Source organism: Aphelocoma coerulescens, chromosome 4 (assembly GCF_041296385.1).
Source record: "Aphelocoma coerulescens isolate FSJ_1873_10779 chromosome 4, UR_Acoe_1.0, whole genome shotgun sequence".
NCBI lineage: Eukaryota > Metazoa > Chordata > Aves > Passeriformes > Corvidae > Aphelocoma > Aphelocoma coerulescens.
The window spans coordinates 8,632,117-8,703,854 of record NC_091017.1 but is presented as its reverse complement, the minus strand read 5'-3'; the positions used below and the strand labels follow the sequence as shown (position 1 = coordinate 8,703,854).

The 71,738-nt window shown below is 41.8% G+C and overlaps 2 protein-coding genes across 5 annotated transcripts; one reads left to right on the top strand and one right to left on the bottom strand.

Annotated features, from left to right (window-relative positions):
- Positions 1-11,734: 11,734 nt before the first annotated feature.
- On the bottom strand, positions 11,735-45,167 carry PCDH10 (protocadherin 10). 3 transcript variants are annotated; one of them, XM_069012077.1, is made up of 7 exons: positions 42,505-45,167; positions 40,940-40,998; positions 40,282-40,388; positions 30,672-30,977; positions 17,622-17,717; positions 15,637-15,711; positions 11,735-13,348 (listed from the first exon to the last, which is right to left on the bottom strand). In XM_069012077.1, exons 1-6 carry the CDS (start codon positions 45,100-45,102, stop codon positions 15,677-15,679), a joined length of 3,201 nt encoding a protein of 1,066 aa, XP_068868178.1. In that variant the 5' UTR covers positions 45,103-45,167; the 3' UTR covers positions 11,735-13,348; positions 15,637-15,676. The 3 variants fall into 3 exon arrangements, with proteins under 3 accessions (XP_068868178.1, XP_068868179.1, XP_068868180.1); XM_069012078.1 differs by lacking the exon at positions 17,622-17,717; XM_069012079.1 differs by lacking the exons at positions 15,637-15,711; positions 17,622-17,717.
- A 19,586-nt stretch (positions 45,168-64,753) lies between these two features.
- Positions 64,754-67,981, top strand: LOC138108935 (uncharacterized). Of its 2 annotated transcripts, XM_069012075.1 has the most exons (8): positions 64,754-65,166; positions 65,487-65,572; positions 65,942-66,036; positions 66,456-66,561; positions 66,817-66,925; positions 67,083-67,214; positions 67,570-67,727; positions 67,877-67,981. In XM_069012075.1, the coding sequence occupies exons 1-8, from the start codon at positions 65,098-65,100 to the stop codon at positions 67,908-67,910; spliced, it is 789 nt and encodes a 262-aa protein (XP_068868176.1). In that variant the 5' UTR covers positions 64,754-65,097; the 3' UTR covers positions 67,911-67,981. The 2 variants fall into 2 exon arrangements, with proteins under 2 accessions (XP_068868176.1, XP_068868177.1); XM_069012076.1 differs by lacking the exon at positions 67,083-67,214.
- Positions 67,982-71,738: the final 3,757 nt, after the last annotated feature.

Below are 71,738 nucleotides of genomic sequence, written 5' to 3'. Positions count from 1 at the left end.
TGAAATTCCAGAATTGATATTTTGGTGAAGAAAAGCTCAGATTTTCAAACTTTTTTCATCCCTGCTTACCTTCTGTCACCAGGATATCTTTCCTAGACATCTTTTATGAAGTACAACTGAATTTCAGTACAACACAGACTGGGTTCCCACTTCTCATTGTTGGGTATTTTCCCTTGTGGTCCTTTTTTGGTTGTCTAAATCCTGCTACCGACTTTAATAATTACCCCGTTAGAAGTGGGTATCCTATGTGCTATTTTTTTATTAATACTGATAAATAAAAATCTGATGTCCACACCCAAGTATGGGTAAGAAAGGTTATTTTGTCTTTGTACTGATATATTGCATGCATTTCACTGATCAGCAAATCACACAATATAAAGCAGAATTTTTGTGATACATGTGAGTAACTTTTTTATATATAGTACAGAATGCCAAGTGTATTTTTTATGGGGAAATTGGATGGTGTCAATTTGTAATACATACTGAAATGTAAAAATTCAAGACTCTGCTGCATGTATTTTGCATATAATAAAAATCTGCATCTTAGATCTTTCTTTTACACTGATACCAGTGGGATATCTGAGCCCCGGGCTTGTGTATGATCGATTCAGTCATCATGGTGAATGGTTAAAAAACCACCACCAAAGAGTGCAAGCCATCTGATGAATAGCTACTGAACTGGGAGAAGAACAAAGGGACTTCTTAGTAAGTAAAAACTTTAGTTCCCTGAGAGTGAAGTAAATAGATTTGTTGACAACTTTATGCAAAACACATAGAAGGAGAAAAATAATTTCTAGAGATGTTACAAAATCTAAAGAATAGATGAAAGGATTTTGTGTGATGATGTGTTTATTAAAGATCGTGAATTCTGGAGAAGTGATCCATCTAACAAAGAGAAAGCAATGCTGTGCAGGGATTAGGAACAAAAGGGAAGGATCCTTCTTGAAGAACGGCAGGCCATCAAGGAAAGATACTTCCCACTGAAGTGCTAACAGATGAGACTCCATCAGCTGAAAGTTACACAATCTACAAACAAGAGGAATTCAACATTGTTTCATGCATAAGCTCCTACCTGCAAAACAGTGCTCAGCATGGATTGCATAAATACGCAGCGAAGGGAGGCAGAAAAATTCATGGTACCCTCCCAGCAGACATCTGTAAATGTGTCTTGTGTTTGTTGAACAAAGGAAGCTTAATGTTGAAATAAAGATGATGGAAAGGCTGCATCCATAATTGTGGGAGAAAGGAAGTCAGGCTCTTATTTAATGTACTAACTTGCTTTTGAGAAACGTTGAATATTCCTGGCACCCTTTGACCTGTGGCTGCTCAGAAATTTTTTAAATCATTGTTTGGAGACAATGCCCTGGTTCTAGCCAGGACAGGGTTAATTTTTGCAGTAGCCAGGGCTGGGCCATGGCCAGGACCCAGAGGTTACTCTATACTACCTGGAGTCATTTTCTGGGAACAGGGAAAGAGCTTCCTTACAGTTTGGGGTAGCGTGGGCACCCGTTGGGTATTGTCAGGCTCCACATGGTAGTGGTGAGCATTTGCATGTGGCTCTCTCACTCCCCTTGCACACTTTTGTTACTAATATTGTTGCTGTTACTGTTCTTTTTCTTATTTCATTATTTTTTCAAGCAAATTGTTTTTATCGCAACCTGTGATCTTTTCCTTTTGTGCCTCCAGATGTCCTCTCCATCCTGCTGCAGGGGGAGAGGGAGAGGGAGGGCCAGGTGAGAGGGAGAGGGAATGAGCAGCACATGGTTTGGAGTGGTTTCAGTGAGAACACTAAATTGGAGAATACCACCCCTAAACCATGACAGCCATGAAGTAGTTTTAGGTAAAAATTACTTTCAACAGCTGATTTCTTTTTGTCTGTGAGTTGTGATGGAGCCAATCTTCAGCCTGAGTACAGACCAAGGGACAGTGCTCCCCAGTTCATTCAAAGTAACCAAACAGAGGCTTCATGCTGAAGTCCCAGCCAGGTGAGCTCACTGTGCTAAGAAGCAGACGGTGTTATTCCCCAAGCAGCAGAGCTAGCTGCAACCTTCTGAAAGCCCAAACTTTTGCTTTTTGTTGTAGCTACTGTATGACATAAGCAGACATAAACAAACCTAATAGAAATGCCTGATGTTTAAAAGTGTTTTCCATTCAGTTTCTGAGAGGCAATACACAATACCAATACAGTCAGAAGTACTGAGATACGTACACAGAACTTGCCCCATATTCCTCGAATTACATTTTTTAGTTATTCATTCACCACCTGTACTGTCCATACCACTCTGTTTCTACTTGGTTTTGCCTTCTTCCCTTAAGGAAGTAAGCCCTAATTTTTGTCTGTGTATGTTTATCCCCTCCAACACGGACTACCACACTTTCTGATCATGACAGCTGCTGGTGATTTAACATACAAATGGCAGCTAGAAATCAGCAGGCCACAGGGTGTCATTTTTTATGCTATTTTATCTTTGATTCTGCCCAGTTTGAGGGCAATAAAAAGAAGGATGGTACTGATAAAATTCAAGGTGATAAGCAGATCCTTCTGACTTGAATGGGCTTCTTGTGATCTTCCATATTATTTAAGAGTTCAAAGCCGACTGAGGTTTTGATCTTTTAGGAAAGACATTTTCTCCCAGATTAGCTCCTGTGTATTGAAAAAATGTAGGCAGAATACAACAGGGTGTTAAAATAGAAGATCAATCCAGAGAGGTATTCTCATCAGCATCAAGACAGAACAGTCTCTGTTGCTCTCTGCTTTCTTCTTTGAAAGCCCTAAGGGAACACGCATCCTGGGAATAGGGTGGGAGAAGAGAGAGATTTTTACTTCTAATAATACAGTGTGGAAGCAGTGTAGTCTGGATGGCTGATGACAAACTGACAAACTTCTGGTATAATCAGCTTATCTCAAGAATGCAGAGTTATTAATTCAGATATCTTTTTATATTAGCTCATTTCTTCTTCCCTAAGCTGTGAGCTCTGTGCTATGACTTTGAAAGGGACAACCCCATACCTCACTTTTTAATTCAGTTTGCATTCATTGATTATTTATGTTTATTCACTCAACTATAAAATTGTAGTTCTGCGTAAATATTTGGTATTTTGATTAACGAGTCAGTTTGCCCTCTTTACAATGGACCTGTCAGGGCACGATGTTGAATTGTAGTAGGCTAAGAACTTACTTTTATGCTCCTTGGTTTGTTTAGATGAAACTGGAATTGAAGTAGGACTTTACCTGCACGCCAACAAGTGCAAAAAATTCTTCAAATGAATTTTTTTTCATAAGTCTCTCATTATTTTACTTGTTCAAGGTACTTGGTCAGGCCAATTTAAGTGTCTCAGAGGGCGGTGAAATTGGGGAAAGAGGGAGAAAGAGACCTACTTATAGGTCTGCAAGGTTTTTCTTTGTAAGAGTGAGCCAAGACCAAGAAAATAAAACAAACACCTTGAGTAACATTAGTGACAACATACACACAGGAAATGTTCTTGTCTGATTTATTTGAAACAACTGTTGTTTTTCAATCTAAATACTCTAGTATTTCATAATGACATAACATCAAGGAAATAAAATTATAAAAACAAAACTGCATCTCAAAATGGAATATTCTTTCTCCACCATGTTTGGAATCTCTCTTTTACAATGGAGGCATATAGTGCCTGCTTTATTACAGTCTCTCAGAACAGATTGGATCAACCTGTACTGATACTGGCATTCAAAGTGCTGATCCTGCAGCAAGGCAAGAGAATTGGGAACTTCCTCAGGGTGCATGGGGGATGGGGGCTCACCAGGGGTGGCAGGACAAGGTCTATCTCACTCTCCCAAGCAGAGAGCAGGTGGACACAGCCCCAGACTTGGCCATTGAGCACCTCCCTGGGGACCAGACTGGGCCAAGGAAGGGCTGAAACACTTGCCCATGGGTAGATGTCAGCATCAGGCCTGGTGAGGGGAACCACAGCAAGGGGCAGCCTCGGGAAGTCTGAGGCCATCAAAGTAGTCCATGGGAATCTGAGGGATGGGCAAATACTCTTTTTTCTGCCAGCAGTTCTGTAAGCCACATTTTTACTTTTTGTCTTCTCTGTGTCTTTGCAGTTTATGATGCTGGTGTGCAGGCACTTATTCCAGGGAAACAGCAAAGTATTTTTTCCCAACTCTACTGGTATGGTAATTTTGTTGTCATCAACAGGATGATTCAGGAAAGATCTTTATTCAGTTGCCCAGAATTTCTGAACTTTTCAACATCTGCCTAGTAAATACCAGGTAAGTCCCTCCCAGCAATGTATTCTCTTAGTGTAGGATTTTTAGACTGCCCTTACCACGATTATGTCCAAATATTTTTTGGTAAGACATTCATCTACATGACCAGCATGTCAGTGGTTGTTTGTTCTCTTGATCTCTCCCTTTGGCAGGAGAGAAAGCTCTCTGTTGTACACCTACAGCCACTCTCTGTGTCATCTACAAACACCTACTGAGCAAAACTTTTTATGCAGTACTGAACACTCACTGGAGAGCAAGCAAATTAGTCTGTATTTAATCAGTGGTAAGCCATGGGAGGTGGCAAATGTGCCTAGCTCCTGCACCAAGAGATGTTTACATGCTCTTGTAGACTGCAACAAGGAAAAGAAAAGGAGATAATCCTCCATCTTGCTGTTTAGAAATTCTTCTAAGCTGGATGTGGATGCAGAAATTATGTGAGGTGGAAAGAACTGAATACAGATTTCTCACATGCCGATGAAATATTCCAGAAGTCATGCCATCTGCCCAGGAAATCTTAGGTATCTAGTCTTTAACATCTTAACAAACATCTTAACTAAACAGGTTCCTATTTTTAGGTGTTTGCAGAAAACATGTCGTGAACAGAAAACTATCAGACAAAGAAATGCTGATAGAGGCCCTTTTTATGCCATATGATTGTAGTATTTGCTCATAGTCTTGGCCGCTGAGAACAAATTCTTCTTTAATATGATGGGATCTAAACCCAATTTCCTTTTCCCAACCCTCCCTAATCATCAAATCCAAAAGGATTTAGGCTCTGAGTGGAAAGATGAAGAGCTCTTCATTTTTCTCTTTGAAGCTGTCCTGTTTTGAAAAGAATAATTATATATTCTTTTGACAGAGAGACCAAGGGCACCAAATTGCATATTGCTCTCTAGACTGCTAGTTAGCTCATTAACCTGGATGTGGGGGAGCTCAGTATGGTAGCACCCATGTGATTTTACATTATTTTTTTGCATAATCACTGTTGTGGTGCTTTTTTTCTCTTATTATTTTGATTTAGGAACTAGGTTCTGTTCCCACCTCTACAATAAACTACAGTGTGAAGTTCCTCAGTTAGGCTCCAGGAAAATAAGGATAGAGATTGCAGGCATCTGTCATAACACTGGAGTATATTTTGGTTACTACTAAAGGATATAAAGTGCACAGAACAGCAGTTAATAAATCTACCTTTAAAAATCTATCTTAAAAAATTTATCAATAAAAATATCTATCTTTAAAATAAATATTTTTTCAATTTACATAGATTTTCCAGTGCTGACGGTTATATTTGTGACGAGAACATAAGATTTTTGGCTTCATCTTTTTTTCTTTTTCCTCTGAAGCTTTAGATCTGTGAATATTAGCAATGTGTTCAGTAAAGCTTTAGATTTAACCCTGTGAATGAAGAATTAAACACCTAAAAAGTTTGCATGCAAATAGTGATTTCCAGTTTACTCCAGATAGAAAGGAAACAGGAAAGCAATTTCCCCAGTTCAGTAAGTCAGCGTGCAGGCTTCAAATACTTTTTTACGCATTTGATGTCCTTATTCCTGAGCAGTGGTAGGTCTGGAAATTATTCATACAAAAACAAAAATGGTAAGCTACTTGATTTTGCCTCATTCATTTCCTAATTAAGGGGTACTTCTTAGATCAGACTTACTAAATAGAACAAAATTTTATTTCTTTAATAATAAAATTAAATTAATTCCCTGTGTTGTAAAACGGGAAGTGACAACAGGAATCAAAGTAGTAAAATTAAACCCAGGATTCTTAATCACAGTTTCTATATGATAAGGACTAATTGAACTCCATCTATAATTATAAAGCAAAATTTAAGTTAGAATGGTAAGTCTATTACTTAACTATTCATAGTGACAGGAGCCCTCAAAAGTAGCTGCCATAAATGGCCAAAAGCACAATGAAGTTTCATCCTTGAAAAAGCAGTGTTTGAAGCAGAATACATAATAATACATCTGGAAGTCTGTCTGTTAAATTTTCACAGTAGGATGAGGAATGTTCCAGAATGTTTGATTTTGGGGCCTCGGGGCTGGCTCTGGACCAGTGCAACCAAGGGTGACTCTGTCCTACAGGGGGTGTGGTGAGAGGCTCCCTGGCATGTGGAATGACCCTGGTTCCCTGCACTGAGCCTGATCCTGACCCCTATCCATGGGCCAACAGCCTGGCTCAGCCTCCCCTTATCCCTGTCCCCAAGGAGGTGCTGGATGCGAGGACTGACCCCCTTCCATCCCCTGGAAATAGGTGTAAGGAAAATACAATACCTTACATCTATACCTCAGCCATTTTATTTCAATGCAGCTGTGATTGATCTAATGTAAATGTGTAATCGGAGTGCCAAGAAGCAGATTTATTTTTTGTTTTGGGGGTTTTGTTTGCTTGTTTGTTTAATTTTTAACAGATCATTTCAAGCAGCTCAGTGAGGTTTAATGATATTATTACAAGGTATAATGCATTTTTCCCCTAGATTATATTAATTACCTACCTTTTACTTCCAGCACACTGTCTCTCTTCTCTTTCTTTGTTGACAGCTAGAATATAAATCAAACAGAGCCTGTCTCAAAAACTGAATGGCTGTGAGCTCCAAGGGCATCATTTAGCCTCATCTTCAGGGGGTTGAGCAGGAAAATATTTGCTTGCATTCGTGGTTTTTTTTTTTTCAGATAGCATAAACCACAACAAATATATTGCTCTCGTGGTGAAATCTTTCTCCTTTTGTGATATTTATGAGCAAAACACTGTTTAAGTACCAATTAATTCTGTCTGTAAAACTAGGAAGAGCAGAGAACATTCTCTCTCTTTCTCTCTGCCTCTCTTTTTCTTCTTCACATAGGAACAGTGCCACACCACTGCTTTTCCATCAGCATCCCATAATGTTTCAGCTCTCAATTATTCTGATACCTGGTTAGAAAAGCTGTAGTGATGGGGATGGAATTACTAGGCAATTTTGACATCAGGCTTCATTTAGGTCTTTTCGCCATGTTATTCTCAACAAGTGGGAAAACCCTCCCTCCACTGAGGTGAACGTACAAACCATTCGGAGGACTGCTTTTATACTCCAGAGAGAAAACATCTCTCAGTCTAGGTCTGAAAGGAGACAATGTTCTTAGGATCTGTTTGTTACCTTCCAGAGCAAAACTTTCTGAAACATTCATAAAGTTGAGGTTCATATTTTCTTTGCTTGTTTTGCTCACATTTTCAACCAACAGCTAGGGCAGTGTAAGCATAATCTGCTCCAATGAATTTTTGGTTGTCTGAACTTCTGTATAATAAAAAAAAATGAATCTATCTTTTCAGGACTGCATTTCTGTCTTTATCTTAATAGAAAACCTGAACATTTATATCACTTAGCTTCTTGTTTTGTTTTGAGGTAAAATGATCAGAAATGTCTATTTTACACTGACACATATCTGTGTCCAAACTTTCAAATTTCCAAACTGGATTGTGCAGCTTTTTAAAAACAAAGCTAATAAAGTTTCCCTTTTTCTGATGTCAAATAATTTTATCGCAGGATGCTCTTGCTTAAAAATGCATAAAGAAAGAAACAAAAACTTCCTTTTGCCCTCCTTCAGATCACTGCAACTTGGGCCACTGCCTTTAATGGAATTAGGCTCTGATGCATATAAAATACAGCTCAGTTTTGCAACCTGAGTGTTTGGATCCAAGACTTCTAAAACTTAAGGTTGCTTTGGTTACATTCCTTTTATCATGTAGCTGTAAGGCTTTGTTACACAATACATTGCTCTCCAGTGTTAGTGCAAATCAAAGATGAGTTATCCAAAATATGCTACTAGGTCGAGCATCAGATGAACTTTAATCTTTGAAGTGCATGTATTTGAAAGCATCCTCTTCTCTCAAATGTTTGACTTAACTGGTTTTTTCCATATTGTATAACATAGATTAGTATTTCAGTATATATTCACCTATTGTCTAAGTCTCTCTTCTGCAGGAATGATAAACATTGAACCCTGTTTGCAATTTTTGATATCTTCTGCTTGCCTAAAGTGGTTAACATCCAGAGGACACTTTATTCAGTGCTGATGCAGTGAACAAGAAAGCTTTAGCACAGCATCTTTCATCTTGACTCAGCAAAATTTCCAGCAGTTGCATTTATACAGTTTTTTGACAGGATGCTTCCTAAGTGAAGCGTTTGCCTTCTGGAGAACTACACCCACAGAGATTTGATTTTTTTTGATGTCTGTCAATATCATGAACTTTATTAACAAATTCAAATTCAAAAACAATTTCAGTTCAAGAAATCTGTCCAAGTTAGTTCTTGCTTATTTCTTACATATGAGGATATCTACAAAAACACAGATGCTCAACAATGGATTGTAATGGCTGTGTATATTTGTTTATATATATATGTATCCATTTCTTAGACACAAAAGAAAATGAAGGAGCTCTTTAAGAAGAATTTGATCTCTGATGTAGGGATCAGAGCAAAGGATTTAACTCAGTTTCAGAATTTGTCATAGCACAATATTATAATAAAGTCCTACTGGCTGCCTTTTACATTACTGCAAATAGAATAGAATAAACAACTTTCTATCCTTTATAGACATCTGATGCCAATTTTTTGCAATCAAATTGCAATAACTAAATGTGTATCAAAGATTCTTATTTTGGCCCCTACACCTTTGTACAGGTTTTAATCCACAAGTCCAAATGCCATAAAACTCGAGACTTGAACATGGAACAGTGGCAGGATATCATCGGCTTTCTCCAGGTAAGACATACAAATGTTTAACAGCCTTGCAAAATTGCAATTGCAATTTATCAGCCTAGGAAGACTATCTATTTATCCACCTTTTACCCTGAGGAATGATATTACTTTAAAAAAGAATGAAAAAAACCCCTTTCTATGAGCAGGTAACATTTTGGAAGCAAAAAAATGAGTACTATGCTTGCTTGTGGGTATAAAACATGAAAAGGGGGCTGAATTTAATTCTTGAATGCAAAACTCCATTCTACACTAAGGAACAAGTCTAGTTTTGTAGTACCCTACATGTGTTTCTACCCTTCTGTTTACATTTACTGATGGGAGCTGTAAGAAAAAGTCCCGTGGCAACCTCCCAGAATTTAAACTATAGTTACACACACACATACACACACACTGATAGGTATCTCCCCCACTACTATATAGAGGCTATAATGAAGGAATCTTTACAAATTGTATTTATCTGTGTATTTTCATCTCACCTAATTTGGCAACAACACTAAGGAAAAATCACTACACCTTGCTCCAGTAATTTAAGAATATGTCCATGGAAATACCTTCCCTCAATAGGTATGTTAGCAAAAACTTGCTCTAAAAATTTGGTATTTTATTTCAAGTAGTGAAATGTTTTAGTATTTCTAAGTTTTGGAAGAATCCATCCAGAAGAAACTGAAGTCTGATTTTGAAGAATTTGAATAGGCAAGCTGCTTAGAAATCCATTGCTAAATATCAAAATCAGGAAATGGAAAAAAAAAAAAAAAAGATTCCCTGATTCCATATTGTTATCTTTTATAAGACACTGTCTTCTCTGCTTGAACTCTAATTTGCTCCAAAGACAGTTCCTCTCACAGGCAGCTTGTTCTATTATGCTCGTAAATTGTAAATTTAAACATTAAATATTGCTTCAAAGAACTAATTGAAGGATAGAACATTCTTATCCCTACAGCTGTGTACAGATTAACTCCTGCAAAGCTTATCATGCCCCACTAGGAACATTGCAGAACAACAGGACTGAGAGCCTTCTCTGTGCTTTTCCTCTGAGGCAAGTTTAAGTACACATATATCATCCCTTACAGGTGTTTTTGGAACTGTCCTTGAAAACCTTTAATGAAGGAGATTTCAAAATCTTCCTTATCTCACTTTTATGGGTATCCATCTTTCCCTTTAATATCCAACCTAAATACTTCCTGATTACTTCAGTCCACTTTTGGGTCCAATATGCAAATGAGAGTCCTTTGAAATTTGCATCACATGTGCTCAGAGGAAGAGGCAAACACACGAGGTGATGTTTGAAGGCATTTACACACCTGTCCCTGCAGACAGGCACCCAGTAGCACGACGGAACACATGGGAGATGCTGAACAGGGCAATTTCAATGGCAGGTGGCCAGATGCCCACTAAAACAAAGAAACAGGACAATTTGAGCCTCTGTACTGCCCAATTTGCCCTTCTCTTGGGACAGCAGCTGTGTATTGGGTTTTAATGTGTCCCAAAGCTCGTGCCAGCATATGTTAGCATACCAAAATTCACAGTGAGCAAGGGAAATCAGCAAAAGCTACAGCTTTATCCCAAGAGCTCAGGCCGTAGTACTTCAAATCTTCCTTGTACTTGACAGTTCTGCATCCTACCATGACTCCCTCTAGGGCTCTCCCAGTGAACTCAGAAGGATTTCTGTACATATATGGACCAATGCCAATGGTATTTAACATTTAATAAAAATAAAGATGGAAAATCTGTATGTATATCACACGATGGAAAGAGTTCAGTTTTGGAAATGAATGACAGGACATGATATAGTTAATAGTTTTTTCAGAAAAAAATGGTATGCAAAATGCAAAGTGAGCTTCATTAAATAGAAACACTTTGGCTGTTCATTAAATAGAAAATAAAACCATTTCCTTTTCCTCGCAAAGACCAAAAACAACCATAATTTGCAATATATGTCTATATTGAAAAGTTAGTTAGAAACAAATTAAAAACAGGTTTAAGAATGGCAAGGACTTTCTTGCTTTAAAAGCAGAAATAAGAATCTAATAATCTCCTTTAGATGAAATATTTGTCACAAATTCCATTACTTCATAAAATAAATGAAGCCTGTGGGCAACTAAAAGGTCTGCTACCTACAGCAGGAGGAACATTTCACCATTGTGTTTGCTCAAATCAATAGCTATTGAAGTTGTTTGGGGGATTTTTGGATTGGGTTTTGTATAACATACATTTTTAAAAAGATCTCATAAACCAATCTGTCGTTACAGAAATGTGCTAGATGTGCACATTAAAGTGGTTTAATGAGCATATTTTTTTGTTTGGAATATTAAATTAACAATTTCAGGGCCTAGTCTACTAGGTTTACAAAGAACCTGTGGAATTTGATCAGGAATGCTGGATTCCCTGTATATATTTGGATCTACAGCAGGATGGTTTTCATACAAGTGATTTATATACTCCTATCTGACAGGAACTGTCATTATAAAGAACAAAAAACCCAGAACCAACAAACAAAAAGAAGAAACCCAAACTCTATTATGACACAGCAGTGGCTTCTCAGACATTCAGCCCATGGTGGGGATAACAGAATTCCTACTGCAATCAATGAGACATTTTCTCTTGTTTTACTTAATATTGAATCACCAGTAGGAATTGGTTTAAATATGGCTAGGCATTGGCTCATAACAAGGTGTGCTCTCATTTGTTCTCATTGTTTGATGTATCAAGGTACAGTGGGGGAAAAAATCACAGCACAAAAAAAAAAGAAAAAAAATTTTACTAGATTTTTACATTTAGTAAATGGTACTTAAACTCCATGGACATGAAAGTAGTTTTAAACTTTACCTTCGAAATTTTACTTTTTTCAATATTTCATAGAAAAGAAGTGCTCTAAGATACTGTTCCAGACCACAGAATTATTACAGAACATAAAGATTATATGCAAGGGCTTAATCCTTTTCCCAACAAAGATGGTGGCCAACACCATTTTAACTCCAATGGGAGAGGGGTCAGCTGAGAATGTGCCATGTTCCTAATCGGAAATCTCCTTTGTGATAAAAGAGTCTGGCATATACTTTGCCTTTGTAATTTGAATTCTATCAACAACTATTCCTAGCCACAAGAGAAATATTTTTAGGCAATATATTTGTATAGTTTCACAAAACTATGTCAAAGAGAGATGTGTGGGTGTTTGTGTGTGTGTGTATGTATGTATGTATGTATGTATACATATTTATGAGCTTGGGATGATTTTCTTAAAATACTTAACTTCACTTACATTATATCTTACATTGCAAAATGTACAGACACCCAGTGTTCTTTTTTAACAACATATACAGGTGAATTTATAGAGCCTTATAAAAGATTTTGTGATTCCAAATTAAAAACCATAGAAACATAATCAAAATAATGGAGAGTGATTTATACCTCTGATAGTACATAACGCTCATTCGGGTAATATTGACAGCTGCATCTTTGGCATTGAAAATTCCTTACAACTTTTTAGACAAAATGTTGTTGCTTACAGCTTTTTTTTTTTTTTTTTTTAAACAAGAAAAACAGGATTGACCAAAATACGAATTTTGGGGAAGTACTATTAAAGGTTTATTTTATTTTTGTTTTTAGCAAGGATAGCTTAGGAACCCTGAATCTTCTTCTCACTTTAGTGTATGGTGTAGACTGTATGAATCCATTTAGAAATCAACTAAGTTGTACCACGTTTTTCGGAAAATTATATATAATATAATATATATATATTTTATATTTATTTAGAAGCTTTGAAATAGTACAGTAAACACTTTGCAACACGGTGTATAAACTACAGAAATGTCTTTGATAATTTTGTGGGTCTTCAGATTAACAACATTTTTATGACCCACAGGTGAAAAGAACATGATCACAATCTCTCTTGTAAAGTTGGAATAGTTTGGGAAACACTTGATCACACAAAAATAATATAAAACAGTCAAGTTTAAAACAGTGATATTGCATTTATAATGCACATCTCTTTTATCTGTACGATTGGCTTTTTGTGGTGAATATAAACATCTAAAGGGCTCAGTGACATTTTGGAGAGAGAAAGATATATAGTGCTGTAAACAGGCACACACTGATCAGAGAGGCAAGGTCAGTTGCCTCTGAAGTTTCTACAGTTCTACACATTTCAACTCATTTCTCAGGCCTGCTGAGAGCAATTAGGTCCTATTGTTGGCCAGGATGTCTCCAACAGCACACAAATCCTTCAGTTACACAGAACTGGATGGCCAAGATAATGAAGTTGAAAGTTGATGCTTTTTGTTGGTCGACTTTCTTTTGTGCAAATCATGCTGCTTCAGGTAAGTCCTGTAGAAGTGACTAGCATATCCTTTTCCGTGCTGCAGGAAAGAAAGAAAGACACTTCTGAGAGGAACAAAAATGGAAAATCAGTCTCCAACAGTTCTTAGGTTTAGGATTTCTTAGAGGGTAGAGAAACAATCAAAACTTGTCACAAACTGTTGCTGAAAATTCCCTTTATAGCACAGTTTAATGTTGATTCACTTTTCAGAGAAAGCCTCTTTTTGAGGCTTGATACCCTGAATACCAAATTTCATAGGCTGTTTTATTATTCTGTCTAACATTCCATGGCAAATATTCCAATGTGCCTGTACAGAATCAGTATAAGGCAAATATTCAGGCTTACAGGTTAAGTATTACTGGAATTTCACAGCCTAATTTTTCCCTAGTTCATCTTGTTATTTGAAGCAAGATCTAGAATTTCCCCACAGATTCAGAAGCTGGTTTTCCTTCTCTTTCAAAGTGAACCATTATCCTCATTACCAAATGACCCTTTAGTCTGGTTTGACAGATGAAAAAATGGTGCATTAGTGCTACAATTCAAATTTCAGCATTTACTGTCAGGCTGAAAATTAACTCATGTTACACGGATGAAGAAGGTCAATGCATTAGCAAAGCCATATCCTAATCTACCAGCTGCAGTAGCTATATTTCCCCAAGACACTGGCTACTTTAACTGTAATTGGGAGCAAAAGTAACAAATGATTTGTACTAGCATTCAGGAAGACCCCAGGTTAAATTCTGATCTCAGCCAGACATTAGAACAACGAACTAACTCTCTTGCTCAAGTATTATAATTAGCATCAGCACCATTATTACCTGGTAAAGCTTGTAGTGATAAAATCAGGTGTTACCTTAGCTCCAAATCAACTAAATCCCTACCTGAAATTCAGTCTGCTCTGCATGAAGTTTTACAACTGAAACAAAAACCTTAAGTTTTGAATGGATCTTTGAATCAAGCCATCCATGTACAGGTTGATGCTTGCATGTTGACACATAAACACATCCAGTCTCCGTTCCATTTAACATAAATATACACATTATCCATACTTGTTTCATAGATATATTCACTAGTAAAGGCATGAAATCTAGCTACTGTATCACTGGGAAGTCAAGATTCCTTACAGGAAAATGTTACCGTGACTGTTGTATGTTTGTCTAAGCTAGCCAGTCTATGCTACAGGATGCACACAGGAAAATGTGAAAAACATGTCTGCATAAGCTATCTGTTCAACATACAGAAAACTGACAGATGTGTTGTTAAAATTAAACCATCTAAAAGATGATGTTTTCAGTGTTTTCAATTCTGTAGCAAATTAGTAGCAGAATTAGAATTTTTAAAAGCTTCTGCAACATGTTTTTTAAACATTGGGTTTAAGATTAATGAGATCTGAACCTTCATGATGTTTTGATGCAGTACATGTTCATATTAATCGAGTTTCTAGATATCTTTTAAAGTATCTTTCTTAATATTACAAGAAACAATCATTCCAATAATAGTAGTAGAGATAACAAGACTTATATTGGACCTTTAAAACTTTTTTCCCAAAGCTCAGTAATAATTTCAGTTCTCTTGTAAATATTTAAGCATAGTCATCTAGATTGGTGTCTGCCACTGAGGAACTCATGCTGCACTACAGACACAGTAGGACTTTGCTGGGAGAAAGATAAACAAAGATGCAGCTGGGGCGATCCCTGCTTTTATGCAGCAACACTGCCCCGCTCCTGTCTGACACAGTGCCTTGGGGCTGTTGATGTTGATTTACCATCTTTCAGGTAAAACAGAGATTGAGTTACTGGCTGTGTCTGGTGTCTTGACGTGTAAATTGATGCATTCTGAAATTTTTAATCTTCAGAGTTAATATGCTTATATTATAAAACAATCAGGCCCTTTTATAGCCATAACTAAATATTATGCATTAGGTTGCAGAATTACTGCAACTCTCCCCACCTACAAAAATTTTTGTCCCAAATCTTAAAATATCCTCTGCCAACACATAAAAAAGCATTGGATTTTAAAGGCAACTTTCGTCCTCCGTGTTTGTTTGGCTTTTTTTCTGGTTTTGCACAGAAATTTATGTGCAAGCAAATCTCTCCATGTCTATACCAATTTCCGTCTTTTTACAGATGGGGAATATAAACCAGAGAGGTTAAATGGAAAGGAGGATGGACTCAACTTAAAAAAGAGAGCAACAGAGGTTCTGACATCTGCTTTGAGTTCTGTGTGTGTGCATGCATGTGTGTTCATAAATAAACTTTTAAATAAGAAACAGTAAGCCTCTCTGTATCACAATTTCTCCATCTGTAAAATGGGAATAATATTGCTTACCTATCTCCTAGAGGTGCAGGAAGGTTTAAATCACTATTCTTTATAATCCACTTTGAGATCCAGAGATGGCAAGTGCTATAGAAATGGAAGTATCAGAGTCAGTGTAAGAGCTGGAACAAGAACACCATCATTTCTGGTGCCTAATATCTCCACTGAGATCACAGCTCTCTCTTTCATCCCTATTTTATCACCTGTTTCGAACTCTCAAACTAGTATGCAGGGAAGCTTCAAGGCTGTGTGAGTGTAGGTAGTCAGAAAAAAGGCTTTATTAATAAGCAATTTCATAATTCTGATAATGTAATTATACTAATTGTACATATATTCTAATATTATTTGAGGTGAACAAGATGATTAAAGATTGGCACGCATTGCAATTAAAATTCTTAGGGTACAGGATTTATGGTGTACTGACTATTGATCCTTCCCTAAACAACAAAGATTTTGAGTGTTACAGTAAGAGCACTTAATGCATAAAATTTATATGGAATAAAATACAATAAAATACAATAAAAATAAAATAAAATAAGACCTGGCAAAAATATATTAAGATTCATTTGTTGCCCAATACACCCTAACAAGCCTCCCATCCATAGCAAGCTAGTTCTGTGTAGACTGATAAGAGAAGACATAAAAAGACATTAGTGGTAGTTGAACAGAAAAAGAAATGAAAAACACTAACATAAGAAACAGGAAAGAGAAAGTAAATTATGCAGTGATTATTCCTAGCTCATGGATCAGAAATGAACTGAAAATACTGTAAAGTTCTTTTTTCTTTAATAAATCTTCCTTTCACCCTGTTGCAAACCATCCTGTTGCATCCAAACTTGGTGTTGGATTACTACTTTATGAGTACAGGCTTTTGGCAAAACCTAGAAGGGATTGTCTGTGCATGGAACACCTTCGAACTCTCACAATCAAATTTTGCTCCAGCTTAGCAGTGGTAGCTAATCTAACAGGGACAGAGGAAGGTGCTTCCCTCCACAGCTGGCAACACAAGCAGAAAAAGAAAACACATGCTATACGTTTTATAACTATTGTCACTTTCCATCTGGGCTATATTAACAGCTCCATAAACACCTGCAGCATTACTTCTGCTCTTTACACAACTGCTGAGTCCCCCCGGAAGTGCCAACAGCCTAAAGATCCAAAGGAACTGCTAGATGATAAAATTTCCAAAGAGTATCAAATAGCAGGCATACTGTTGCTGTTGCAGATATACTCCCAATCCCCCTCCACTTAGGAGAAAGATGACCTAAACGCTTTTCTTTTAAATCAAAAAACTTATGCAACAGGAGAACAGGGGTAAAGCCAGTATGTAAACTCTTATCTTGTTTCAGACCTAGGTTCTTTAAGTTCAGACAATATCCAAGCAATATTTGCCTTCACAGAGGCTTTCACATATGGGCTTTTATGCAAGCACTCCAGTCACTGTGTTCTCTTGCAGGTCCCCTGTATAAACTGCGTGCCTCACCACGCCACCCAGATCGAGCGTTCCCCACACAGCACAGCAAATGATGAAGGAACACAGGAGGCTGTGACTTCCTGCATTTCACTCAGAAACAGCCCAGCTATTCTGGCCTCACTTGCAGTGAACAATAATTTTAAAAGGAGTCAATTACCTCATATGCATTACGGCAAGGTTGGTTTTAAATTTACATTGTTAATTTTGACTGTCCTTATATTTTGATGGTCTGCCTTACAGTCTACATGTTAACTTTAGTAGATGAAACACGGCTCTTCACTATGTCCCAGTAGCTTCACCAGAACCAGTAGTGGATAATGCTAGTGACCAACCAACCAGGCTGCAAATTCAGCACCCCTGCTCCAACTCAGCCCAAGCAAATAGAGACAGAGACCTAAGCAGTGGTAGAATGTATTCTGTATTAAATAACCTGGCTGTTCCACTTAACTTGGAGCTCAAGTTCAGATATCAGCAACTATATTTTTTTGGAAAGAGGTCAACAAGTGAACGGGAGCTCCCTCACCCTTCGTAGTGGTGCATCCAGGTAAAGGGTGAGACACACGGCTGGGGCTGGGGCTGGGGGATGTAGGATGGGGATTACTCTGCTGCCACCCATGTTCTGTGGATAAAAAAGCATTCCAGTCACTGCAGGTGTCAATTCAGTATATTTTGCAATCCATAAAGTCTTTTTTTTCTTTTAAAAATGATCTATTACTTATAGAAGTTTGCTAAAGCATTGCTAATAATCTTTTATGAATATTCCATTAATGGCATAATAAAAAGAGAGTGTCTTATCCAGTCCAATAAACTTTGGAACACAAACATAAAAATAGCACTTTACTCATATATCTTTTCCTCATGAGTTAGTTTAAGGGGAACATTTTTTCTTTTCTTTCAAGGCTTTAGTGAAGAGATTTTGTTCTTCAAGTCTATACATTCAGTAGAGAACTCTTGGATAAAACACCTTGCACTCCAGATGCCCATGTTTCATTTTACACAATTAATTTGGGTTTTTAACTCCGCATTATATCAAATAGTTGGGGGAAAAGAAAAAAAAAAAAAAGGAAGATGGAGCATACTTACTTTTGTAATTGAAAATATTGATAAATAATTAAATAAGATAGACTCTCCTCTAATGTCAGTGAGTCTGTTGGCTTTGGTGATCACTGTCTGTGTGCTTTATGAGTGTGTCTGAAGAATCCTGAGGGCCACTTAAAGCAGTTAGGTGAGAATGAGACCATATTCTGCCTGTTGAATTCTGGCTTGTAACACGACAGGGAAGGCAGGAGAAGCTCATGCATGTGAACCTGTCAGTTGCCCCAGGGTAAAATTTGCCCCTAATAATGATATGGAATTCAGTATGGCTGAAATGCTCCTTCTGCCATCTGCAAAACCCAAGATAAAAATATTGTTTCTAAAATAAACCAACAGCATTTGGACTGATGGGTACAATTACCCAGATTTCATGTGAGACAAGAAAATCAATTGTGAGCACCAGGTCTTCAGGCTGTGAATAACTTAGAGTAGGCCAAAATGCAAAAGTTTGTATTGCTGTGCTGAAACTTTTCTGGAAACAGGCTTGATTTTAGCTAAATAAATAATCTCCACAAACCATTAAAATCTTTCCTTCCTTTGAGAGTATATCTTTACTTCTGGAACAAGTATGATTATGTAAAAAAACTCTGTCTTTTAGATAAAGAAAACTATATAACCACATATATTGTGCTTTTCTTTCTCCTTTCATTAAGTGCATACATTTCCATGTCTATATTCATTTAAATCAGTTCAAGAAAGAAGGATTCCCGACCATGCCAAAATTTGACAGTGCTGGATACTGCACTGACCATAATGCAGTAAACCTGACAAACAGTGTTACCTACTCCAGGAAAAGGGGGAAAGAGGTTTATCCTTTGCACTTAAGTACAAAACTGCCACTTTTCAAATGTGAACATCATGTTCTAGACCAACAAAAGATTATCATTATTTTTTGAAAAAAAATATTGACCAAATTGCTGACTTACACATATTGCCACTTCTTTTGGCTTTTTTTTTGAGATTGGAAAATACATACTTAAAAGGTATTTAGGTATTTTCGATGTTTAGAACATGCAACTATTTTCATATGGCAAGTGAGATGCCTGATACAAATGCTGACACATCATGACAGCCACTGAAATAATGTTTCTCTGGTACTATTGGAAGCTCTGAGATTTATATGCCACCTGGACTTAGCTAATCCTCTGGAAAACAAAAAAAAAAAAAAAAAATCTTTTCAGTTCTTAAGAACAACTACCCAAGTCCCAGTTCATTTAAGCAGTGACCTTAATCAACATGTGCTTTACATCAAGCACATGACTAAGAAGGATTGTCTTCTGAATCAAGCCCTGGATTTTGTCATCAATGTTCTGTTGCTCACAAGATACTTTTATGTGCATTTGATTTTCTGTTCTAAATGCAGAGAATTTTCTTTTCCACTCCCAGCAACAGCCCAGCAGCATAGCAGATGTCAGATTTGATTTATCTCTGGTTCTGATTATTTACTACCGAAACAATGCTTTTTAGTTACTACAACTCAGCACAGAAAGTACTAAGCTATATTCTATAATGTACCGTAAAATACTAAAAGACCATTTTTCCACAAGTTGCAGTGGGAATAAAGCTTCTTTGTCTTTCTGTACTATTATAACCATATTATCTACCTGAAAACACTAAAGATAATACATGACATCACTATTAAAGTCAGAGAACCATGGAATATTTAATTTTACAAGAGTTCTTATAATTATGTACTGGGTTGACCTGTTAAAAAACTCCCAAATTACTCCTGATGTATGTCAAACTTACAGCACAGAGCATATTCCCCAAGAATATTTCCACATTCTCCATCAACAACTTATTTTAATTGCATACGTGATCTAGTGCCAAATTCACATTTTTTACAATTCACTATAAGCTAATGATTTTGGTATTATCCTTAGTAAAACAAATATTTTATTCCTTTATTATTTTATAAAAATTGCTTGTGTGTTTATATGCAACAGTAATTTCTTCTCCTCAATCTTCTTTTCTTTTTATTTGTTTTTGTTCTTTTTTTTTTTAATTCACCATTTTTATTGCATTCTTACAAAATCTGCAGTACACATTTCTTTAAACTGACAAGCCTGAAAATGAACATTTCAGTTTGAGGGTTAACCAATGCAGAATACACTAAAGGCCAGCTACAATGCAACTTAAAATTTTCAGTGCCCTGGGGAGAAGAGGAGGGATATGAACCAGTCCTCCTAAATTGCTCATAAGTGCCTCAGTTCCCTATAGATTCAAGGGAGAAGCAGACATGTAGATCACCATTTGGTGGCCTTCAGATGTGTCTAAATTATTCATGCAGGATTTGGCCTGAAATAATTAAATTTACTTGTTCTTACATGAGGTAACATGCATTACAGCGTTGCATCAGCATCACACTGTGAATTCCTATCCAATTTATCTTTGCCATGATGTTTTTTCCAACACTCCTCTCTCCTAGCAGGGATTAGCTGGCATTAGGACCTGACAGATATGTTCCCACTCTTTTTCTGAATGTTTTATTTTCTGTTTCTAAAGCACACTGCTTCTCATGAGCAGCACACACTGATTTCAGGGAGGCTTTCCCAGTTTAGCAAGATAACAGGCGTTAACTGTATCAAAGGCTTCTCACAAGACTTTTAAAACTTCTCTTTTTCAAAAATGCATATTGGCTTGTTTCTATCCATAAATGAAGTTTGCCCTTCTCAGCCATATCAAGCAATATACAGGGGCACAGCATGTGAACATATTCAATCTGCTTTCAGGAGTGGCACCATGCCCCAGAGTTGTTAGGGAAAAAAGCTGGTTGACACAGGCTAAAGGCAGGACAGAGAGTGTGAGAGTACAGACCATGACATTCCAGTGGTGGAAAGGATTCCATTTAGTTCATTAGAGTACCTTATAAAGAATAGTGGAAGCACAAAGCACACAGTCCTTTATCTCAAGTAGAGCAGAAAAAAAGTTATTACTGCATCTCCTTTGTAAGGCAGAACTTTTTCAGATCTCAGTATCAATATGCACAGCTGTGTGCAGCTCCGTTCAATTGTCATCTAAATTCCAATTGAGCATAGATGGATGTTAAATTAAAGCCCAAACAGTCAACTAAAAAAGTCACAAAGTGACAGAATTTTACTCTGACAAAAGATGAATTCACAGTATCAGCATCTATAAAATTCCTTATGAATAAAGAAAGGTTGCGTTCAAGCAGTTTCATAATGGATCTTTTTCCAGGGCTGAATGCAGCCGAGATGCTGAAGGTGAAAAGATAAAGTCAGAAGACTCAGCTCACTTGCAAAAACAGGAGTCTGTCATCCCTGTACTTCTTAGGGGAATCTACTCTGCATCCTTTATTTTTCCTTTCTAATCCACATTACTTCTGATGACCTGTAAAAATTCCATGTAAAATAACACCGTTTACACATATGAAATAGGTTCATGGGTATGCAAGAAATGCAGATTTACTCTTGCAACTCATACAAGCATGAGATTTTCAGGCAGAATTTAGGAACCAAGTTCTGAAAATTTGCTTCTCCGTGTCCCCTGTATTTTTTGTTAGGTATTGAAGTTAAAAATTATATTTTAATTGCACCTCCTACTTCCTGTCCAAAAAGGTACCCAATACCTAATTTTTCACTTTTCTGACCTCACCATACTGTATTTCTAAAACAAACATATTCACAGCTACTTCCCAGCAGCAGTAATCACACCACTAGCTCAGAAATATGGATTCTCAGTGGTTAATGCACAAATAGAGCTGTTTACAGGCTTGCCAGATAAACAGCAACGCTGATCCCTACAGCGTGCTTGTCCAAACATGATAAACAGATGCACTTCCCTCTCTTACTGGCTATTTGTTGTATTCTTTAAATGGCTCTCGCTATTGTTCCTACTTAGGTCAAAGCAAGAAAAAGTAAGAAAAAGGAAAGGAAACTCTCTAAAATTAAAGCAGTGGAAATGACTGTGGAAAATCACAGTTATTGTGTACAGCAAAAGACCCAAAGCAAGTATAATTGCCTCTGCTCTGCAGGCCAAGGAGCTCCTTGGGCAGAGGCACGCAGAGAGGAAAGGACTTCGCTGTGCACGGACCCAAGAGCAAGCACACATTCAATTCTCCAGCTCCTGACTGTCACAATAAGGAGGCTTGTACATTGAAGAACACCATTTATTTATAATGAATAGAATTTGCCCATCAAAAATAAATAACTTTAGTGCCTTTGAAAATTTTAACTGCAAACATCTCCATGCTTCCCAGAGAGACTCATGACCCTAAGTGGCTAAATTACTTCTGTCATAGGATTTTAATTTATAGGACAAGAGGTGTTTTGGAATTTTAAACCAGCGCAGCACAGTAATTTTAAGAATTACTCTAAAGTTTCAAGCAATCTTTCTGCTGGGTTTTTCGGTCTTCTTTGTACTCCACTGGAAGGAACACAGAAAACAGTGTCTCATAATTTAAAAAGAAAAATCTCCACAGATGGTATATGCACAGCACACATAAGCACTCTCAAAATTGACCTAAATGAATAAATATAGCACCAGCCTGAGCTAGCTAAGATACACAGGACTTCTATGCATTCCAGTCAGAACTGGCAAATACAGACTTTTACAGCTATTAGAGGAAAAGAAGTAGTTGAAATACCTATTTTTAAGACTGACTTAAAGTATAATTTTCTTTCAAATAAAAATTACTAATTTTTTTAAACTTTTTCAATTATTTTCTTGCACTGTAGCTGGGAAGAGCTCTAGAGTCCTCTAAGATAGAAGATATTATGTAAACCTAAAGACGGGCACAATTTTTAATCAGTATTTTGTACAGTCCTGGGTACTGTTAATTCTGCCCAAGACCGCAGTTACAGAAACAGATTGAAGCAAATAGTATTTAAGAGCTATCACCTGTGCTTTAAAACTAAAAGAAGAATGCTTATTTCCCTTTCTTATATTCACTACTTCCATAAAAATTGATTAAAATAATGTAATGTATAGGTTTTGTTGGGCTAAAGCCAAGTTATCTTTGCATATTTATAAATTCCTTTCTAATTTGGCTTTCTGAATTATACATTTCCTTTCTATTGCTGCAATAATGCCCTGTAAGTGTTCTTCCCCTTGAGCAGAAGCTGGAAGAAAAATACATTCCCAAGAAGAATACATTCCCAAGAAGAATGCAAACCAGTCGTGAATGTAAGATAAAAATACCTTTCAGAAGTTATGCAATAAACACTGAATAGTTGAATCATAAGAAGTGGTTTATTCAAGATCATAAAGAACCTACTATTATGCATAAAAATTCATCACAGTCTTGCTCTCCCTCAATTATATTTTAATTAGCACACATTTAAGTTTTATTTCAGGTGTAGGAGGTTTATTGTAAGATTTATTTACCTAACAGAGATGATGTATCTGAAGTGGCAAACGAGGTATAAGCAAATAAATCTCAGCATTTCAAATACAGCCAAAAAGGGAATGTTTTACTAGACTTAATAGAAAATAAAAGGTTTCCCATTAGGTTTCTAAGCCTTATTGGATGATGGCCTTTCAACTCATTCTCCATTTCTGCTAAGAAATTTTGCACGTGCAAAGTAATTCTCATCTGTGCAGAAATCAGAGCTGTATCCTGTCCTAGGGATAAATCCCTGAATGTAAGTCAGGAGTTTCTCTGTGGCAGGATATCCACATAGTTTAACATTCTTTTTGAGCACAAAACTGTACTATTGACAAAGGAACAACTCTTCGAGTGTGCACATGTAACTTGTTTATTCATGCCAATAAACATTTTGTTTCAGTATTGTCATAGGTTAGCAGTAATGAGTATTTTAGACCAAACCACTACAAGTACAAATTTTTAAAATCCAGCATTACAATGTTTTCTTCTTAGACCAAGAACTGTAATATGTACATGCAATTTATTGGTGCTAATTTCTTTGGTTTTACTTCTGTGCCTTTTCACTTCAAGTGAAAATTGAATTAAAAAATTGAATTAAATTGAATTAAAAAAATATTAATGAAGGGATCAGACAGCTCACAAATTTATACCTGATTTGTATTAGAAATCACGTAGACTAATTTTAAGAGCAAAAATGCAGACAGGCCTCATTTTTAAAAATTATTCAAGTGTCCCATTCAAAATAGCCGTTATTGATGTTTATATAAATGGAATACTATTATGTCTATCACAGCTGTGATAAAACTACCCAAATAATTTCCAGTAATGAGATGTAACTAAACAAATAAAAAACTAAAGGAAGTTCTTCTTCTGTCATATTGAGTGTACCAAAGTGTAATTTCTTTCTCTTTTTTTTTGAAAGTTGCTTCAAGACAGTAAAGACTTCTTGCTAAAAACATCTTTTCAAATATTTATGTTAAACATCAGCAGAAAATGTTGTGTTACAAATCCTGGCATACAGAATTGGGCCTTTATGATCCTAACTAGATCAAAATACACAATAAATATTTACATGCACTTTTTTTATTCCTTTGAAAAATAATCAAAGGATTGTGAGGCACTTCTTGTCCTGGTGTAAATACATGAACGTTGTTCTCCTCTAGGTCATTTATTCCAATCTAATTCAGGGAGATGGATAATGACTCTAAGTTAAACTGTGCTTTGCGTTAGCTCTGTGGTAGATTATTTTAAATTAATTAATGGTCCAATTCTGAAACATTCAACAGTGAAAAGGCTTTTGAAAACTTTTTAATTTCCTTTGTAAACCAACTCGACTTGGATAGATCAAATTGAGCAGGTGACAAATACTCTGTAGAACGAAACCATCAGATTTCATGTGTACTTTCACAGCAACACAGGGACTTGTGCTCAGACCAAATTGTGTTCAGACCTCCACGGTACCTCTGCTGCAGAGCAAGTCAGTAGTGATCCAGCCAAAGAAGCACAGGCATGGGATGAGGCCAAACTTACATTTAATTTCTTTGGATGATACTAACAAGTCTCATCCAAATCCCCTGACTCTGCAAGCCCAGAACTATGTGTATCTATCAAAGGGAGTGCTGATGTTTAGAACACACAAATGAAAATGTCCAGAGAAAGGGATTTTTTTCCCCTTTCCAATTCACCTTGCTTAGACACCAGCTCTTTGGGTAAGAGATCAGCTTTTTTATCCTCTATGTCCTACCTAACATGATAAAATCCTGATTCATACATAAAATATGTTGATGGTGTTGGCAATAATTGCCGTGATAATGATACCGTTTCATCAGTGAGGATGAAAATGCTTGAGCTTGTGTAGAAAATGTTGCAGAGCTAACTAGGGGGCTACTTTAGAACACAGTTATTATTCCAGAATGTCTCCTTGTGTAAACACTGTTATTTCATGCAGGAAATTGTGCCCTTATGTAGTTTATTTTAACCTGCTTTCAAAGTAGATTAAGCATTGCCAAAGCAATTTTTTTAGAGCAAAATAAACATTTCTACATAGAAAGTTAAGGTTTTATGGCAATTTTTGACTAGTTCTGTATATTCAAAAAATCCTAACCTTTTAATAGGAAAAAAAATTATCCTATCACTAATGTCAGTATGAAACTTCAGGAAAGTTCTAAAGCATTACAAAATTATTGCCCATCTAGAATAAACCAAAATTATATTTTAAAAATGAAAGCTATTTCTTATCAATTATAGGGCAAAACACTCCTGAGGCAGATTTAATGGTGCTGTTTCCACTGCTACCAACTCAGAACCTGGTTCAAAGTATTAGAAATAGAGCAGAATCAGACTGATCAGGTATTCATTGTGATGACAGTCTCTGTTATATATCTTAAAGAATATGGTCCAACAGAGTTTGAATCTTGGATTAGGAGTTTTGGTAACTACAGTAATATTATTTATAAAAATAATGGCTAATAAAACCAACATTGAATGAAAACTTAGCTAGAAATGGTTAGAATTAAAAACATAGGAATTCTCTAAAAGCTCCATTTTACTTTCTTCACCCGTGTTATTTCACTTATTTTATTTTCTCCAGTCAAGTTCAGAATCTCTTTCATGTTCTATGAACATTCAAGTCATTATGAAAATCTCTAAACTGTCTGCAGAAAGGCAGCGTTCAAACCATGTGGATGAATACGAAGTAGTAAGTGTTAGTTACACAGTAAGAAGAATATGTGAGTTAGGAGAATCCTGGAGTCACTCTATGAGAAACTTATTTTCAAAAATCCTACAGTTTACTGATCCTATCACAATTTTATAACTTGTACTCATATTAATTACATAAAACTTATATTAAAAAATATATTCTTCAAAATATATTAAATATATAGCAATCTACTTACAGTATATTTTGCTCAGAATAATACATAGAATATGCATGTTTATGTGGAAACTGGTGTATGAGTAAGTCCAATGGCTTAGACCAGCAAGGTGAAAATTTGATGATGGAACAAAAAGAAACTCTGTCAGGTACGAGGATCTGTGTACTTTTCTACATTACAATTTGTAATATAGCTGCTGTTTTCACTTCTGCAAGCAATGATCTAAACCTCCAACCACAAAGAAGCAAATACCCAAATGCCCACTATATTAAGCCTTCAGTTTCAATCATGCTGCACAAGTTCAACAGGTTACTGCAATTTTTGTCAAATTGGTATCATTTTATCAAATGTGCATGATTTGATCAGTTCGTGACCCTGCTGCCCTTCAGTTGTTTTGCTGCCTTGCTGCTCTCCTGTCATTGAGCCCAGCAAACAAAAGCATGCAATTTACCTTCTCAGTTCCCATGCAGCCTCCTTCACTTCACACCCCTATAGCAGCCTGTCTACATTAATTAGTACTAAGCTTTTGATATGACTTTGCATAAGAGTTATTTTCAGTATTGTTGCTGTTATGCCATGTGTTTCTATGGAATGAATAGACTGTCTGGAGGAACATAGTGACATGATCTGTGTAGGGGTTTTGTAGCACTTTTTTAGTGCATTTTCAATTCAATTCCTTTTTACAACCTGGTATTTTATTTCCTTCTTGCTGGCTTTGTATATTGTGGGAAACTTCTCAGGGAAATATTCCATGGTCTTTTTCTCTCAGAATGAATTCCAATTTCTCATGATAATATACATCACCTTCTTCATTTATCTTTTCTAAGGCTCTGCACTGAATGCACCCATTGGAACACAGTGCAGGAATCCCACAGCAGACACACTCCCATGGCACCATGAAAGCTCCACGTAGAGCTACCAGTTATCCCCTGGAGCCATTGCCTGAGGGCACAGCTCCAGGGAGTGGTTCCTCAGCTATCCCGGTGTGCTGACGTGGCTCTGCAGCTCTGCATTCCAGAGCCAGGTACCTCGGAAGCAGGAGAGGTTTGCCCACGCTTCACTGCACATCAGGGGTATGTGCTACTCGAGACTCGAAGGACCCAAACCCCTTCATGTCATCTGCAAATACTTCCCCCTTTTTCTGGTCGCTGTTTCTAGAGAATTAATGGTTTTTAACTCCATGGATTTCCACACAGATGCTTGGGGAACTCTGCTTCTGCTGAAATGTTCCATTTAGCCTTATGACTTTTTCCTCTTAGGCACAGAGTCTGGTAATGCTTTGCCCTATGACAACACTTGATTACTTTAGGAGCTTCTTCTACTACACAGAAGCTGTGCTAAAGGGGTTTTTTTTGACAGTTCAAATACACTCTATTGATTAATTCTCACTCACTCTATCAAAATTCTAATAGATTGACAATCTTTCTGGATTACTTTCCTGGTCAGATGCCAGCTACCTTGTTCCTAAAACCCCTAAATTACAAATGTATGTCCTATGCTGAGGCTTCTCACTGCTCTCTAATTTACAAGGTTTTCTAGCACATGTTTAAGTGATAAACACAACTTCTGACACTCTTTCGTTACCAGCCCTTGTTAAAAGCTGAAAATTAAAGAAACACATAATCCACTGACTCCTTTCTATTTGTTTTAGCCAATTTTTCAACAACATCCTCTTCCATTTCTCATACAATTATTTAAAATGGTTACCTGGGATGGGTGCCTTCCTAGATACGCCTGTCTTTCTCTGTCCCTCCTCAGAAAAATACAAATGCAAAGAAACAGTTTATCTCTGCCACATCCTTGTCCTCACTAACTGCAGCTCAAGACTCACTAATTCTCTCCCAGCTTACTACACCTGACATCTTAAAAGTTGTCTATATTGTTTGCATGCCTTTGGCTATTTACTCTAAGGCATCCCTCTTATGTTCACTAATTACTACTCTAAAACTCACCTGCTAGAATATATGATCTTTTCTGATCATTTGCTTTACAATCTTTCTTTTTTTTAAGACACCTATTAAATTCAAACAGTTTTTGCATTCTGCAATACACTTTTTATTCTTTGCTACTCGTTTTTCATGTGGCCATTTTCATACATGCTACAAATTTTTATACAATATTTTTTGCTTAATATGATGGTTCTGTTTCATACATTTTAATTACTTCTTTTAAAAATCATTCTACTGACAAACTGATTTTGACATGGTCTTCTGTGTTAAGAAGTTGAATTTAATTTTATTTTTAATTGCAATTACCCACTGAATCAACTAAGGTTTCTTCCTAAATCAACTTCCTCTTATATATTTTTCTTGCCTTATTCATTTAATACATTATTAATAATAAATTATTTACTCATTTCTAGTGGTCACTTTCTTTTTGTTGTTCCTGTTCTTTGCTATACAATTATAATGTAAAATACCAAAAAGAAAATACCAAATAAGGGAAAATAAACCAGAGGAGCATTACTCTTGTTTTGTAGAAATTTTAGCTTTGAGGTTCATGGAAGAAAAACAAAACTAAATCTGGATTTTCAAGAGTGGATTATGTAATAACACTCATTTATATTGGTTACTTCTGATATATTACTTCCAATTGTTTATGCCCTTGTACCAGAAAAGTATAAAATGTAGATCAATGTCTCTATGTAAAGATATTGTTTAACAAAACTATTTACACTTATGTAAAAAAAAAATTAAAATCCCTAAACAATCAATAAAATAAGCATGTATTACTATTTGAAATTAAACTCCCAGGCCTAGAACAAACCAGAACAGAACCACCATTGAGGTGTCACCAGGTAACAATCATCATTGCAACATCCATACGGCACCAGAACTCCGTTGTGATTAGACCATCTAACGATGCTACCAAACTTGTTAAATTAAAGTTAATTTTTTAACTGAGGTGACAGTGATGAAATCAGTACTGCTAGGTCATGGCTTAGTGCTAAACAATGTTTTGTAGAAATAAATGATGGAAGATCAGTTCAAGAAAGACTGAAAGTTGTTAGGCTGTACTGAAATTTCACACTGGTCTTTAGAATATTACTGGATGACTGACACATGACATTTTAGCCCACACAAAATAAGCTGATTGTCTCGGGACAGGTTTTGTAGGAATGGCTTTCACAGATCAGAACTGGTAGTCAAATTTAAAGTTGTGAGTAAAGTGAATCTAAAGAGTTGAAGTGGTAAAAAGACCTTTCCTGAATGAATGAAAATACCAGGACAGCCAACTAAGAAGGGAGAACTGAGCTGTCTGTGCTGAGAATGATCTGTAGCAAAGATCTTCACGTATCAGGACTGCCAGCACACCACCACTCAGAACAATCAAATGCTTTAGGAAAATAAATAAATGAATACCATTCAGAGAGATTTTTTTTTCTTTTACCCTCAATCTGCTGTCCTAAAAGACCTCTGTTGCTTTAAAAAGGGTCGATATTGCAGTGTTAATGTCTTTGGCTGATTTGGATCAGATAAACATCAAAAAATTCTGGAAGTCAAGGAAATTACAGTCTCTAATAAAATACAGAACACAGCTAAATAGAATGAAAAGACGTATTAGATCAAAGTGCTACTCAAGGGTTCTACAGCTGGCTCAGACTCCAAAAGGAATTATGAAGGTCTCTTTGAGATCTCTCACACTCTTTTATGCCATGTAACCACAGTCAAAAGGTGACTAAAGAAGGAGGCAAGATTTTGGAATGAGACAGAAGGCACAGAGGAGCACTGACAAGAGTCAATACTATGTAGGCTGAAAGATGATCAGACTGCAGGCAAAAGGTTTTCTCTTCTTCCTTCCAAACTATGTAAATAGCTACTTCAAAATAATATAAATACTCTTCCTTCACAAGATACTTCTCAATTATAAAAAGAAGCTCCTAGGACTGTTCTCTCAATTTAACTCTAGTTTTAGAAAACATTAGCCTGGCAACATCAATGTTTAAACCGTCTATCCAAGAAAATTTTGCAAATAAGCCAGCATCAGAAAACAAAACTGAGCAACTCCCCCACTAATATTAGCTGACACTTTTGTTGTTGACAATGATGTCACACTAAAAACAATGAAGATTGTGTCTTTTTTTAAAAAGCACTGAACAATGCCTTCTTCACTGTTGCCTGAATCCAAGAGAAGCCATCTTTCCCCCCTGTTCCTAAAATTGTGCCTGTATGTTTCCTAGCATGAAAAGCAGAAAGAGCTAATTTTTATTCCCGCCAAGGGAACACTTCCACACAGCTTTTTGAATAGTACTTACTCAAATATGGTGGTTTGTAAGGCGCTCGTGTATTAGACAGCAGTCCATCGAACTCCTTCCTTTCCAGACTGTTGTGAAGGGCCTTCTCTTTGCCGAAGGTGGAGAAGGACCTTTCTGCCCCGGGCTGGGCTTCTGGTGTTTCAAACACTTCAGTGTCTGGAACGGAGTCCATGCCAGGTACGTGCAGATTGCTGCGGTAATCTGCAGCTTGGCGTCCATCGGATGGAACAAAGGAAGGCATCCAGCACCGATCTGAGTGGCCCAGTGCTTTACATTCCTCTGTGCAATTGGAGAAGAGATCCATGCCTGCAAGCATGAAAGAAAAAGAAACTACAGATATAAGCTTCAGCATCATGAACGGCTGCTGACAGATAAGAAAGATTATGCCAAGGAAAGAGAAGTGGTAAGAGAAATGCTGTAAGAACTTCATCCACTAGCTTCATCTCCTCTACAACAACACAACCAAAAATCTGGTTGTCCAGTCTTCAGAGATGAAAGACACCCTTTAAGTGCAACTAAATGCCAGAATGTCACACACACACAAAAATACCACAAGAAGAAGAGTATCGGTGGTTCTGTCTCACAAAATCTCTTGCAGATCTCACTGTTTAGAACCCATTCATACAAGGTTTGACTCTACTTGTAGATTGATGTCTGTGGTTCACCGGTTGAAAATATTTGCTGAAGAACTTGAAGGAATTGTTTCTACGTAAATAGATCTCTGACCAAAGAAATTAAATGTCTGGATTGAGGAATCACAGATTTCATTTACGAAATGAAACATTAATGAGTCCTATAAAGGAATTATCTGTGCATACATTGGTATACAGATGGAGCCCATTGATATTAAAAGCAGATGTTACAAAGTAGGAATTGAGTTTTCAAGTGAGCAGGAGAGCTTATTTAATCAATTGTTACATCACTCTTTCAGAGACAGTTTTCATTGCTACTGCAGCAGTCCTTACTATCATCAAGTGATCCAAGAAATGAGACAGAACCCTACAATAAAATACTGCAATTAGCAGTACAAAGGCACCCGTCGTCCAGTGTGATGTGGCTGTGGATGCTATTAAAAAATTGTTAAAGCTTCCCCTATATAAGTAAACAATTGTCTGTGCCAACACGAAACTGTTTGCTTACAAATCCTTTAATGCTATTAAGATCTCAAATGACAAGCTATGCTGCTTTTGACCACTTTCAGATCAGCCTTCCAAAGGAATATTTTCTGGCTATGAGTCACTAAGTCATTGGATTATGCTTGTTTTGAGAAGAATGATGTATGAAATCACAGGGATAGAGTAAAATAAATACCAGCATCTCCAAATAGGTTTGTCCTGCTTTTGGGTGGGAGAGAGTTCATTTTCTTCCTAGTAGCTGGTACAGTGCTGTGTTTTGGATTTAATATGAGAATAATGTTGGTAACACATTAATGTTTTGGTAGTTGCTCAGTAGTGCTTACGCTAAATCAGGGACATTTCAGTGTCCCATGCTCTGCCAGTGAGGAAATGCACAAGAAGCTGCAAGGGAGCATGGCCAGGACAGCTGATGTGAGCTGGCCAAAGGGCTATTCCATACCACAGAGCATCACACCCACTATACAAACTGGAAGAGCTAGCAGGGAGGGAGCAATCACTGCTCAGGGCTGGGCTGAGCATCGATCAGTGGCCGGTGAGCAAGTGTAGTGTGCATCACTTCTCTGTCTTCAGTTTCATTCCTCTCTCTCCATTTTATTATTATTATTATTTCAATTATTAAACTATTCTTATCTCAGCCCACAACTTTTACTTTTTTCTGATTCTCTTTCCCATCCCACTGGGCCTAGGGGAGTGAGCAAGCAACTGTGTGGGGCTTAGCTGCTGTTTGAATTAAACCAATACAGTCTTCAACATCACACAGAAAAGCAGAACATTAAAAAAACCTCCTTTTCTTGTATTTATAAAGAGAACCGAGTGTCTTAGGTGTATGTCAAAACTGAACTAAACCTGTTATAAACATTGCATTTACAAGTATTTCATTAGAATTACAAAAAAAAAATTACACTACTCAGAAATAGGAAAAAATTTTGAACAGCTGTAATATAGGACAAGAGGACACAGTATTAAGCTGTGCCAGAGGAGCTTTGGGTTGGACATTAGGAGGAATTTCTTCACAGAAAGGGTGATTGGGTATCAGAATGGGCTGCCCAGGGCAGTGGTGGAGTCACTGTCCCTGGAGGTGCTTAAGGAAAGACTGGATGTGGCACTCAGTGCCATTGTCTGGTTGACAAGGTGGTGTTGGGGCATAGGTTGGACTCTGTGATTTCAAAGGTCTTTTCCAACCTAGTTAATTCTGTGATTCTGTAATAAGATTCATGTAATGTAGCTCATTTACCAGCCAACATTGTAAAGAACTGGATTAGCTTGATCTCCAATGTGAGGATTAGTATTAAGAATTCTACCACAGTTTTGAACTATAATTTGAATTATATTAATAATATTTATGTAATATCTCACACTACAAAAAACAATCCAATCTCTTTGGAAAGGAACAATGATTATGAGCTATCAACAAGTTCCTGAGTAAGAAAGGCAGTCATTTAGACAGAAAAGAACCCATGAGGAAATGAAAAATAAAAAGCTTTTTATCTCAGATTAATCTCACTTTATAATGACTTTTTAATTTTAAATTAAGCAATATACAATGCCAGGTCCAGTTTCGATTAGAAGCTTGTCTTGGTAATTGGCATGCAGAAGTCTGAAAATAAATTTCTGATCAGTGAACTGTTGAAGAATGCAAATGTGAACTGCAGATATGCTTAAGGAATCAGATGAAGATCATCAGGCAAGGAGAAAAATAGTACAAATATAAATTCTGTAGTGGTAGTAGCTATTAAAGACTGAAAAGAAATATTTAGATGCAGGCTTCCCAAAAAGAAATTAGTATCTAACAATGTCTATAAAACCGTGTGTGTGTATCTTATGTATTGAAATGTCTGAAGAAAAATATCTCTTATGCAGGAAAAGACACATTTTATGAATCTAACTTTTGCCTTTCCAAAGATTTAAGGGACAATAAACACGAAATGGTTATTTCAATTTGCAGACTTCTTGGCAAAGCTGTATGTAAAAAACAAATAGCCCTACATTTAATAGGAAAATGATTACAGTTCCACTTTGCTGATAGTGTATCAGTGACCATATTCATTCAACCTTTCCTGAAAGACAGTAGGAGAAAGAAAAACTTAATGGTAAATATTAAATTATATTCTTTAGTCTCTGGGGAGGGAGAGATTAGAAAAATATTGGTTTAAGTATATGTATTCAAATATATACCCTTTTTTTTCCTTCATGGATCTTTATTTCACTTGGAAAATTACCCTCCATTTTACTATTTTGTTCTCACATCAGCTGCTAAACTGCAAAATGTCTCTATCCAAATTTTTTTTTTGTTCCCTTTTGAATACTGCTTGTCTACTGCAGTGCACTGAATAGTATTATATAACAGTTTATTATAAAAGAGATGTTATAGCCACTATAAATCAGTATTTTGAATAAACAAAGTAATGAATGTAGGGGATAAAAAATGTAAGCTTGTACTACAAACTTTTTCCCTCTTCGAGATAAGAACTTGCAAAAAGAAAAAAAAAATTTATATACATCAGAATTTAAATATACACTGCAGGAACGCATAGCTAAATGTAAATGCTTGTTTAGAATGGGAACAAAATGTTCAGAGAGGCAAGGGTTAGGAATTGGATAGGAATTGTTCCAGTTTGAATCAGTCACGACAGTCCCTAAGAGTTTAACAGGTGCAGAACCAACCCCTTGGGTTTAGTATTTTGACAGAAAAGAAATTCAAATTAGCAGCCTATTTCCAAAATCCCTGGGCAGCCATGCAATTTACACTGCCTGTAGTATGAATGCTGGCTATTCTTCCCCCACCTCTTTCCTGTGGGTCATAGCATAGAATTTTCTGGTTCTAATTGAAAAACATTTAACACGGGGCTGGGGATGGGTAAAAGCTATTTGCTGTTTTCCAAGAAGGAAGGACACATCACTGTAAAGAAGTAAGATACTCAGCACAGAACTCCTTCATACCCCAAGATTCATGTTCTTGATTTACAACAAAATGTTCAGCAGTGTAACACTTCCATCTCATCTCCCTCATAAATCTGGTTATATATATATATGTACAATCCTTCTGAACTGAACTATCCATCACAATTACAAGTCCACATTAAAGAAAAGTGCTTTGTATTTTTCCCTTATTTATGCTGTTAGGCCTTGCATACAGATAAACTGAGATTTTAAAGGTGACGCTGAATTACAAATTTCAGATACCCTTTTTGGATGTAAATAGATAGTAGAGTGCATTGAAGCTCTGACAGTGATAAGCATTGCACTATTCCAAATGCAGCATACATGTAACAACTCATGGCAAAGGCCACTAGATCACTCCTATTTGTTCAAGTCTTATTACCAGGTTGGCCAGTGGGCAATATGAACTCTCCCACAACCCTGACTTTGCAGATTTTGAAGGAAAACAAATCCTTGCTCCTCCCTCAAAAGCTGCCAAAAACTAGAAAAGGTATTAATCAAGTTTGATGTCTGAATTGCCTGAACTCAGGTGCTTTGAATCAGATACCTGGGAGCACTGCATTTTGCAAGCGTTTCCCCAATTTGCTTCCTTTCCATATTTCAAAAGGAGAAAAGCAGAATTTCTCTGTGAGTTTTGATTTGTTTGAAAGACTGTTTTGGTCAAAGCAAAAAATTATGCCAAAACCCATTTTTAAATAATGTGTCCTTTCTCAAATTAATTAAGGGAGAAGAAGCCTTTAGAGCAACAAGTGAACACTTTCACATGTATTACTTAGTAAAAGATGTAATAAAAAATAAAAATACAAATTAAATGCTAACAAAGTATTTTTTGCACTACCATTATTGGGAGGGGTTTTTCCCCAAAATGTGTGATTTTTTCAGAGCCTTGCCTTTTACTTGGAACTAAATGACATTTCTCTTTCTTCTGTGATAGTTAAATACAAGATAAGTGTGATGTAGGGAACCAGGCCCCCTTTTCAAAGCTCTCTTCCCAGAAAATCTATCCATTTCATTAGACTGTCAATGAGCAAGTTACCCATTTCCCTATGATTCATTCATGTTTTGTATTGGTAAATAAGGATAATGATGTTAACCTACTTTGTAGTTATCTACTGAAGAATTGGACTTTATGAAACAGAGTTATTATCACACTTTCTTGCTAAATAATAGGTGTGCTGCCTTGGATAAAACTGACTTTATGTGCATCAGAACATGAATAAAGACTCAAATATCTTCAATACTCAGCTCTTCCAAATCTCAGCTTCAAAGCCCTACCTGGACCACTGAGATGTGAATAGTATTAATCATGCAGGCCAAGGAGAAAGAGAAAAAAAAAAAAAAAAGAAATAGAAATAGCCCTTAGCATGAGTCAAAGCACTTTTCTAAGCCATTTTTATGTTCACTCTCACTTTATTTGAGATAGACTTCTTGCCCAAGTGATCTTAAAAACAGGATTTAGCTGTCAGTCTGCATAGTCTCAGAAGAAATACTGGTTTTCTCTGTCCCTTTATCACTAAAATTCTTCTTCTGACTTCTCTTATTCTTCTCCTTATGGACACTGAAATATTGCAGCTCTTCTGCAATAATGAACCCTCTTGGCGTTCACCTAATCTGTACTGAAAAAGTGTGAGCCAAGGTTTTACCCTGTGCCTTTGTATTAGACCCTTATCAGTTCCCTTCGTAAAGTCCGCTAGCAGAAACCTAATTTCAGGTTTCAGCCAGGCACCAATGTAAACTGTCCAAAAAACAGATCAAAAAGCTGACACATTTTATAGGATATACATGGCAGTGCCTCTACTTGGCTTCACATCTTGGGCATTCCTTCCTGAAGTGCCTCTGAGACATCGTGCCAATTCCATGAGAAAAGGGTAATACTGTGAAGGACTCTGCTTGGAAAAGCCAAGTAGCTAGTGGGCAAACATATGAAATAAGTTGATGGCACAAGTCCAAATCTTACAGGACAGGTGTCTAATCATACAATTTAAATGTACACACATGCAGAGTATTAATTGGCACCCAAGCTGGCAGTTTCACAAGGGAGGCCAAGAATTTAATCAGCCATGGGAAATAAAGTAACCTCATGCTTGACAATCACTCCAACAGAACATGGCTGAAATACAGTGTGTTAATAAGAGGTAGAAGCGTGGCGTGAGTTGTGTTTGTTCTACAGCAAGTAGCAGCTTTTCTCTCAGCAATTTTCAAAGAGGAGCACAAGTCATTAGAACACAGGGTTTGAGAAACCCTTCCTCTGTTTGCCAAAAACCTCCTGCACTTCTTCACCTTTGCAAAGTCATTTTTTCAAAAAGCTCGGGTTACTATACCAGTCAGTGAAATACCTGTTCGATCCACAAAAATTAGGGTCTTGAGCACCTCACTGCCTGCCATTCCCTGCCAAAAGCAGATGACCATACTTTAGTACTTCATCAGTGTTAAGGTAGGTAAGAATGTGGATAATTACACGGCATTCATGTGGTGCTCTCTCAGGAAAAATATGAATCCCTTACACACATTTCAGCACATTTAAAACATGACTAAATCACTTTTAAGAAAACATTTTGTGAAAAGGTGAACTATGATCTAATTTCAAAAACCAGGAAAATAATTCATGATATGTAAAACAGCATAGTTTAGAATTTTCACTAAATAATCGTGCAAAATAAAGCTATGGCAGCATGATGGATTTTCATCCGACATGTTTTTCTTCCCAGTTAATAACTGACCTTGACACCCAGTTTGGATAGCAATGGACCACTACAGAAGAGCTACTTGTGTGCCACAGGATTGTTCACTAGTGACAGAAGTCATGTGCAGAACAGTAAAAAGATGTTTTGCCAGCAGAACCTGCTGCTGACTAAAACTGGTGGGGAAGGAGTTTTGTCTGTCAATGTGAATTACCTACTAAATATTTTTAGATGCTGTTGAAAACAGATATGATGCTGCATAGTATCAGGTAATATCTTGGAAAAAAAAACAGCCCAAACTGCTGCCATGTTATCAGTCAGTGTGTTTTCCTTCAGTAATTTAGAAATAATTGATTATACAGCATCAGAATGACCAAAAGAACTGAGAAGACATTCCCTCCATATTTCCTCTAGCAATTCGAGATCAAACAAGATTTATGCTCCTTTTTTTCATCATAAAATTCATCACCAAAAGCTAAGAGCAAGAATGAAGTTCTTATGTCAAAATATCTTGTCATCACTGAGGTAAAAAGGCACATTCTTTGCATCAAGACTGCATGATTCAGCCCAAAACTTACAGGAAAATTATATAATATGTATGTAGAATATTAAAGCAGTTTCTACAGAGATTTGTATTGAAGTATTTATTTGGGACTATCATTAAAAGAGTGGTGCATGCAAATAAAATCTCAAATCTCAGCACCAATCTATGAAATTGGTGTATTCTGAGTTTTCGGTTCAAACTACTAATTGTGAGTAGACCAAGCCTAATTGTCAGCTTTCATTATGTACTATGTGATCACCATTGAAGATACAGAAGTTCACAAATCGTATCAGATTCTTATATATTTTCAAATAACTTAGGAATCTGATGGGATGTGTGAAATTCTGAGTATTCTTTCATTTCAAACTATTAACTGTGAGTAGACCAAGCCTAATTATTTTCATTACTTCCTATGTCATCACCATTGAAGACACAGAAGTTCACAAATCCCATCAGATTCTTAAATGATTTAAAATTATTTAGAAGTACAGAATAGTTTTTCCCCACTCTTTGATAAAATAGAAATGAAGAAGAATTTACCCCACTAAGGATCAATGCCAAGTATGACAAGTATTCATAGTCTACTTTTAAAATGGAGGGAAAGAATAAAGAACAGAGGCACAACAATAACAGCACAGAATGCATCTAAAAGAAAATAGCTTTCAGTTGATGTGCAGCTATATGATTATATTCCCACCATCAGTCAAATCCAGCCCCTTCTGCAGATGTTTATTCTTTTCTCTCCTGTTTGGATATTATGGTTCATTATGTTGAGGGACTAAGCTGATTGAAATGTTCATGGAGATAACTGCTGCAGTAGAATGCGTAAAAGAGAAAAAAAAAAACAGGAATGCAGGGAGGGCAGGAGGAGAGGGAGCTTTTTATAACTCAGTAGCCCTGATTGCTGCATCAGAAACAGTGCAAAAGAAAGGCTGAGGGGAGACTAAATACATGGCTTTTTCGAACAATAATAAATCATATGCCATATATAGGCCAAAAATGAAAGAGGCTCTGTGTTCAGATGTAAACTTCTGGCAAGACCTGGTTTGTTGTCAGGTTCCCAGACACAAAATAGACACTCTGTTCACTTAGCATGAAGCCCTGCAAGAAGCAGAGAGCTCCAGAGACTCTTGGCTCTTCTCAAGTCTCATTAGGTCTGCATATTAATGACTTGCAGCAATAGAAAGAGGCCCTGTGGCAGCCTCCTCTTCCCCTGGTGCCTGGGTTTCCCATCGTTAAGGGCACAGTGGCTACAGCAGCAAGGAAGCAGGGGACATTAACAGAGCAGGCGGGTGAGGCAGCACTGCCCTGACAGTACTGGGTACCCTGCCTCGGTATCTTCTAAGGTGGGGGTCAGGGAAAAAAAAGGGACAACTGACAGTATTTTGTATGACACACTTGTAGCAAATCTTTATACATGACAGAGCACAAAGGAAATGAGGGGAAAGACAACACTGTATTGAACAAAGATGTACCAGACCTGTGGAGGCTGTAGTAGGAAAGAAAGCACAGCATTTGTAGCTAAAATGCAGTGTGAGGGTGAGCGTGAATTCTAATGCACAGGCTCTGAACAAATGTTCCTTTCAGAAGCAAACTGACAGTATGAGAACTAACACAGCAAGCCCTACATATGGGCATAACACTGCAATGTGTGTATCTTCCAAGTGATTCATAGTCTTTTAAAGCCTTTCTTTCCTCTATCAAGAAAATTTATTTAATAATACCTTATTAACATGGAGACCACTTGCACTATATGGTGCCTCAATTTGAATTAACAGACAATCCTCCAAAAATGCTAAGGTATTACACATTCAGAGCACCCAATGTGTCTCCACTGATCCGCGGCAAAAAAACTCTCACAGTCTGGCTGTCATTCAATCATTGGGCCCATTCTTTCCCTTGGGAACTCCCCCTTCACTTCCCATTGCCATGCCAGCTGAAGTGCCTACTAAACAAAATTGCTTAATGCTTTGAAATTCCCTAAATCTGCAGTAGGAAAAAATGTGCTATAAAATGTACCAACAACTTTGTCTTAATGTGCAGGAAGTTTTGCTACTGTGAATGATGCAGTATAACACATCCAATTCCCACTCCCAACCAAATAAATAAAATAAACTCTGCCCCATGACCAAAAGAGGTTCAAAATTGCCTCCTTGTCCAGGTAACTGTAGCAGCAAGCTGACTTAAACCCACACAATAAATATGCTCACCTTATTTACGCCTCTCTTGTATTATATTCCTATAAGTAACTGTTCCTTCTAGTCTCCCTACTTAAAGATCCACTATTTCCATTCTCTTATCAGACTTACCAGAGGATTGACCTCGATTAGTGGCATCATGATCACTGTCTCCTTGCTCACTGTCTCCATGACCACTGTCCTTAGAGCTTACTATGTCTGCTTCCTGGAATGCAGAACTAGACACAGAAACATCTTTACATTAGAATAAACATTAAAGAGGAACTCATAAAACATTCTTCCGCCATCACATGGCCAAACACGGTGCTGCATTCCCCCCCACTCCTGCCTGCTGCAGGGCTTCCACAGAGGCGCCCTGCCCACCATAAGCATAATGAGGAGTTTTCAGACCTTGGGAGCATGGCTGGAAGGGACAGGAAGGGTTATTAGTCCACCTGGGTTCCATGTACTCGGTAAAAGTAATTTGGTACCATTTACTTAAGCTGAATTTCAACTCAGTGAGACACTATTTTCTGGGACACCCTACAGAAGCATATTCATAAGTATTTGAAGCACATTTTAGACTAATAGAAGCTGAGATTTTGTTCTCTTTTCAGTCAATTTTGAAACCAGTTTAGAAAAGCCATAATTCAAACTCATTTAGTGCATCTACATACGTTTGACTTTCCACTGCTTTACTACTCTGTTACACTGGCAGTAAACACATTTCTGCACCCCATCAAGACTTGCTAAAGCATGCATGAGGAAACCAAGGCTATGGAGCTCCTACCTGTTTACTCGTCGGGGTCTGTCAACTAGATAACTGAGCTCAGCACGCTGATGTTTTGTCTAGGAAAAAAGAAAATATTGGGAAGTATTTTAACTCTTGATATTTCTGTAACCAGCAGCAGAAAAAAACACAAGGGAGCAGCTCACCATATTCACTATAAATGGTAATGCTTAGCTGCAAGCAGGCCTACAAAATCTGTTTCTAGAATGTAAGGGGGAAAAAAACAGCTCTTAGTCACACAGATGGGGAAGGCACGAGGGATTTTTTTCTGGAGTTTTTTAAGACAAGATTCTGACGTTTTCTCAGAGTGCACACTGTTGAGCATCACAAGAACTCCCACAAAATATTAGCATAACTATTTCTAGAGTTGTGGACTACTTAGATGGTACTGTTATAGTACCATAAGGAAAAAAAAATACATTGAGATACCCTCGAGTCATCAAAAAGGAAGCAGAAACCAAGAGTTTTACAGACATTTTGAGGAAAAGTCAGTATTAAAAATCAGTATTAGAAATTTCACTACAAAATGTAATGCTTTATAACATACCATTCAAACTACCTTTGTCAGACTGGACAATATTCAGGTCTCAGCATGTTAAGAGAGAATGTGAGGTTTTCACTAATGCACAGGCAGAGAGGGACTGAGAATATGTATGAGCTAACCCAGCACAAAATGATTAATGGGGGAGCAATATGGCATGATAAAAATTCTCTACACACCAGGTAACACAACATAAGCAACATTGCAGGAGACTTTAAGTCTCAGCACATAATTTTACAGAAACTTTCTGGCTGCTTTTCTTTGCAAGCTTTGGGGTTATAAAGACCCGTGCAGATAGAGTAAAGTAAAGTAAATTATTAAACCCTAATTCACAAATTAATTAAAGCTCCTACTAACTATAGTAGTTGTGACAGTCCCAAATGCGGTTTCCCCTAAAGCCTTCCTTGCACGTGCAAAGATTTCAGGAAGGAAAAAGACACCGGTTTGAAGTGTTGCTTCAGAACATCCTGTAATTACACCCCACGTCACTTCAGTCTTGTCAAGCGCAGAGATTCTGCAAAGAGCCGTAACCCCCCCCCACCCCGCCCCATCTCTCAACCCACAGGCGATCCACTCACACCTAACGCTGCCCCGGGGGTATCTCTGCGCCCCGATGCTGCCCAGACGGGGCCAGATTCCTTCAGAGGCACCGGAGTGGCGGAGGGGGAGGAGGGGGGCTCAGGGGGGACACACTTGGCTGCAACAGCTGCTAAGCCCGAGCGGGAGGGAGCCAGCGGGGTGTGTGTGTCTGTGTCTACCTCGCAATCCCCTCTGAGACTCCCGCCTGTCGCTAAAGCCTCCCGAAGAGGAGAGGGCAAAGAGGAGAGAGACAGCGCACGGATTAAAGAGGAAAAAAGGCGGACTGGGAATGCAAAACGCCTTTCCCACCGGGAGAGGAGGAGCGGGAGCTTGGAGAAGGATGTTTGGGGATGACTTGTGGATGAAGTCTCCCAGTGCGGGGGCTGGAGGGGGGGTGTGGGATGCCGGGGGGGGATGTGGGATGCCGGGGGGTGCCGGTCCTTACCTCGCTGGACAAAATGCTGCCGTTGGAGATGATGTCGGGCTGCTGGTCGGCGTAGCCGGTGACGATGGCCCCACAGGGGTTGTGCTCGGCGTCGGTGCTGCGAGAGGGGCTGCAGGGCTTGAGGAACATCAGGTCGGTCTTGGCGGACTCGGGGGTGAGGCAGACTTGGTAGCAGTAGTTCTGGTTGTGGTGGTGGGAGCCGAAGCTTCCCGACTCCTCCACCGGGACCTGCGCCGGGTTGCTCGGCACGTTGGAGCTCTGCACCAGCATGATGTCCGACTTGCTGAGCTTCTTCTTGCGGGCCCGCGCCTGCCGGCTGCAGCAGGGGCAGCAGCAGCAGCAGCCCAGGCAGCAGTCGCTGGCCAGGCAGGTGTAGATATTGAGCTTCTTCTCCTTCTGGCAGCGCACGGCCAGGACGATCATGGCCAGCAGAAAGATGAAGGAGACGGAGCCCAGGGCGATGATGAGGATGAGGGTGAGGTCAAGCGAGTTATCCCCCCCGGAGCGGCTGGGGCGATGCTCGCCGGAGCCGCCGCCGCCGCCCCCCGCGCCCGTGCCCGCGGCCGGGCCACCGCCGCCGCCGGACCGCTCGCCCGCGCCGTCCACCAGCACCACCTGGACGGCGGCGGTGGAGGAGAGCGGCGGCTGCCCGTGGTCGCGCACCTCGATGACCAGCTCGTAGGGGCGCTGCGGGTCGCGCTTGGCCGGCACCCTGCGGGCCGTCCGGAGCTCCCCGGAGCGCCAGTCCATGCGGAACAGCCCGGCCTCGTTGCCCCGCGCGATGCTGTAGGTGAGGCGGGCGTTCTCCCCGTCGTCGGCGTCCACCGCCGCCACCCGGCTCACCAGGTATCCCGGCTCGGCGCCGCGGGGCAGCGCCTCCCGCGCCGGGGTGCCATTGCGGCCGGGCAGGGGGCTGACGATGGCGGGGGCGTTGTCGTTCTGGTCCACCACTATGATGTGGACGGTGGCGTTGCCGGCCAGCGGCTGCGGCTCCTCGCCCGCGTCGCGGGCCTCTACCTGGAAGCTGAACTCCTTGAGCTGCTCGTAGTCGAAGGAGCGGAGGGCGTAGAGAAACCCGTTCTCGGAGTTGATGGAGACGTAGGTGAAGACGGACATGCCCTGGATCTGGGTCTCCAGGATGGAGTAGGCGAGGTGGGCGTTAGCACCCTGGTCGCGATCGGTGGCGCTGACGGCGTAGATGTAGGCGCCGGGCACGTTGTTCTCGCTCACGTACACCTGGTACACGGGCTGGCTGAAGCGCGGCGCGTTGTCGTTCACGTCGCTCACCCGCACCTGGATGGACTTGCTGGTGCTGAGCGGCGGCTCGCCGTGGTCGCGGGCCACCACGGTGAGCGTGTAAGCGTCGCCGCCCGGCTGCTCGCGGTCCAGCGGCCCCTCGGTGACAATAGTGTAGTAGTTCTTGAAGGAGCTCTTGAGGCGGAAGGGCGCGTCGCCCTGCAGCAGCTCGCACTGCACCTGCCCGTTCTCCTCCGAGTCGCGGTCCGAGACGCTGAAAAGGGCTACCACGGTGCCCGGCGCCGCCGCCTCGCTCACCGCCTCCTTGACGGTGGAGAAGCTGATCTCGGGCGCGTTGTCGTTGGCGTCCAGCACCCGTACCAGCACCTTGCAGTGGGCCGGCACGGCGTTGGGCCCCAGGTCCTTGGCTTGGACGTACACCTGGTACACGCTGCTCTCCTCGTAGTCCAGCTCGCCGCTCACCTCCAGCCGCCCGGTGCGCGGCGCGATGCCGAAGAGCTCCCGGGCGCGGGCCGAGATGTGGCTGCTGAAGGAGTAGATGATCTCGCCGTTCTGCCCCTCGTCGGGGTCCGTGGCGTTGAGCTGCAGCACCAGGGTGCCCGGCGGCGAGTTCTCCGGCAGCGACACGGTGTAGACGGGCTGCTCGAAGGCGGGGACGTTGTCGTTGGAGTCCAGCACCCTGACGGTGAGCAGGGCGGTGCCGGTGCGCTGCTGGGGCTGCCCGCCGTCCACCGCCGTCAGCACGTAGCGGTGCACCGCCTGCTGCTCCCGGTCCAGCGGCTGGTCCAGCACCAGCTCGGCGAAGCGGTTCCCGTCCCCCTGCGTCTGCACGTCGAGGGAGAAGTAGCTATTGGGGGTGATCTCGTAGGTGCGCAGGGAGTTGGTGCCCACGTCGGGGTCGAAGGCGCTCTCCAGCGGGAAGCGGGTGCCCGGCGTGGCGCTCTCCGAGATCTCCACGGTGAGGTCGGGCTCCGGAAAGGAGGGCGGGTTGTCGTTGATGTCCAGCACCTCGATCTCCACCCGGAACAGCTCGAGGGGGTTCTCCAGGAAGACCTCCAGGTGCAGAAGGCAGGAGGGGCTCTGCTTGCAGATCTGCTCCCGGTCGATCTTCTCGTTCACGTAGAGTACCCCGGTTTCTAGGTTAAGCTCCAGGTAAGGGCTGCGGGAGTTGGGCGCCGTCTGGAAGCGCCGAGCGGAAAGTTTTGTAATGTCCAAGCCCAGGTCCTCGGCGATATTCCCCACGAACGTGCCATGCTCCTGCTCTTCCTGCACCGTGTAATGGAGCTGGCAAAAGGCCCCCTCCACCATCCAGAGCAAGGCAAAGAGGAATAGCACAATCATCTCCAAACGGGGAAAGAGATTCCCCCCTCCCCGACACCACCTCTGCCTCCTTTTCCAAGACACCACCACCTCCTCCTCCGAAAATACACACTACAGTGTGTGTGTATGCGTCTGTGTGTGTCTGTGTGTGCGCGCGCGCGCGTGTCCGCGCCTGCAAGCGTGTGGAGAGAGAGAGAGGGATCGGGGGAGGGGGGGGAGAGGTTGGTTTGGGGGGGTAGGGGGAGTGCTGAATACTATTTCTTCTGATTCATGTTAAGATTTTTTTTCTCCCCCATCTCCCTTCCTTTTTGTTACGGGTATTATTGTTTCACACGCTGACCAAATGAAGAAGACAGGCGTCCCCACTTCATCTGTGATCTTCGAAATATATGGCCAACTAAAATAGCTATTAGCCAGCTGTAGCTAGAGACACACAGTAGCCCTCTTTTATTTATTCCAAGAGTCTTGGCACTGCACCGCGGCAGCAGCAGTGGCGGCGGAGACAGCAGCAGCAGCAAATCCCAAGGAGGAAATTTTTGTATTTCAAGATTGTCCTCGGTTTTTCTTCCTGGTGGGAGTTGGAGGGTAGATGCTGCTGGAACAGCCGGTGGACATGCCCTCTTTGGATGCAAGAAAAAGGCAGAAAACCGCGAAATTAAAAAAAAAAAAAAATTACCCGCAAAAAGATTTCATATCATAAAAAAAAAAAAAAGGCAGAGAGCAGTTTTACTACCCAAAACTTTCATTCCCTGATGTCCCTGGGATTTCCTCTTTTTTTTTTTTATTTAAAGATTTTAGATTTTTCTCTCTTCTATTAAAGGTCTTTCATTTTCTTCTTTTATTGCTATTAGTATGTTCATCATCATCATTCTGCTTTTACGGCGGTGCCGATCGAGGTGGGGTTTTTTTCTCCTCTCTTGCTGCTTTCGCGTTTAGCCCCTGTGTCTGGTCTGTGCCGCTGCCGCCGCCACCGCTGCTGCTGCTGCTGCTGGGCTCCCGTCCCGGCTCCGCTCCCGGCCCGGCTCCTCTGATCTCTGCCGGCAGTTTCTGAGCGGGCAGCGCTCGGCTGCGCTGTTTTTGCGCAGCGCCCGGCTCCTGCCAACCAATCGGCGGCCAGCACCGCCCTCGGGGGCGGCGTCCCATTGGCCGCGTTGCGCGTCAAGTGCGCTGCGTCACAGCCGAGCCGCGCGCGAGCGGGCTAGGCGGGCGAGCGGGCTAGGCGGGCGGGCAAAGCGCGCGCCGCGCGTCTCAGCGCGCGGTTCCCGCGGAGCGCCCGGGGATCCCTGCCCCGCTCCCGGAGTGAGTCCCTGCCCCGCTCCCTGAGTCCCTGCCCCGCTCCCTGAGTCCTTGCCTGCTCCCCCGCGCGAGGCGATGGCTCCCCCGCCACGGAAGATCGCCGCTCGTCCCTGGCGCATGCACCCGGGTAAACGTCAACAGCCTCGCTCCTTGGAGAGGGGAGTTTCCACCCAGCCGCCACCAACTTTCCTTTCCAGTAACGCTTTTAGAAAAAGCGTAAACAAAGGGGAAACTTGGGATTATTATTGTTGTTCCTTCCCCCTTTCCCCGCCCCACGGGCTGCCGTAGCTAATTGGTGTGTTCCACAGTGGAGAGAGTACAACTTTCCGTCATTCATCCGTGCAGTGTTTCCAGCTCCGGCCAATTGAAAGTATCACGAGCCTGAGCCAGTATTTTCCTATTTCCATTTTGGAATTTCCACTAGTGTAACAGGAGACCGTTACATACGATGGAAGAGGAAAAACGAGGAACACTGTCTGTCACTGGGTAGTCGGGGGGGTGGGGGGCATCCCTGGAGGGGGGGTCTGTAAGGGAGGAGCAGAGGAATCCAAGGGAAACGCTCTGGTACCGGCTGTCGATGCTGGCTGAGAGATCCACGCCCGTAAGGCTACCAAATGAATAAGAGTAAAAAGAATTAAATACTTGTAATTCTTGTGGTTATGTTTGTTCCTCCCCCCCCCCCCCCCCGAAATGTTACTGTTTTTGAAGAGCAGCACGAAGCAGGGACGTGCAGCTCCTGCTCAAACCCCATTTCTAATCCATCAGTGAGCAGCGGCTCCGTCCACACATCTCAATGAACTAAAGGCGCGTTTTTCCTGCGGAAACGCAGGAATCCACATTAGGATGGCGAGGCCCTGGCACAGGTTGCCCGGAGAAGCGGTGGCTGCCCCATCCCTGGCAGTGTCCAAGGCCAGGCTGGACGGGGCTTGGAGCAACGCGGTCTAGTGGAAGATGTCTCTGCCCATGGCAGGGGGAATTGGAACCAGATGCTCTTCAAGGTCCCTTCCAATCCCGACCATTCTGCGCTGTCCAAGGCCGGGCTCCCCCCGCGGGCTCCACCGCCCGGAGCCGCGGGCGCGCCCCCGCCCCGCCCCTCCCCCGGCCCGGCCGCTCTCGCGGGCGGCGCGCGCCCCCCAGCGCCCACAGCGCCGCACTGCGCCCGGCAGCGCCTCCGCCCCGCGGGGGACACAGCGCGGCTCCGCACCGCGCCGGGACCCGCGCCCGCTGCCTCCCCTGGCCGCCCTGCCTCCCCTGGCCGCACGGCCCCGCGCCCTCCCGCAGCCCTCCCGTGGCCGGCTGTGCGGCTGCGGCAGGCGGTACTGCCTCGCCGCGGGAGGGGGGCACAGGGAAGCGGCAGCCAGCGCGGCGGGTGGGGAGATGCCCCTTCTCCCCCAAATCGAATCCTGTCCTCCCCTTCAGAGTGGCCCCCTACCCACTACTGGGCTCTGTGACAGCGCGGGGCACAGTCGGCGGGGCGATTCCGGTGGGTGTTTTCCAGAAAAATTGAAAAATTTCGTCAGAATCCCCCGACTACTCCCGCTGCCCGTTGGATGTGGACGGGGGCCTCGCTGCTTTCCCCTTCCATGCAGAAGCGCCGCCGCTCACCTGCCCGTCCGCTGCCGCCAGCTCCAGGCGCGGACAGCGGAGATCGTGCCTCTCCTGCCTGGGGGACCGGTGGATGCCCACAGGGAAGCCGCCGCTGCCCGGCACTGAACGCGAACCGGGGCAGCCCGGCTCTAGTCCTTCTCTCCCCGCCGCCGGAGCCCCCGGAACGGCCACCTCTCCTGCCTTCGAGGAACGCGGGCGGCCCGGGCGCAGCGGGCGAAACCCGGGAGACCGAGCCCGCCCGTGCCCGTGTCCGTGTCCGTGCCCGCGTCCGTGCTCGCCTCCGCGGGCCGGAGGAAGCCCCGGAGGTACGGGGTGGGGGAGACACATCCCCGGGCTCGGGGCGCTCCCCACGGGCGCTCGAGGCGCGACACCCACGCGAGGCTTCTGCAGAGATGGCGTGATCCGGGGGGCAGCAGCCACGCGGGAACATACACATATTTATATCCATACACGTGTATAGGCGCGGGGGCAGCCGCCTCCCGCCCTCCCCGCGGCGCCCGGCGGGGGCGCGCAGCCCGGGGATCCGATCTGCCCCCGCGATTCCAAGCGCAGCCGGGTCTCCATTTTGGGTCTCCGAGCAGTGCCTGGGAAGCGGCAGGGATCCGCGGCCGCCCTCCCGCTAATGCCGAGTGACAAATCGCACTTAGGCAATACATGAACGAGAAAATGATTTATGGATTTTCACGACGGTCTGAGCCGGTGAAGGCGACATGAATTATCCATCCTAATGTGCAATATATCATTTTCTAATAACACTGGGTTGGCCCTAACGCTGTGCGCTGCTCCTTTCGATAGCAGGTATCGATTCGGCACAGTCCGAGCGCTGGCTTTTCACCGGACACGTACCTCCTGCAGCACCAGCTGAGATCTGTGTATTTACCTCTTCCTAAAGCCCAGGGCTATGGACAGACCCCTGACACTGTGGCCTTTAGGTTTTCCATCTGTCATCATTTAATTTGGCAATTCCTTTGCCGAATGAAGACTAATCTTTCATATCACTGCATTTCACTCTGTGCTGTGATTTGGAGATGGAAAGAGAAGATGCCAGGTTTATAAATCCTCCATGCTGACGGGGATGGCACCTGGGTAAGTACAACCTTTCCCCCCTGCCAAAACCCTCCTTGGCACCCCAAGTACAACGGGGCACTTTCTAACAAGGAGAACAGATGCTAAATGCTCCTGCTCACACAGAACTTCCTTGGCACCTCCATTTACCAAATTTCACAGATTATTTTAAAGATAAAATTTTTGCATTTAACTCATACACAGTAGGAGAGTGAATCATCAACACACAAAACTGAATGCATGTGCATAAGAGGGGGAAGAGCTGCCAGCTCTGGAGGGTGCTCAGTCCCAGGTCCAGCCTGTGCTAGTACCCCAAGGCCAGGGCATCCCCTCTCCCCCATACAGGTTCCTTTGCCTTTCATCACAGAGTTGCACTGAAGTCACAGTGACATAAGCTATGAACAATCCCAATTATTTATCTAGATGGCTCCAAGTCTAAAATATGAGTTTCACATAAATAAGATGAACAAATCCTGGCCTTCCATGAAACAGTATAAAACAGAGATGGGGAAGATGGAGGTAAAGGATTAATACATTCACTTGGGCTTTGGGGTTAGATAAGTGATTACTGGGGAAGAGGTGAGGAAATGCTTCATTTCTCATTAGCTAAATGTAGTGTTTCCATTGCTCAGACACAAAAGGAGTCACACGAATAAGGAAACATCCAAATACTGTGCTCTGGAATAAAAAATCACTATCCTAACCCGCACAATCATATTTTAGGGTGTAGAAAGCTAATCCCTATTGTTTAGTTGAGTCACCAAAATTATCTTCTGGTTCTATTTTAGGTATCAGTCTTAGTTTCAGTCTGAGGAACATTGTCGCCTCTTTACTGTCTGGGTGTTAAAAACACATCGAGAATTGGCTTCCCTTGTCCCTCAAAGCTCCTAGATTGTCATTCCCTGTTGTAATATTAATTATCTCGGTTAAAAAAAAATAACAAAACCCACCCAGGTTCTCCATCAAGAAAATAACAGCTCATGGTGCAGGAAAGACTACTGGAATCAATGATGGGATTAGGATTGTAAATAAGAAGCAAAAGATATCATGGTTAGAAAAAGCCTGCTGCCTAAGAGGAAGATGTATATGTATTACTGATGGGGCCATAGGACAAAATCCTGCTTCAAAGCTAAGTCGATACAGAACAATTTCACAAATGAACTAAGAGGCCCGATTAAGGTTATTTGTATCAGAGGGGAAGGTTCACTGCCACCACTCCCTCAATGGATTTCTCTCTTAATTGCCAACGAGGAGACAAAACAGGAAGGCTAGACAATTTGGCTAATCAATAAAAAAAGTCTGTCTTCACGTTTGCCTGAGGAGCACTCCATATGTCAGATCGATGTGGAAGCCACCAAAGTTCTTGCAGAGGTCACCAGTGATTAAGACATTTTCTGATGGCTTTTAAACAACCTGGGAGACAAGCATCTGCCACAAGTTTGAAGATGTAAGCAGAACTAGAGATACGATGTTAATCATCCCTTTCACACCTATGGGAGTGCTCCTGGTGATAAAAACATCTCGTTGTATTTATGACCTTAGACGGCTGTTTTAATAAGCGACGATAAAATATGACTTCATTACATGCTCTGTACTCCACCAGTGATCAGATATGATGGAGTGTCTCCAGAAGGTGCCAGGAGCCTAAAACAGAATTACAGTGAATGCATCCTGTAGGAGTTTCTTAAGGCCAACTTCTGCCTCCTTTTCTTCACCCCCAAACATTCAATACACATTTCAGGGAGACTACTCAAGCAGCAAGAAGCTGTTCAGTGTGAAACAGTAGACTGGTACAGTCTACTGCTATTATCCCACCTTCTCCAGCTTTCAGAGTCTATCATAATGTTTATCAAAAAAAAAGAAAAAAGAAAATCCCTTGTGATTTTAGCTGATTCAAGTCTGCACTGAAATAAATAGAAGAAAACTATTTTTTCCACAGTTAAGCTCTGAACATTTTCTATCAGTCAGGCCTTTTACAGTGTCCAGATCAGAGCAGCCAAGGTCCTGGTCACTTCAAAACAGTTGTTTCTGTATGTGTGGCTTTACACTAACATTTGGCCTGATTCCTATAAGCTTGTCTCATGTCCCATTACTATTAATGTAACAATTAGTAACAAATCTGACAATCTTTAAGTTCACTTTTATTGTCGTGCTGCAGATACATTATAAACAAGTGAAAATGACTTTATACAAGGTGATCAGTCAAAAATACTGATTTTACCTGTTTACTTGGAGACAAGAGGTGACATATATATCTAACATCATGGAAGATATTTCTTAACAAAAGACTCTTCAATAAGGCAAATTACTTATCATCTAGCTAGAATTTTCAGAAAGATAGTTTACTCCATAGAAAGAAGCCTGATACTGAATCAGATGAAAAGCAAAATATGATTACATTGATCAGGACAGGCATCATTAAGACACTATTTTCTCTATAAATTTATTTCTTTATGGTATGGCTCAATCAGCTGCACCCATTTCTTTGAACTTCATCAAAATACAGTTGACCTGTATCTGAATTCAACCAGTGCTGCTAAGCTTGAATGATTACCAGAGCAAATGAGGGCAAAACTACAGTGGAAAACTCCAGTTGTTTGAGACTCTGTTAAGCTTCTTATAATACACTCAAAGCCATAGGTAGATGTAGTTGCTCATGATAAAGAAAATTGCAGTGTTGATTTTCTTTTCAACAGCAAGTTCAAACCTTGAACTAAGGCACCATTTGTTTTCAGGTTCAGCTTGAAAGCAGTAGTTCAAATATAAAACTTCTATTCTTAGACATAATAGTCTATGTCTAGTGCTTGACAGAATAAATACAAAAAAGCCCTAAACTCTAGATTGTTTGCCCAGAAGAATTTGCATTCTTGGGCCTCAGTGTTCCATGTATATATAATTTCCAGCATAATTCTATCATCTGAGTCATCGTGCCAACTACGCAGCAGATAACAATAGCACCAACTAGGAAGGAAAATGAAAAAGATGGCAAAAGAGATGTTATAATTATGCCATCACTTAGGAAGAGTGCGCACATCTGTATTTTTTTTTACCTATTCTAGGTGGAGCTACTTTCACTACCAGTAGTCAAGACTGTATTTTTTGAATCTTCCCTTGGTAAGATCCTGTCCTCAGGTGCTTGCTTTTTCTGCTAAAACTGCATAGCCTTACCCACCTCAGTTTCAGTATTGAGGAGGTTCCAGTTGGAAAGCAGTTTAGTCACTTATGAGGCAATGATCACTTTTTTTTGTCTGTGCTAAAAAAATTGCAATATTCAATTCAAAATCTTACCACCTCCACATTTTGGAATAGTGACTTTAGCAGATGGAGGTCTCAGGAGTACTTGTTGCCGTTCTCAGGAAGATACACCAAAGGGATTAAGTCCTCGGAACTTCTTCCACAGAAGCTGTTCCTTGAAACTCTTCCTCACTCTCAGAAATTTATAAGTTGGTCTTTGAAAAGTCTGTGCTAGACACCTCCTCTCACAAGTGCTTAGTGGCTGGACTACATGACAGAAACTGTGCAAGTTCATATGTTCCATGCAATTCCTGTGGAGGATGAACAGAGTTTTTCTCAGAATAATTATTTTCAGGGTTCTTCAGGCCCCTCTGTAGACCTGAATGTAGATCCGAAGCGTGTGCACACTTATCCATACACTTGCTACTCTGAATGGTGGTAAGGAAGCAGGAGAAAGTGGAAAAGGAAAAGCATCTGTATAGAACAACATCGAATAGCAGAAAAAGGTGGTCACAATTACTAAAGGATAGGGAAATGGCTATAAAAGTATAACTGCAGCAAAACAAATGGTAAGAAAGAAAAATTAAAAAAAAAAAAAAACCAAAACCAAAACCAAAACATTTAGACTTGAAGGCAAAACCAATCAGGCTATAACCACAAAGCTAAATCCCCTATCAGGCTTTTCAGAAGCTTCCTAAGTTCCTGGAGCCTAACAACAAAACTTAGTTTCCTTTCGCCTTTTATTAGCAGGCTTTACATATGCATATGGAAAAGCTCCTGACTGTGAGCTGTTCTCAATTAGGTGAAGTAGGAGTATGTGCTGTAGATTTCAGTGGTCCACACTCTATTCATTATGCAAGTTGGGGACTGGTGTTGCTACAATTACAGTTTTTCAATTAAAACTCAAACCAGAAGATTGTTTCCCTCACCAGAAGTTGGTGCAGCAGTGGGATCTCCAGAGGCTGAGCCAGCCCAGCTGCTGCTACCTCACGGAGCTGCAAGGTTGCTCGGATCAGCAGGATGTCACAGCTACAGGGCACAGGGACAATACACCTCACTCAGCAAAACTATGGAAACATGATTAGCAAAGTATGCGAGTTGCATAAGCAGACTTAAGAAATGTTGGATTTCAAAGTTCCTGATGTTGTTGCTTCTAGTGAGCCTGTAAATCGTGGTGATCTGTTACTAAAAGATCTGTCTCTGCTGCCTGTCAGTCCTGCAGTTTGTGTGTTGGAATGAGGCACTCAAAAGGTACCCCATTTTTATTCCGGGACAAGATGTTTCCCAAGAAAGCTTTTGTTGTTTGATCAGAGCACACCATGAGCAGTGGTGGTGATGCTGAATCCGAGCTGGTTCATACCTGCAGCACTTTGGCTTCTGTTACAGTATACAGTGCAGAAAGAAGGGAAGGAAAGATCCTGTAGCTAAGGATGTTGAATACCCTGTGCCATTGTGTGTTAACACATGTAACAAATGCCCCGGTTTCGTGGTTTGAAGAAAGGCTGTAACAGTGTTGCCAAATGTATTTTGTCATGAATGGATGAATACTTGCGAAGCACTTGGGTGTGGTGAGAAGAGCTCCGGAGGTGATTATGATTTTAGAGGAAGTGGAGGGTTGGCACAATATGCTCTGAAGAAGTCTGCAGCCACATGTGACTGTCTCCTCACATGCCCACAACAAGCTGCTGAATCACACCTGCTTCCTTAATGCTGGTGTTTTCTCATTTTGCAGGCTTTACTATGCAAATCTTTTTGAAGTAACACAAGCATAATACAATCATATGCATATGCTTACATGTAATTACATGAACCTTGATGCTGAGCTTGGAGAGAAATGATAGTTCTGCAAGATGTGCAAGTGGGGGGCGAGGGGAATGCAGCCGCAACCAAGTTCAGCAGGAGCAATGGCCAATACAAATCCGATCCTCCCTCTAGCGAGAGTCTTTTAATTCAATGCGCTTCTAAGCTCTCGGGAGAGGCTGATCCACTCAGCCACTCGCGACAGTAAAACGTTACCCCCATGACTGGCAGGGTCACCCTGCTCAGCACAGAGCTGGATGGCCTCCGTGGCTGCTCCTCCCGACTGCCAAGGACCCGTGCAGGGCACGGCTGCCGCGGGGAGAGAGAGCGTCATTCCCCAAGAGCAGCCCTTTGCGCTCACGGAAAGCTGCGAGCTGCAGCAGCTGCTGCTTAAGAACGAATGGTCCGGCAAATCCTGCAGCTGTGGGAGGGAGCAGCTGGATTGCAAACAAGCCATGTAATGTCCACGCAAAAAGAGGAGCTGTGTCTATTACAAATAAAAGTAGCCATGCAGCGTGCTGTCGTGCAGTTATCTGCACTGCTGTGCAGTCATGAGGGGAGTGTCTGTCTCCAGAAGGCAGAGAGCTGACTTAAAGAAGTGATCAGTTGGGAAAAATATCACATGGGCGCTGTGAAAACTCTATGTGAGCTAAACACGAAAGTAAAGAGATTTGCAGGAAAGGGAGGGAAAAGGAAGTGAAGACAGGAAGGACTCAAGTTGTGGGAAGTGTTAAATAGAGGAATGAGCCATGTAAATGTGATTTAGGGTAGAGTGGGAAGATGTCAGAAATGTTGTAGGAAGGCTTGGATTTTCTTAGCTCTGAAAAGCATTTGAGAGTTTTCTGGCTTTCAGTGCTTCTCATAGATTTCCCTGTAATTGGGGGAAAATTGGTGAAGGTGGATCATTGCTTTCTGTAAAAGGCAGTGTCAAGAGCAGAGTGGGAATATTTTGGAAGAACTCACTGCTATTACTGGTTGTGCTCTACTACTGGCTTTAACTGGAAAAGCTTCTGCTAGAAGAGTGTATTAGGAAGTTGTCTGCAGCTTTCCCTTGCTGCTGTAATGCTGGGCCATAGGGATATGGGAAGCACTTTTGTGTGTTTTCACCATTCTGTAGTTTCTAAGAATCTGGAGCTGATCAGGAAAAGAGGTTATAACATTCAGTTTTCTGGAAAGAAAGGATATAGACATTTGACCCTTTGCCGTATTTTGCTCAGTACAGAAAGGAACAAAAGGACAATTAGGAAGGAAGAAATAGCCTTTACGACATGACCAAAGTGCTGATAAATAGCTTCAGAAATGCAGTTCTTATTGCAAGCCAAGACAGAAAATCCAAATAATAGTTGCATGCATTGATTTAACAATGTAACTGTAGGCTTACAGGACAGTATTGAAGAATATTAATGGAAAATCCTTGACCAGAATTCAGAAAATTATAGCATCATCAGAATTCCTTTATCTACAGAACTGTAATATATAAAACTGTAAATTTTAATGTCCTGTTTTAGAATTTTCAGCTGGTAATAAACAACCACCTTGTGTTGTGGTCTCTGTGGGAAGAGGGAGAACAATACCAGATTGGCACTCTAATCTGAGAAATCACAAAAAATGGGTCTAGGAAAAAAAATGTATATAACTGTATTTTTTTTTCCTGCAAAAATGAGCTTTCTGGGTAATAAAGTGATATTGCAAATTTCTAGAGGTGATTGCTGTAATAAAACGGTTTCCAGAGCTTATGTGCTTTTAGGGAATGGCAGAAATTGTTGTTTGATGTAGTACCAACATTAGAAGACAGGACTGTGCTCTTGCTTTGCTAGTGGTGGTGACTTGGAAGAACTGCTTTCCTTTTCCATGCCCAGTCATTATATGTGTGTAATGGGCATAATATTTCTCCCCTATGAAAAAAGTGAATTAGGGCCATGAGACAGACGATTCCATACAGGAATTGGACTTCATCATGGCACATGAGCCTAATCTGAGAAGGTTTCTCTTTAAACCTGCCTACTGAAATGAGATAGAAGCAGAAATGTGTGTTTTGGGCATCCTAACAGAAGAAATTTGGGAGATTTTTGTAGTAACTTGGTGTGGTTTGGCAGTATGAAAATGCAGTGTTAGAGCATTCTAGAGCTGCATCAAAAATGCTGTGGCCATGCCAAAATGCAGCCTGGTATATTTGGCTTATTCAAATGTCTTCAGAATACAGAAAGAAGTTAATTTTGTAGTGGCAGTTGTACTGCTTGTCCCCTGGATGCTGGATTGTAGCTGTCATCTGCCTTGAGGTGGAAGATGTCAGTAGATGTTCCATATTGCTTGATTTGTCTAATCTGCTTGGATGGGGACTGTTTGATAATCTGGAACCTGATGCAGCTTGTCCAGTTTGTTATTGCTGGGTGATGAGATAGCATGTCTCTGATCTATCTATTCATGTATAGAAGATGCTAATCATACCTTAGCAATCTAAGAAGCCTAGCATAAATTTATTAAAATACTTGTGAAATTAGAATAGAGGTTTCCTTTGTACCATTTGGTTGCCAAGTGTGGCATTCGGCAATAATGGCTTTCAATCTGTGAGAATGGTAAAACAAAATGTATGAAGTGGTTTAACCTTTTTGGCTATGAAAGCATTGTGACTTTGGCATCTGTTCTAGTCCCACTTAAATCACTGGAGTTTTTGTCACAGTTTTGGGGTTTTTGTTTTGTTTTGTTTTGTTTTGTTTTTATCTTGGGCTGTTATGAGCTCCTGGTTGTAGCCACGGCTTTGTTTGTCCTACAAATCTGTGTGTGTTTGTCAGCCAGTTGACAACTGTTCTTTGATCATATTCTTTTGGGTTTTGTTTTTCTTTTTTCTCTTACAGGGACAATAAAAATGTATTTTCTCTGGAACTCAATGCAAAACAATAGAAGCCTTGCCTGAAATTAGGAATGATCAGTACCCAACCAGCACAAATTTTAGTTAAAATGTTCTGGAATCATGTTCCTTGTTTTTATAATTTGATGCTATATTCATTTTTTGGCCTTGCTCTACAGTATAGGTACATGACCACACACACATGTGTACAAGTGGGAATAAAACTCTTAGTTACAAAAGTCTGGTCTTGCATTTTATGAACATTTGAAATGATGATAAAAAGCCTGTAGGTAATTGGGACATGGACAAAAGGCAGAACCGGGACTCTGGAACCAGCAATACAGACAGCATTTTCTGGAAAGAAAAAGTGTGTCCCACTCTCACCCCAATTTTTGGCAAATAATTTTTATTTCATCATGAAACTTGTTTCAGGGATAAAATAGTAGTTATTTTCACTGTGGATAATGATAAATCTGAGAATTGGAACCAACTTCTATAACTTCTGTCTTCATTTCACTTCCTCAGACCAAATTAATTCGATTATATTGTGGAGCAAAATGCTGGAAATGTCCTTTTCTAAAATATATGGAAAGTAAAATAAATAGCAAGTAAGCATGTGTTCCTTTTTACTGTATTTTTATGGAGGTTATAACCAGAGTTCTTTTCTTCCAGATTTAATCTGAGTTCTTATAAGCAGTTACTCTTATGGAGTCAGTATGGACCAAATCCAAAGCTGTTCAAGTAAAATAGTGAGATTTCCAGTGATTTCAGTGTTCTTTTGATCAGGCCCTTAATCTTTTAGAAAATGTTAAGCTTAAAAGGACTATTGTGTGGATGGTGCCAATGGAATTCCCTTTTGTGCCTGAAGGAGAAGGTGGAGATTTACTAAGTGGTTGTCTGTAAGCATTGTTTTACTTCATTGTCATTCTGTTCCCTTTCCAGCTGTTTTTGTACATAAAAGGTTAAAGTAAATCCCTTTTAAAAGGTTCACTATTGTGTTAAGGTACTTAAAGTTTAATGTCTTTGTGTCAAAGAGCTTTTATGAAAGTAGATTTGTCCAGGCATATCCTGTAATAAACAACTGGAAACTGCAGGGGTTGGCCTGTGGTGGCTATATAGCAAGAATACCATTTAACTAGTTGGCTTTATATCATGATTAATTTCCCCCTTGGTTTGTTTTTGGTTTTTGGCTTTTTTTTTTCATTTTTCAATTTTATTAATTCACTTATTTATTTTTTTGATCTGAATATTTATGTCCTATCTTGGTCAAATGGTCTTAAATAGTCTTTTGGTTTGTAGACAGCAGAAAACTCCTCATCTTGGATTGATGCTAGGAGGGCTGTATGAAAGCAGATTACATCTCTGCATGGTATTCACTGATTAAGTGTTTGAAGAGCAAAGTTTCTCATCTTTAAAACAATTTCCTTTAGTACAAAATGTACAGGAAAATGAGTATTTCTAGATTAGGCAAGAGAAAAAGCTGCCACAGAGGTAATAGGCATCATTTGTATGTGGGCCAGAAGTTTAATTAGGATTTAGCAAAACAGAAAACTAGAGCTTTAGCCCATCTGATACAAACCAGAAGTGAAAGCCCATAACAGTTTGGGACAGGGAGGAAATGTAAGGTTTTTACAAACTGGAAAGGGAAAGACAATGAATAGTTTCAGTAGTAATAATGAGGATGGGGAAAAATTGCAGAAAAATAATATAAAAAAGTAAAGAAGTAGAAGTTTCCAAAAGTCTCAGAGGGAAAATTAGGTAAGGAAAGTTCTAGCAAATAAGAAGTAGAATATGAAGTAGTAATTCCTTCACTACATTTATAGTCCTGTGAATGAACACGCAAAACCAAAATCCATATTTTGGATGTGATGATGCTGAACAGTAATGATCTGTAATGGCAAGAGTCACCATCAGAGTTCTCAGATGACAATAGAAGGCTTTAGAAAATAATTTTAAGTGTATGACTCAATCGGTAATTCTTAGAGAATTATTATCACTGACAGTCCAAGAACAGATTAATTGAGTGGACATGCAGAAACAGAGTTATCATCTCCCCAATTTAGCTGCACTTACCTAAAGTACAGCTTGATTCTTCCAGATGAAATGGGGCTGGGTCAGTCGGGGTGGAAATGAGTGGAGTGAGTCAGCCCTTGGGCAGAGACGCAAAGCTGGATTCAGTGTTTTGAGCAATGGAAACACCATTTCCACATGCCACCAGTGCTTGCTGGGGTGACACCAAGAAAGGTTTACCAGAGGCATGGCACTGCCAGTAGCACCATGGAGATGGTGCTGACCAAGGACCCAGAGGAAGCTGGGTCACCTCAGGACCTCATCATCTCTCAGAACTCCCCTGTGACTACTCCCCACAGGCCTTCCAGCAAAAGGAAGATTTTAATTGCTTTGAGGAACAAGGAGAAAAATAAAGATGGAAATGAGAAATGCAAGTGCTTACAGATACTTGCAGGTATTTACTGTAAGTGCCTTTGTTCAAAAACTCCTCAACGCTGTTTGAGTCTGAAGGAGGAAAAAATTTGCTTCTGAGGCATTTAAAACTAATTTTGTTCTCATTTGTGTGAGAAGATAAATTGTGATACTTATGAAACTATGTCATTTTAATTGTGCATGTTAGAATATGTTTAGCATACAGGATAGTCTAGATTTAGTCCTTGGAAGTTTTATTTTATTGCTCTGCGTATTTCACCTGTACTTCCAATCTGTAAAACATGTACATCATGAAGCTGCAAGCAAAGTCTCACTGCATTTCTCTGCTGTGTTACCTCTGTTTCTTCTGAAGAGGCCTGCCTTAAGAAGCCATGCTTTCTATGCCCATAGACTTATTAGCCCAAACTGCTAATAGATGCCAACCAATATTAATTACGGTGTCGGTGTGTGGTTCACATTAAGAACAGCAGGATTACTTTTAGAACCAGAGTGGATGCAGTCTGTTGCAGCAGTATGAGCAGGTAGCGGGTCTTCCCTAGTAGGGGTCATCTATAAATAAAATTTCTCAGACCAGAACCATGCAGACTTGTGCATTTTGAAGTCAATCAGTGCTCACATGGTGCCTCTCCTCCCATCATCAAGCTTTTAACAGAAAAGAGTGCAGGGAAAACCCATGCACAGGCATCATTTGTGTTGGGTTTACCCTGTGCGACCTATGAACTCCTGCTTTTATTTGTATCCATAGTGGGAGAAGACTGCAAGAGACATTAGCAATGCCTTTCTGCCTTTCTCCCAGCATAATTCAGATGGGATTATGGGAGTGCTTGGGTGAGTTCACTGCCCTGAGCACATGGGGAGCTGGGATCCCTTGTCTCTTCTCTCCCCTTCTGTTTTACTGATGTCCTTCTAAGGCATTTTCTTTTTCCTTCCAGCTTTCCAAATGGGATTGTGCCATCATTTTATTATGTGCAGAGGTGACTTCAGACTTACACGGTTTGTGTTTTCCTCTCTTTGCTGGCTTGACAGGTTATACGGAACCTGCTTGTCCACACAAACATTTAAATCAAGTGCCCTGTGTTAGCCAGTGGGGAATAGTTCTTGGAGCCCTCTACCACAGACTTCCAGGTGCTAGACCAGACTAATACATGTCTCAGATTTGATGACTCCAAGTATTTTAATTACATGGATATATGCTGTAGGATCAAATTCTTCAGAGAATTTCATACTTAAAATCAATTGATTCAGACAATTATTTTCATTAATAAAAATATAAAATACTTGTTTGAAACAGACTGAAATGAAGTTTAGTTCTGGTTTTCATAGTTCCTGCAGTTATGTGAAATAGTGGAGTTCAGCTTAATTGACCATGCAAAATGTGTTTGCACATTGCTAATTTCAAAATCCAAGGCTTAATGTTAAAGTTAGAATTTGAATGACATAAATAGACAAGTACAAATTTTTTATAGACACTAAACTTTTCACTTGCTATGATGCTAATGCTTAGATACCTTATTTAATGATAGTTAATACAGTGATACTGATTTTGTCCCTGCTGTGTTCATTATTAACCCCAGAAGGCAATGGAAATTTTATTAGACTCAGTACTGGATATTAATACTGTGCCTGACTATGTTGTGAAAAAAGTGAAGAAGGAGCCTGCAAATATTTGTAAGTTAATTGCCTGACTTGGAAACCACTAATGTACATGAATAACATTTACTCATGGAGATTGTCTCAGTGAATTCAAAATCTGTCCAATGAGTAGTTGTCAAACAAGGCCATAAATCACAACTTTACGAAAAGTTTAAGAAATGTTAATGAGACAGCACCCTCAAGGTATTATGGAAACTTAAGAAGTTTTCATGAACAGCATTTTAAAGTCATATATAATTAAATAATGGAACCGGTCAATGTTTAAAATAAACAACCAGAAGTTGAACTTAGTTTGCCTATATTAAAAATAATAGATCTGGAGCAGCCATCAACTCATGGTAGCTATTTATATTCTACCTGAAAACAACAGCCACCCATGTCCGTGTTCCTTCAAACCTGGTACACCGTACTCTGTGGCTGAGTATGGGTTTTCATTTATTTTTGTGGCTGGCCAGTGTGGCAGCAGAATCAGTGGACGGGCAACCAGCTGAGCCATGAATGAGCCTGGCACTCTGCTTTCACATGGGAAGCAACATGGGGACAAATGTTCATGGGGCCTGTCTTATGGCTAAGTGAAAATGCTGTGATGGTCCACCAGGGTTTCAGCTGTGCCTTGTTTACCTGAACAGTGAGTAGGGTAATGTCACTAGAGTGAGGAGGAGAAAATGACAAGCTGATGGCCAAACAAAATTCCTGTCTCAGGGAAGGTGATTTCTTATATCACTTGCATGTGGTTATCAGTCCCTGTCTTGGATGGTTAATTTGGGTGCATATTGCCGGCTGCAAAGAGTCTCCTCCAGCTTGGTGGAGAGTTTGGGAAGGCAATTCATGCCCAGGGGAATCTTCCAGGAGGGTGACTGTTCATCGGAGGATGCAGCTGCAAGGCACGTGGTGTCTTTGCAGCAGCCTATGTACAGTTGCAGTCCTTTGTGGATCCTGGTGTACTGAAAGAGGTGCATCCCAGTGGCTTTAAGGAATAGGAGGGGATGAATGTTGTCCTTTGAGCCAAAATGTGGCATTAATTTCTCTCATGACCTGGGGTGGACCTCTCCAGCCCTATTCTGAATGCGCAAAGCCTTTCAGCACTAACTCACATTGTGCCCCAGGTTCCAGCTTCTTGTGTTCCCAGCTTCTGTGTGGCCAGCTAGGGAGGATGAGTTGAGATGTGCAGGCAGGACCACCAGTGCAGCAGCCTGGGGTGCCCAGTGGGGCTGCCCTGCTAGTGCTGAAGCCAAACGTGGGTGAGGCAGTGTGGTGGCAGGTTCTGTACAGGCCTGTGTCCCACGGCATGATGTCACAGTGGGACACCCACAGCGACAGCTTCTTCTCCACTCAGTGTCCCTGGACCACCATCTCTGGAGAGGCACTGTGGTGTGCAGGAGCTGTCCTGCTGCCAGGAGGTGGAAGGAGGCTGTGGCAGAGCATTGGCGACACCGCTTGAGAAGCGCTGAGGGGGAGGAGAGGAGAAGAGGGTTTTTGTAGCAGGAAAAGCACCTCTTCCCCAGCTGTTGCAGTGCAGGGGGGCAGAAATGCAGAAGTATCTGCTCTATAATGCTGTGGAGCCAGAGGAGCTCCCAACCCTCAGGGAGCTCAGCACCATTGGTAAGGCCCCAGGGGTCCCTTGCAGGAGCACTGTAAGTGCCAGGATTACATGGAGATGAGCTGTGGAAAGCCCAAGGCTGGAGCCATAGGTGGGACCCTTCTGGAGGGTTCAGGCTGCTGCAAGGAAAGCCCTGCCTTGTTGTGCCTTGGAGCTCGAAGGTGGCTTTGGTAGCTTCTCCCCCTGTAAGGAGAATGGAGCACCCAAGATTCATAGATGCTTGTGGTAGAAGTGATGCCTAAAGGCCACTTGCTTTTTATATACTTTTCATATACTCATATGTCTATAGATTACTATTACATAGTTATATAGCTCCTAGTATTTTTCCTACCCTTTATCTTAGATTTTAGAGCAATAAACTAATCTTCTAACACATTCCTAAAATACTGTTTAGTCTTGTTTTCAAGAAGAGAACCTAGAAGTACATTTTGTTTTCCAATCAGAATCTGAGAAGACACAAGAAGTGGAGGAAAGAAGCCCTGGACCAACTCCAGTGGGGTAGTATCCGGGGAAAAATTACCTAACCAACTGTTCTTCTAATTGGACAAAGTTTGTTAGACATGATGATTTGTTAAGCTTACAAAATTGTAGAAATCCAATGCTGAGTGTGACCATGACCACTGTGACACCTGGAAACTTCCAAATAAAGGCCTGCTTTTTATTTTACTATTTTAACACTCTTGCAAGGGTTTTTCTCTTATGATATCAAGCAACAGAAGGGAACAACAAAAATCAGAGGGTCCACAAAAACTCACTAAGTTTCATTAGAAAGTTACAAGGTTGGCATGGAAATTTCTACGTTAGTCCCCAATTTACTACTATATAAGCACATGGATATAAGTCCAGGGGGCCTGACCAGGCTTGGTAGGGGCACCTTTTTATAGAGAGACTTCTTGCTTTCTACACAAATTAGTTGTCATGTGCAGTCTGTTCTTTCACACCTTTCAGGAAATGGGTTAGAGGGCTTTTGGGGGTCTTTGGTGGTTGTGATCTCCCCTATAGTCCATGCCCACTTCTTGGCCTCATTCCTGCTCTTGCAGTGTACTGTGCTGTGCTTATGTCCAGGATCTAGAGCAAGGATGTTTGTCCCAGAAAAGTGCTGCTCTACTTCCTCATGGCCCTCTTCTCTAGCCCCCTTTAACACTGTCTTAATACCAACAGTCCTTGGTTATTAACCGCAGTCATTGTTATAACCAACAACCCTTGGTTAGCTCCACAGCCATCCGGCTATGGGTGTTTTAAACATACACATTCACCCCATCTGGGAATCCCGAGTAGCCCAGGCCTCCAGGCACTGGCAGTGTCTAAAAGTGGAAATCCCCTTTGCAAAACTACAGCCTGCCCTTCCTCTCCAGGCCTGTCTTGGACACAGGGTGGGCTTTGAGCCTGGGGGCAGTCCAGAACACAGCTGGGCAGCCCCATCAGTGAGAGTGCTTATTCAGGGCAAGGGGGAGCATGAGAGCACTCCACTGTCACCTGCAGGGGTAGGGACATGGGGGATGGTGGCTTATGCTGACTTCAGAACATGGTATGGCTTTCATTTGCTTTCCAGAAATCTGCAAAGTCTGGTCTGGAATGTCTCGGTACATCTACAGACAGCTCTTGCAGAAGACGGTGAGTCTTGCCTCCTGCATGTGCCTCATCCTGCTCCTCTGGGGCTACGGAGCAGGACCCAAAGTGCCATCCCCAGGGCCATGCAAGTCATCCTCCTTACCTTTGGGCAGCCCTGCCAACTCTTCCTCTTGCTTGTTTTTGCAGGCAGTGGAGATTGGAGTTGGGACTTTTGCAGTTGTCCCAGTGCATGCCAGTGTGGAAGAGGGCAAGGTTTTGCCTGTTGAGAGACCTATGTTCATTCTGAGCAAGCCTCTGAAGATGTTTTACAACCTTGAGAGTGATGAGACCAAAATTCCTGGTAAGAACATGGGATCCTTTCCTTACACAGGCCTTGCATTTTGGCTTGGTGCCAACACCTCTGATATGGCAAAAAAAGACTCTTCCAACTTGCAGAGTGCTGAGTGTGGGCACAGGTGTGGTAGCCCAACACCCTGCCCCTCCCTGAGGAGCCAGCCTCATCTGCTCAGCTCCCCTGTGATCCAGCTGGCTGCTCACAGCAGGAGGCAAAGCTTTGCTTGGCTTTTCCTGTGTCCATTCTGGAGATGTGGCTGAAGCTGAAGGAGGAGCACTGTCTGGCAGTGTTGCCTGAGAGCTGGGCACTGGTGTTCTCTAGTCTCTGAATTGGCTGAACTGTGATGGGACACTGTTACTTTGTGCTTGTTTTCTAGATGAGATACCTGTTGTTCAGCCAGACTTTGAGGAGATTGCTGCAGAGACCCACTTTCGCCATGAAATTGTGGAGCAGTGTGTACAGGAGACCCTGCTTTGCTTTGCTGGGGCCCTCCGAGACAACAAAGAGGTGGAATTCTCATTCAGGAGCATCGGTATCCTTGCTGTGCGAAAAAAAGTGGTCATCATGACCTTCTTTGACAGCTGTCTGCTGGAGCTGGATACAACAGGAAACATGCTGAAAGCCCTTCTTGTGGTGAGCTTGTCATTTCTGTGGGATTCCTTCTCATGGCTCTGTGGCAATGTGCTGTCAAAACTATCCAGACTGTCTAACTATCCACTGCCTTCTCTGGGCTGCTGTCACTTGCCTCACCACCCAGCCTAGGCACTCTCCCAATGAGCTAGTCCAAGTCTCGGGAGTGCCTCAGCCCCTTTGAGGGAGGGGGCTAATGACATCAAGAGAGAAGATAGTGTGAGGCAGCCTTTGTGTCTTTGTGCACCAAGGTGGTTTGCTGCCATTCTGAGCAACCAGCAAATGTTCTAGATGTCTGCTGATGTACTGTTGCTCCTTTCCAGGACCCCAACATGATGAGCATTGTTGCCTTTCCGGGCCAAAATGATTTTAGTCGGGTCAGTCAAGATGAGGTTGTCACACTGCCAAGGTGAGCAGGATGGCTGCTACAGCCCTCAGCTCCTTGAGTGTCTGCTCAGCCACCATTTTGGGGATACCGTCCTGCCGAGGCTCCTTTCCAGCCAAACTTGGGCAAGAGCAGCCACTTCACAGGAGAGCTTCCCTCTCCACTGCTCACTCCTCCCTGGCTTGGAGATTGCAGATGAAGTGGCCGTTCTGCTTCCAATGTGCCCTGAGAGAGGCAAGAGGGTTGGTGCAGGCAGCAAGGATGGCATGTGCCCTGTGTCCTCCAAGGACTAGGCAGTGGCCCCCAAAGATATGTGCCAGCAGCTTATAAGCATCAGCCTCCAAGGGAGCCTGTCGCCCCAGCTTTACCCAGCTGGTGCCTTCCTGTTTCCAGTCTTGTAGTTGAGACCCCACACCAGCCATTGGCCCCGCTGATTTCCCTGAAGCCCAGAAGAGAGTCGGCGCCTTGGGGCGGGGGTTCACGCAGAGGTATGTCCCAGCTGAGAGCTGGCAGAGGACTGTGGGTGCTCTTGCTCTCACGAGGGCAAGAGGTCTGAGGTCACTGTGGGGCAACCTATTCTGGAAGAGGCTTTGCGCTGTGGGCAGCCCCTACAACCCAGTTTCCCCAGTGGGCCCCTGGGATTCCCCAGTACCTCCCAGTTCTTCCCACTGGTGGGTCCCTTCTCCCAGCAAGGTATAAGAGGGAGATGAGAAAAACCATGCCCTGGGGCAGTGGTCGGAATTCAGCTCTGGAGCAGATCCAGTGTGGAAAAAAGAAAGGGGCCTGCCTGGAACTGTGGCAAGGATTGTCCGTGAGCCTTGTGTGGCATGACTGTGCAGCTCTGCCACCCATGCTGTCCCACGTGATCTCAAAGACTGTGTGCTCTTCTCTTGCCTCCTGCTTGCAGTAAGTGTGCTGGATCCAGTGTTCCTGGCTCGGCGGAGGATTTCTCAGGCCAGTCAGCAGTCGATGGAATTCGATCAGGCTAGAGACAAGGAAGCTGGCCAAGGCGGGTGAGCCTTGTAGAGGAGCGGTGTGGCTGAGGGCATGCCCTCACTATCACCCTCATTATCACTCGTGATAATGGGTGGTGCTTCCCTTGTCTGGGGTGCATATGCTGATGCCAAAGGGCCCTGGAGACATTGTCCTGCTGGACACGTGGTCCTCCTACTGAACTGCTGGGTGGTGCCAGAGGACAGGCTGTGATCCCACAGATACAAGCTCACACTTGGCTACCTTAAGCTCAGACTGCTGGCTGTCCTTTTTAGATACCTGCCCGTAATCCAAGAGAAGACTCAGATGATGCTGAAGCACTTCACATCTCCAGTTCAGCCAGGGTTGAAGGTCTCTGCAGCTATTCCACAACCCTCAGAAGTGGTAGGTTCATCCCAGGGTTTTGCCAGTCCTGTGTCACGGCCCAGGCTCTGGGCTGGGGCAGGAGAGGCAGCAAGAACTGCCCATGGTCCCAGCCCTCCTGCCCTGCCCAAGCTCAAGGTGGCTAATGCTGCATGCATGGTGTGTGCATGGCCTTCAGGGAGCGCACCCCCTCTACACTGAGAGGGAAGAAAGAGAGCTCCAGCTGCTGATGGCATCCAAGCGCCATGAGGTGGAAGCAGAAGTGTGGCGCAAATACTTTGGCAGCCGAATGGTCACTGAGAAAGGACAGGTATGGCATGCACCTCACAGCCCCCAGGGAAAGGACATTTTGCCTTTCTGCTTGCTGGCAGGGGAGCAGGGAAGGTGTCCTCGCACAGCAGTAGTGCCATGGCTGGGAGCCGGACAGAGGCCTTCTGCCTGCCCGGTGCCCTGGCAAGAGGAACTGTCCCTCAGGCCCCAGGCTGGAGCGTGCAGCTGGATGTGTCATGGGCTGTTTGCTTTGTGCCCTCTCTGCGAGGGAGCAGCACCACTGCCTTGTGAGCGCTAAGCCAGGCCTGTGCAAGGCGCACGCTTTGGCTGAAGCTTTGAGAGTAGCCCCAGCTATGGGCGGCAGCGCTTTAGGAGAGTCTCCTCTGCCTTTGCAGACCTCCTGCCCCTATGTATTTGAGGATCCCTATCGCCCTTCCCACGTCCTGAGAAAGGCCTATGCCAAGAAGCTGAGGGAGATGGGGCAAAGCACGGCAAGGCAGAGCACCTCAGAGCAGCAAGCAGAGTTTCGGCTCTTGAAGAAAGTGCTGGAAGAGTAAGTGAGGTGGAACCAGGGCCCACAACAGGCCCTCTAGAGCAGCGGGATGGCACCACCAAGTGCTACCCGCCTGAGCCGGGCTTTGGGGCATTGGGAGCCCTTCTGCCCAGCCACATAACTGAGGCCCTTTTTTCTGTCTCCTTTAGCAAGGGTGTGCAGACAGCTCTGTTGGAGCACTGAGGGGAAGGCCCAGGGACTGCCAGCCCTGACAAGAAGCTGCCAGCATCCCTGTGGAGACTATTGCCACAGCATTCATCCTTTTCAACAGGAGAGCTACCAGGAATGGGTGGCAGGGACAAGGACTCCCTTAGCTAAGGGCAGTGTACCAAATAAAGGTTGCTGGTACTTGAGCCCCACTGGAGTGACCATACTGATGCCTTCATTGCCTTTTTCTGCAGCCAAGGGGTAGGAGAGGCCTCTGCAGACCCATGGTCAAAGAGTAAATGGGCTGGAGGTACCTGGCCCTGCCAAGCAGTCGTGACAGGCCATGGGACTGAAAAAGTGATGTCCCTTCCAGGATAAAGGGCATGGAAGCTGCAGAGCACAGCTTCTCTGCATCCAAACACTACTTTGTAGTGTTAATCAAAGGCCTATGGCTGGTCACAGGACTGTCAGTGCAGATTTGATCTGGTGAAAGTAAACAGTGGGCTTGATGCTCCTTGAAGAGCTACACTTGCACGGAGAAATATGCTTCATTGAAGACGCTCCTTAGTTTAGTCTGTGGCTGACCCTCAGGAACCGCTCAGTGGCCTTCTTGGGAGAAGGCTTATTCACTTCAGAAAGAGAGAAACTTTTGAAAGTGTAAAAGTCCTTTTTTTGGCAAGGTAAACTTCACAGCATGATGAAGAAAGCCACAATATGGAAAAGAGCACTAGCAGCAGCATATGCAACTATGCCAGATCCTGTCAGACCCTGGGGTCTCCACTGGGACTGCTGTTGCTGAATATCATCTTCCTTAATGGCATAGCTAGTGGGATTGACTGCAGCCTCAGCAAATTTGCAGATCTCATGGGAGCAGGACCCAGGCTGACAGTTTTGGAGGTAGATCTTCATTCTGTGTATTTTATTACAGGACTTATCCAGGCACTGAGCAGCCAGAAAACTTTTTTTGGCTGCCTCTCCATGTTCCCAGGCCTCCCAAACCACAATTTCTTAACTCTTCAGCTGGCTGGAAGCATATCCACAGTGGCTGGTATATATCCAGCAGTATCTGGTGGCATTAGCAGCTGGCTTGACAGGGACAAAGGTGACAGGGTTCTGGGGGAAGGCTTAGGTGTTCGAAGTCACACTGTATTTTTATTGCAAACTTAGGTGATTAATTGGTTATGTGTGTTGTTTTTTGTTTTTTTAATTACATGGGACACTATTTCTGTTGAGAGGCTGAGGGGAGCAGGAGGTATTGGACAGAGGTGAACTGCTTCAGCAAACAGAAGCTCAGAAAAGAAGCAGGGGACCTGGGGAGGCAGGTGCATGTTCCTAAACCGGCCCTGCCTCACAACTGGTGCGGAGGGGGCTCAGCCCCCAGGCAGGATGCACTGGCACCGGAGGGAGGCAGCTTCCTGCCCTTCCCTGTCCTTCCCTGCCCCCCGGGAGTGTGAGCCACCAGGGTGGGAAGAAGAAAGCCGTGACTTGTAAAAGAGCACTAGCAACAGCAGCTCCTCAGACCCACCTTTCCTAGCTGAGGGGGCTTCAGTCAGACCAGATAACATTCATCTCTGCAGTGAAGGACCTCCATCATCTCTGTGGTCTTGTGTGCCAGTCACAGATGGTTTACGATAGTAGTGTGAAAGACTGACAGGTTTGTGTGCAGCTAAAATGATGAACGAGGTTTAAGGGCTGGCCATTTGCCTGCTGCTGCCAGTAAGTGTGCTTTGTAGAGTTTTAAAGTGTAAAGCCATCCAGATTTGTCAGTTTTCTAAACCTTTTTTAGCATAGTGCATCCAAATTCCTCAAGTGATATGTTGAAAATATGTATTAATTTTCAGCATAGAGGTGCAGCCAGAAGGAGCAGAGGAAATCTAGTGTGTTTAGAAAGGGTTTCACTCTTGTACCTTGAGAAAGAAATCTGTAGGAGTATAAGAGTGTCATAGACAGCTTTTATTTGAAGACGCTGTGGATGGTTTAAAGTAACATAAAGTTCTGATGATTGACTGTCCTGTTAAGGGCAAGAGCTTCAGCACTGTGGTTTAAAACTCACACCTGCTCCCACAAAACTGAGGCAGGGCTTTAAAATGAACTGTGTGTTTAGCCAGAAGCCCAAGAAGGACTAATAGCCAGCAGAGAAGCTGGAATGCCTTGGGAAGGTACATCACTCATGTTGGTGGAAGTTAGTATAGCAGCTGCTGGTGAAACTGGTTTTGTTTTGATTAGCATTTTGCTTCTGATGATCAGCTCCTTGCTAGGGAGCAGATAGTCTCAGACCTTGGCCTAGAAAATGTTGGACTGGCCTTTCAGAAGGGTGCATGCTCAGATGTCGTTCTGCTTTCAAACAGCTAATGTATAATTGGCATGCTTACATTATTGGCTGTTGTCTTTTCATGTCGAGTGACTGAATTATTGCCTGAGAATGTTACATGCTCACAGAGACAGAAGCCTTGTGCAATGAAAATGCAGGTATTCTTTCAAGATGTGGTTGCATTTAAAAAAAGTAGTCTGTTATTAGTAGGATATGGAGCAGTAACCCTTGCTCCTAAACATAGACAGTAATCTAACCAGAGCTGTAAAAACTGACTTCTTGAACATTTGGTGAAACTTCTAATCCTTCTGGGGAAATAATTGTGTGTTAATTAAGAGCAGGGATTCCACGAGGCTTATTAGCTGTCTAGCTGGATCTGGGAAGCAGAAGGTTGAGCAGAGTTTAACTAAAATTTAGAACTGTTAATTAGTCTGCTTTCTTCCCAGTCTCCTTTCTATTTTCCTGGTTTTGGATTGTGTAGCGCACTTTGAATGACCCGTGAGAAGCTACTGCTACTGTGCTTCTGACATGATAGCTCCCAATTGTAAATGCTGTACTTTACTAGCTGTGAAAGAATAAAGCTTTAAAAGAGCTTGGCTGCCCTTAGCTACAAGCTGGCTTGTTATGGATGAAGAAATGACAGAAAGTGGAAAAAGCAGGCTGGCTAATCTTGTTAAATTGGCTGAGTAATGTTGCATTCACAATATGTGAACTCCATGCTGCAAGGCACAGATGCTTTAATAAACTTTAGATGACCTGTCTTACTTTAGCACTCTTTACAGGGTTCAGAAAATGTTTTATAGCTTCACGGAAACCTACAAATGAAACCGCCTCCCTTATAGACCTCTGTTTTGGGAGTTACAGATATGGGAATCTGTGAATGTGCGAAGGTTGTGCTTCACTGATGCGTGCCTGGGCAAGATAAGGGAGGGAAAGGTAAAACCTGAGACCTGTGGGTTTAGTAGGTTCAAAAGTTTGTTAAACAGCAATGTGAACTGTTTCCTGAATTTTTCACTTGGATATTATGATTCAGTTTACTTTTTGGTGGGGAGGGGCGATGGGGGATGCTAGCAGGCAGTGCAAAACTTCCAGGGGTTCTGATACGATATGAGGTGAGCTGAGCAGCACAGCTTCTATTTAAGATCAATAGCCCCTGTGCCCCAGAGTGAAACAATTTTGAGCCCAATGAGTAGGAGCGGTTTGAAGGTCTATTGTAAAAGAATTCTACTGGAATTCTATTTGTTAATTCGTTAATTAGGCTTGCCAGAGTCTGCTTTGTATTTCTTACAATGACTACCACTTCATTCTAGAGGTGTAGTTAAGCCCTTGAGCTAATTTGACTTCTGGCTTCGGTCTTCTTATATTTAATGCCTCACTTTCAGATGTTTTGTTGCTCTACTCATTGCAATGTTTATATCCTCCTTTCAGTTTGTAGTTTGTCTCAACTAAGACATTTGCATTAATATGCATTTGCCTAACACAGATGCACTTCAAAACAGAATATGCATCAGAATGACTAATCCTGGTTACTTAAATGGGTTCACACAAGTAAG

Bases quoted from the DNA above. Each gene is read 5' to 3' on its own strand.
- PCDH10 (XM_069012077.1), bottom strand. From the start codon at position 45,102: ATGATTGTGCTATTCCTCTTTGCCTTGCTCTGGATGGTGGAGGGGGCC. The intron at 40,389-40,939 runs GTAGGAGCTCCA...TTCTGTGTCTAG, and splicing joins AGACCCCGACGAGTAAACAG to TTCTGCATTCCAGGAAGCAG. The intron at 17,718-30,671 runs GTAAGTACTATT...TTTTATCCACAG, and splicing joins TTACAAACCACCATATTTGA to AACATGGGTGGCAGCAGAGT.
- LOC138108935 (XM_069012075.1), top strand. From the start codon at position 65,098: ATGACCTTCTTTGACAGCTGTCTGCTGGAGCTGGATACAACAGGAAAC. The intron at 67,215-67,569 runs GTATGGCATGCA...CTGCCTTTGCAG, and splicing joins TGGTCACTGAGAAAGGACAG to ACCTCCTGCCCCTATGTATT. The intron at 67,728-67,876 runs GTAAGTGAGGTG...TGTCTCCTTTAG, and splicing joins TTGAAGAAAGTGCTGGAAGA to CAAGGGTGTGCAGACAGCTC.